Genomic DNA, 72,089 nt, shown 5'->3' with positions numbered 1-72,089 from the left:
TTCTAGACATTCTCTCTAAAATAAGAAGTAAAATAAGTAAAATTCTGAGTTCAAATTGCCAGTCCAGCACAACAGCTATTTGAAAAGAGACTGTCCTCTGTTTAGCAAAGTAAGTCAATCGGAGAAAGACAACTATCATAAGATCTCCCTGATATGAGGAAGTGAAGATGCAACGTGGGTAGTTTGGGGGTAGGAAAAGAATAAATGAAACAAGATGGGATCAGGAGGGAGACAAACCATAAAAGACTCTTAATCTCACAAAACAAACTAAGGGTTGTTGGAAGGAGGGGGGTCGGGAGAGGGTGGTTGGGTTATGGACATTGGTAGGTGCTATGGTGAGTGCTGTGAAGTGTGTAAACCTGGCAATTCACAGACCTGTACCCCTGGGGCTAAGAATACATTATATGTTAATAAAAAATAAAAATAAAAAAATAAAAAGAGACTGTCTCCTTCCACAAGTAATCTAAAGAAATGCTCTAAAGGACAATTGAAAACTGATGTTCACAGTTGGTTACATAAAATTTTGTCTCAGTCTTCTTTAGGTCGGACAAAGTTGTGGTGCTTAGTCATTATGAGTGTAAAGTTGTGAACAAAAATAATCTACCCTGTAAGTCAGCACATTCTTCATCTAGGGTGCAGTGATGGTCACCGTCTTTTAAATGTAAATGAAAAATTTAAAAATATGGAAGCATAAATTGATATTGGCAAAGAAAAGTGATACTTGAAGTATTCTTTAAGCTGCAGTTTTTTCTGTGTTATTAACCCCAAAAGTCATAGTTGAAATGTTAACAAAATTTATATTCATTTCCCCAGAAAGAAAATGCTGGGGTTATATTATACTTCTCAGTGGTATGGGCAGCATTTTCTAAAACTCAGAACAGAACTTCAGAAACATCTTAAGCCTCTGTCTCTTGGCTACTCTAGTCAAAATTAATTATTCATACCTGTATTCCTATAGTATCTTATACATATATTAATTACAGCACTTATCATATTGAATTTAATCATATAAAATTTAAACATGTAATTTATCCATCTTAGGTAATACTACATACTGAGTCTAAGGGAATTGTATTTCTTGAATGTGATCCACATTCAAATATTCCTTTTATCACTAATTTGTTCATTATTCAACAAATCGTGCCAAACATTGTTCTAGACACTTGGTATGGCTCACAAAAGGTATTTAAGGAATATACATGAAAATGCTTCCTTACAATTCAAAAAGACACATACTATTTTAATAAAGCAGTCTTCCTTATTTGGGATTCAAAAAGACCTTGCAGAGAAAGTAGCATTTGAGGTGAATCTAAAGGAAAGATAAGGTTTTACAAATGGAGGAGTTTGAGGAAAGCATGGAATTATTATAGACACATTGCACACATATTTACACCCAAATATCTATCAGAGAATCTATAAAATTTTAGGCAGCCAAAATATGCTAGCTAATTAAGGAAATATTCTTTCTCTAATCCTACTGAAATTCTTACATTATTGATTAAAATTATATAATTTATTCTTGATTCAGGAAAACTGAGAAATAAATTATTACTATCATCTGAAAATATTCAACCTACTTGAAAGTTATCACCCTTAGCTATGTCTTTCTCCTATTAAATTATTCAAATATTTTTCCATCTGAACCTTATTTTCTAGCTCTTTAATCACCTTTGTTATTACCCTCTGTATTCTAAACTTGAACTTGCAAATTACCCTTTCAGAAATATACTTTGTGACATATTTTCTCTACATATATAGTTCTCATGGAGACATTAAATGGTTTATAATAACATTACATTTTGAATTTAGTTTTTTCATGAGGAATTATAAAAGCTATGGTCAAAAATTTCACCTGTGAACTTGGTGACTTTTTTCCTTTTTTCTTTTAAAAAGAGAAAAAGTCACACTGAAAACTATTGAAGTTAAACTGGCATATTTCACCTAACCTCCCGAGGTAACATCTCAAGTTGTGTTTTATTAAACCCTGAGAGTCACAGTACTCTCTTGGTTCAGAGCTCTTTGCTACCTATGGGTCTTACTTTACATCAGGAGCAGCTGAATTTCACACCTGTATTTGCCACTCTTCTAGATCCTTCCTCTTGAGCTTATTAACACCATCCAGCAGCTATCTTGAAGATATACTGTCAGGAAAAATAAATGTTTTCTGCAAGGAGCAAAAAGGTTTTCTATTCCCATATGTCAGCACTTCAGTTCAGGCCTGTTGCCAAAAACTAATAGCATTTAAACAATAGTTCATTCAGGTGAGAGTTATGAAAATGCTTCTCTTCTGAGATGATTCACAAGATATTATTATTCAAAAGTGAGAAGAAAATTGGTTGGTTTTGCATCTAAAGACTACTGATGCACATTGAAAATGAAGCTAGAGACCTGATTCCTAGTCCAGGTTTCACACATAACTTGCTACTTGACAATGAAGTTTCACATGACCTTCCATCATCCTCATTTTCTCACGTGTAAAATAAAGAGAAGACCGTCTTTTTTACCTAGACATTTTTTGAGGCTAAGGAGATATTGCATGCAGAATCATTCTAACATTGTAAGACAGTAAGTATATGTCAGATATTATTAATATTCCAAATTAGATGTTTTAAAAAATAAAATCCATTACTACACTTGATCTTAGCCAAAAGGCCAAAGGTGACAAAAGAGAGTCATTGTGGATTAATGGTTATTCACCTGCTTTCTCATACTATGTTTGCATTTTGGGAAATTAGTTATTTATGTTCTGTTTGTGAACTTTCAACCCAGAATACAATGTGAAAAATCCATGTTATTATTGCCTCACTTTTATTTTGTTTTGTTTTGTTGTCTGATGAATCTTACAGTACTTTGGGGTGGGACAATTATTTGCCGGAGTTGAGTTTAGGGTCATAGAAAGTCATAAACCTGAGCTCTTTGGCTGAAAGATGAATAAACTCAGTACACGCTCACTCCTGGCTTGAGACTTACATCTAGGATTGAAAATGTAACCTTGTGTTTGTTTAGAATCCAAACACATATAGGACCATCTATGATCATAAAAAGGAAAAGTGAAACGGGCTGTAACTCTGAATTCTGGTTTAGCACCAAATCATCAGTGAGCTTGAGGAAGGTCACCTGATTTGAGTAAACATTTGATAGAGTTTTGTCAGACAAGCGTAGATAAAGTAAAAGATTAACAAAGTGTGATTAGTGAGGTTGTGCATACTTTTTACTTTATTATTATTTTAGCTTCTTTGTATTTAACTAATTTTGTTAGAATGAACATTATTCACCTGTGAGATTTACATAAATGAATATCTGGATGACTAAATAAATCACCATCTATCCTTTAGGCCAAATGTTAATGCTGTCTCCTTCATGAAGCTTTTACCAATCTCTTGGTCAACAGCAATAGCATTCTCATTTGATTGAAAGATAGTTGATATATATCTTATTTCTCTTACAAACTTAAAATTGTTTTGACAAATCCAATTCAATAAATGTCCAGTGTCTGTATTATGTTTATATTTGTATACCCTGTGTCTCTAGCACAGTGTCTTGTAATAAATATTTATTGAATCTGTTGAACTGAGAAGGTCATAATGACAAAACATGATAAATCATTGGCACCAACTACAACCATCTGGTATTATTTGATTATGGAATTAAAAACCTAACATAGGTGGTGTGAGGTTTTTTAAAATGAGTGAACATCCAGTAGAGTTTCTGAGTAGAGGATTGATGTTCTGTATGCATGAATTCAACTTCAGATAAATACACTTAATTGTCTGGCAGAAAACATCACCATAAGATGTTTGAACTCTGAGGGAATACAGAGATTCAAACTATTGAGAAATCAATGTGATGAGTATCCTTGAAAAGGTTAATGCTCTCAAAAAGGCTTTTTGAAATCCTTGTTAGCAATGTTATTCTGGAGAGAGAAATGTGATTGTGTGATGTTTTGAGGTGATAAATTATCTTATCTGAGGTTTGTTAAAGCAAAGACAGAGTTTGTAAGAAAAAAATGCACGTCTGATTTATGTCCCTAAACTTTGTGGATTTTATTTTGGCATTTAAATAAGTATGAAAATACATGACTGTGAACAGGTCTTTGTTATTCAATGATAACCTTGATGCTTCTTCCACCAGACCACAAGATATACAGAGGGTCATTTTCCAGAAAAAACTCATTCTTCTGTTCATGATTCATCACACAGACTGCTGACAACTGGGGCTCTCTGTTCTCTAGCACGGGACGCAGACACCTGCCTTTGACATTGTAAAGTGATTCTGGTCAGTAGAAGATATAAAACACTAAGATCATGTTGTTTAACTCAATTAGTTAGCTTTGTTTTATGGGTATGCAATATATAAGGGGAAACACTGCATTCTTCAATAAATAATTTGTTGTGCCAGTTATTGACAGTGTTGTCAGCAAACAGCATTCTCATGTCTTCCCCTTCAGGCATTGTCATCTCAGTGGCAGAAAACCACCTTGACCAGGTTCACAACTTCAGAGAGAGGGGCCATATTAACTGATAGATCAAAGCAAATTTATAAAGGTCAGACCATTCCAGCCCACTTCAGGGCAACTTTGAGAGGTAATTGCAGACCCAGAGCTCCCAATGGATCAGCTGAAGTTGTTGTTTGGCCTGCATTGCACCTCAGTTTCTCCCTTAATTCAATCTTCCTTTTTTTTTTTTTTTTTTTTTTTAAGAGGGAAAGAGTAGGTAAGTGAGAGGGGAAGGGGCAGAGGGAGAGAGAATCTTAACCAGGCTCCATGCCTAGCACGCAGCCTGACGAGGGGCGTGGTCTATGACCCTGAGATCATAACCCAGGCCAAAACCAAGAATCAGATACTTAACTGACTGAACCATCCAAGTGCCCCAATCCTGCTTCCCCCCCCCCTCCATTCTACAGGTATTGATTCCAAGAGCACTTCTTAATATACATCCTGCACATTAACCCTTATGTTAAAGTGAGCTTTGTAGAACCCAACCTGTATTATGGTGGAACAGACAAACTTAGAAATTGACTTTTCTTAATTAACAACATAAACAATGATTCAGAAGAAATAATTTTAGACATAATGCTAGACAGCATTCTATGAAGTATGAATATTTTATAAGAATGTCCTAAGTAGGACAGAGCATGGCATGAGTGAAGCTAAGAGAAGTAAGCTTTGTGAAAGAGTGTCAGAAAATGGAGAAGGTGACTAAATTTGCAAAGACCTCAGCTGACCACAGGCATTTGGAGGTTAGGATAGTATCATTGAGAAAGTTGAAAAATAACAAGAGAATGGTGGGTTCCATGTGGTAAACAATGAGAAGTTAGTGACTTTTTAAAACGAGAAACAAGGACATCAAAATATACTTAAAATTGTACCAAGGAACTTTTAGATATATTATTTTAATGACCATATTCCTGTGAGATAGGTATTTCTCCTTCTGGTTTGTAAATAAAGAAACTAAACTTAAAAAGGTTGAGGAATCAGTCCATTGTCACCCAGCCAACAAATGTCAGAACTGGAGTTTTAACTAGGTCTAATTTCTGTTAAATGTCAGTCCTTTTAATCATTGCACTACCACATACATAAAATATGAAGATTTTAATATTTTTTAAAATGTTTCCTTTTTTATTAAGTAATGAGAGGCAAAAAATTTTAAAATCTCCCATCCATGATCACTTATTGCTGCCAATATATATTTTTTTAATTTAATTTAGTTTTATTCAGTGTTCCAAAATTCATTGTTTGGGTAAGCCTGCCAATATACTTTTGAACTATTCTAACCCTAAGCCACGATGTATGTAGATACAGGAATCCAAGAGGAATAAACTATTGAAAACTAAACCTTCCAGGCAAATACAAGTTCCCTCTTCTGGTGACATAACCCATTAACACATATGGGTGTATTCATTGATAACCCCATCTTTATACTTTCTTAGTAGATGTAGACATTCTTTGTCCTCTGTTTCAGCAGTTTGATTCTTCAGAGACCCAAGGCTCTCTTCACTTAGAAGTTTTAGTGTGACTAAAAAAAGTAGAGCCCATTCCCAAAATGCTTTGTATTATTTTCTCTGGTATTCAGTCCCCAGTGGAAAAGCAACTTCACAGCATGTCAGTGTTGAAAAGAGACAAAACATATGCATTCTGGAAACTGGAGCTGACTTTGGGCCAGTAACAGAGTTGCATAACATTTATAATAAAGATTTACCAAAAGGAACATATAAAGCAGTATTCATGTTACATACTTATTTGCATCATATGTTCTCAATTATGATTAAAAGGAGATACATAGGCATATCTTGAAATACTACCTCTTTCAGAAGGACAGTGCTATGTAGACAATGGAGTAGTTTATTGAGTGATGATAAACCTGCTCAAACTTGTTGACCAGTTGCCTTTCAACAATCTTATTCAGGGAACCCTTAGCTATCTGTTTTATTCTTATAATCTAACCTTTTACTTAAGGTTATAAAAGGAGCCTTTTCACAAATTCCTTAAACTCAATCATGTATTTAAATATTCCATATATTTCATTATTGCAGAAGAAGCTAGTGAAAAATAGAAACTCTTCGACACATTTATAAAAGGACCCTATCAAAACCTGGGAGGGTTCTATAAGGTTAACCATGGGTTCACAGCAAAGCTTCTTGATCACCTCCAATGAAGTGTAGCTTCCAGTCTATCACGTGTTATCTTAGCACGTCTACCTTCTTTTCAATCTCTTAACTCCCCACATCAATTAAAGGCCACAGACAAAACTACTATTTCAAGGCAACAGCCCATACAAATAATTTATTGACGTGCTCCAGGAAAGCGCAAATAGTGGAAAGAGAGATACCACAGAGTTTTGTGGAACTGTGTTCATTCCTGCATTATGGCCAGGCCACCTTCAGATAAAGTGCTACCAACTGTTGAGAATAAAGACATCATGTTAGTCAACAGAGCTTAGCATGCTGAAAAGTGTCATCATGATGACAGTTCAACTGCATGGAATAATCATTTCAAGTAGGAAATCAAACAGGTTAGCAAAAATTGCATTATGTAACACACACAATGTACCCTCACACACACATAAGAAAAATGAAATTCCCTGAGGAAGCATTAGGCTCGTATTCGGGCCTCTTAACATGGAATGTATATATATTTTGTGGAAGTCAATATTAATGATCTTGAAGTAACATTTGTTTAACTAACATATGTTCATTAGATACTTTCAGAAATCTTTACTTTGTCTTTTAAGGAAGCCATGATAGGAGCTTACTTAGCTCCTTCTTTTCTTTGAAGATTTAACTATAGTATCATTCCTTTGTGTGGACTTCCTTGACCCTCCAAGCTAAAGCAACTCTTTTTCTAAGATATTACTTTGTTCCTTTACTGTCTTTTGCTCCATTACTAATATATCATTGTTTGGTATTTTCTTATATATTTATGTAATTTTTTTCTTTCTTTCCCAACTGGAATTTAAGCTCTCTGTAATTAGAAACAAATTTGGTTTTCTTCACAACTGTATACTCAATATCCAGCACATAATAAAGATCTTCATATAAATGTGTGGAAAAAATGTTTTTAAAATTACATCAAGCCTGGATGTTATGTTTCGACTAACATTTATTAAAGACATATAAAGGGCCCAACTCTTCATTATTACATATAATTTTATACTTTAATCTTCATAACAGCCTTGTGATGTGAGCATTAGTATCTACCTTCTGTAGATGAGAAAGCCAAGGCTTGGAAAACTTTTCTTTATATCCCAATATCCCCACATGGTACATAGATTACATACTCTTATTTTGGTTTCTAGTTGATTGCTATCTACAGGTGTTACCAACTACACTTTTAGCTTCTCACCATAGGGATAGTGTCCTCTTTTGGTTTTGTCTTTATATTCACATTCATTTCTATGGTGGGCAGATAGATATTTCTACCAGGAAGGTAAAAAACGCATGCCTATAACTGAGCATAATGTGATCCTTTGCAGAGGTCACGGAATCACTCCTTTTATTCTCCAGGAAATGGATCTCTGACTAGGAACTCAAGACCAACTGACATATCTGGTCTAACTCTAAGCTAATAATAGACATCATGAGATTGTCTATGTATTGCGGTTCCTTGGCAGGAAGAAAAGCATTTACAGTTGCATTGGATCCCCATTCTTATATTTCTATATACTTTACTAATCATTAACATTTTATACCTGTCCTCATCCCTACTCCCACTTATTTCAAAACTTTAGGAAAATAAGAAGACAATATTATCTCTTAAAAATTGGCTGCTGATGATGCAGGCTGTCTCTTGATAACAAAATTTTGGTTATGTTACTTGTTTTTTAATTTAATTTAATTTTAAGATTTTATTTATTTGAAAGAGAAACAGAGATAGAGAGTATGCGCAGGGAGAGGGACAGAGGAAGAGGGACAAACAGACCCCTTGCTGAGCAGGGAGCCCAACACAGGGTCCCAGGACCCTGAGATCATGACCTGAGCCAAAGTCAGAGCCTTAATAGACTAAGCCACCAAAGCGTCCCTCTTGTTTTTTTTAAATAAGACAAATAATAGAGAATCCTAGTCTTTGATGAGTAGCATAAAAAATACTACTAATTTTAAGCCTGTACTGTTGATTCTAGTTTCTATCTAGGAAACAAGAAAAAGAGTAGATTCTAAAGTCTGCAGAGGTTATGACTCTTGATCTTGAAGTGGTAAGTTCAAGTCCCATGTTGGGTGTGGAGATTACTTAAATATAAAATCTTAAGGGGTGCCTGGGTGGCTCAGTCAATTGAGCATCTGCTTTTGGCTCAGATTGTGGTCCTGGGATCCTGGGATTGAGCTCCACACCATCCATCTCCCTGCTTCATGGAAAGCCTTCTCCCTCTCTTGCTGCTGCTTCCCCTGCTTGTGCTTTCTCTCTGTCAAATAAATAAATAAAATCTTTGTTTTAAAATCTTTAAAACAATATATTGTTTAATAATAATGTATTACATTTGTCACAAATAAGGATTTTTGAGGAGCAAAAATTCCTAACACTGAATTTTTTTCTCAATAAATTTTAAATTAATACAGAAGTTCAAACTGGATCTAGTTTATTTCCATGAAATAGTTATAAATTAGATATAATTATGAATTTTTTCTAAATTAGAATCCTTACCAAGGAGAAATTTTCATCTTTCTGGATTTCTTAAAAGAGAGTTTTAGATAGCAGGTAAAAATAAATTGGAGGAAACAAAGTTATTAAATTATCTAGTTTAGTAGAGATGCTTTCATCAAATACAAATCACTTTTAAATCCCATAAATATAGGCTGGCATATTTGCATATGCCAACCAAAATATAACATAAAGCTATATTATCATACTTTAATTGCTTTATTGAGAACCCATTTCTTTTACATTAGCCATAAAATATCACATTTAAAATTTCTTATGTATAGGAAGATGTATGTATTTGTAATCATGAGACCATACTAAACAGACGTACTACTGGGAAAACCAAAACAAGCAAAATCTATTATTTATTTTAATATTGAAAGAATAAGGCAATCTGGCAAAGGAGTAAGCTGTCAAGTATGTAACTCATTTAAATTACTACCAGGTTTCTCTTTGTTTACAAGACAATGGCACCCCCCCTCTGTAATAATACAGAACACTTTCCCCGTTTTCAGAATACTTATTTGAGACCTAACACAAGCTCTAAAACTACCATGTGCCCTGTTGCTCAAATAAACCTACATCTTCCAGTTTACAAATAAAGGGAATGAAATGTGCAGTTAAAATCCATACTTTCAGAGTGGTTTCTTTTAGAATAATTTTCTGGTATGTTTAGAAGTACTCAGCATGTGCTTAATATTTTATCTTAGGAATAGATTATTTTATTTATACATCAAGCACAACACATTCATTGAGCTAGCAAAGCAATGTGGTAAATGTGCCCTTCATCATTTGAAACCGATGAATTATTAAATCTTATCAATTTGTCCAGTATTCAACTTATTTAGAAATATAGAAAAGCCAGGTTTCAGAGATATGTTTTAAATTTATTCTTTTTCCACCCAGAAAATTCTATCAATGTGTGCTGAAGGGAAAGTAACTTTTATTTTAGAAAAACATAATTTTTAGCTTATATATGACCAGAGGAGGCTTTGAACGGTTTATAAAGGGACAGTGACAGGAGTGTTGATATAGATAAACAGAACAACTGATTAATTTACTAATTATAATATAAAGTGAATGATCCCATACTAACCTAAAAGAATACAGTACCCTCTTAGAAGACTTTATGCAGAGCTTTCAATTAAATACTGTTTTTCTTTTTTTTCTTTTTTTTTTTTTATATTCTGACATGTTTCACTAGTGTTGTTCCCAGGAATTTAACATGAGTATCTTTTGCTTCTCTTTCGTAGACTTCAAACCCTTCAAACCAAGGAATTCATTTCTTCACTTCAAGGTATCTAATTCTATACTTTACACACAGGAGGAAATAAATTCTTGCTAATAAGGTAAATTTGTATGATAGACTTCTGACACTGTGAGATACTCTGAATCCATGCAGAGTTCAAATATTTTCAAGAAATCTTTTCTATTCACTATGTTAGCAAAAATCTGACATTTAGTTTTTCAATGATTATGGATATGATCACTTGAACCTAGTCTTCAGATGGGTTATAAGATGAAATTTCTTTAATATTTTTTGGAAAGACTAAATTGTAAATAATGCTAATTCAATAAAGATTGATGGTATAGTGCTAAGAAAGGAAAGTAGCTTACAGTATAATGGTGGGAATGTAATTCTAAAATTGAACTATTTCAATATAACATTGTGTCTCAACTGAGTTTTCTCCAAAAATCATAGCCTTGGATGAGGGCCTCAATATTAGTAGTTTGCATGGGAATATGATTCCTGAAAGCAGATGTACAGGATGAGGGAAGTGACCATGCTGGGATCATTTCAGGAGCCTTATAAAATGCACTTCAGAGCTTTGTGTCCCAATGTCAAAAGGGGAAGCAATTATCTACCAGTTCCCATTGTACATTGATTAAGGATGAATCCACTGGAATTAATTTTAAGAAAATTCAAGTGGCATGTACATAAGTGCTGGCAGCTTACCACAACCATTCTAGGCAAAGACATTGGAGATGCCCAGGGCAGTAAACGATAGGTAAAAAGCACAGGACTAAGGCAAATCATACCCGCACCAAGCCATTCAAAGATTACTTGGGTTCTGTCATTCCTGCTGGAAGGCTAGTTGAAATACAAGATGGAACAGACAGATTAAAGTGTCCAATACATATGGTAAGAGCTAAAATCAAGGATGATGTACAAGCAAAGAGAAGGAAATGTTTTGATCAAATTTGGGATTTAGGGAAGACTCTTGAGATAATATTATGTCCAAGTGCAGAAAATAAAAACATAAAAAGATATGTTCAGGATGTTCAGAATGGAACTATGCCCTCAAGATCATGGTTAAGTATATCAGGCTTTTAGTACCTCAGACCACAAATTCAAAAGAACCATAAGCTGTTAGGACCAGCCACCTCCCCACAGGACTTCCTGAGATGGGAGCTATTTCACAATACCATCTATACTTCAACCATGTCCACTTAAGGACAGAAAGTTGTCTCTTGCTGAATTGTAGTGTTCACGAAGAGGGACACTTTTCTCTTGCAGACTCCCTGTAAAAAAAAAAAAAAAAAAATCGGGTTTTTCTTTTCCAAGCCAAGGGTAAAAAGATTTCCAAAATTCACTTGGTTGTAGACAAATATATGTACCGAATCTCAAAAGAGGATTGGGACAGATGTCATAAGAGGGCATTTATGAAAGTGATGTCTGATATCACCTCCTTCACTCTTGAGTTTTAAGTTGCCTAGGAAATAGGAGACAGGATCTTAAAGGGTGTAGGAAGGGGAGATGGATGTTGGAAAACCCTGGAAGTTAGATGAGATTGTGTGCTGTTCTTTAGGTGGGACAACCACAGCACTGAGCAAATAAGCACATTCATCAGGGACATATGACCTGAGATGTTATATGCTGGATGGGTGAGGGGGCATCCACAAAATGTCAGGATGTTGCTTAGGAAGAACCCATCTTCAGTGAGTTTTGCTGGAAACAACATCTGTCCCCAGCAAGCCCATAAAAAGCAAGCCAAAATAGTAATATAGTCAGCCACATAGGAGACTGCAATATTACAGGGAACTAGAAGAAGAGGGATTATTGAGTGTGTACATATATGTATGAGAGAAAGAACACAAGCAAACTACTACCTTCAACCTCTCACTTGAATTATCTTGTACTAAGGGGGCTGGATAAAATATGACGTTTTTAAACAAACAGTACTAAACCTTCAGAACTTAAATGAGACTGAATAACAGAGGTCAATAAAAACGTATAGAATTGGACTAAGATGGCCCTTTAAGGGAAACTATTGCATATTGAGAAAAAAAGGATCCACTAAGGCAGAATTAGCATTAATTGTTAAAACAGAAATTCATATCATATCCCAGTGACTGCTTAATAAATTGGTTATAAAGCTAACATTTATTGAGTCCATATTCTGGGATCAACCCTTACTAATACCTTCATGATCATCATTTCACCCAAGGTTATGAATTACTTTGAAATTCATTTTACAACTGAGATTTAGATGGGGTAAGTAAACTTTCAAAAGAACCGCAATAGAGATTTAAAATCAATCTGCATGGCTGCCTCCACAGTACACACACCCCCTTTTGTTTCTTTTAAGATTTTATTTATTTATTTGACAGACAGAGATCACAAATAGGCAGAGAGGCAGGCAGAGAGAGAGAAGGAAGCAGGCTCCCCACTGAGCAGAGAGCCCAATGCAGGGCTTGATCCCAGGACCCTTATATCATGACCTGAACCGAAGGCAGAGGCTTTAACCCACTGAGCCACCCAGGGCCCCCACAGTACACACTCTTAACCACCATGTTATGATGTCATTCTTTGGGAATGACACTGCAAGCAAACAGAAGAGGAAGAGCACAAAAGAATGGCATGAAACAATATACGTGCGGAGATACATGAAACTTGGCATTACTGAAGACTTAAGGGTAAAGGAGTGAAAAGAGGGAGATTGGAGAAATGAGGCCAGGTCAATGGATAGAAACAAGTTCATGGAGATCCTTTTATGCACACTACTAAGCTCAAATTGTACGCGTAGGCATTAGGGAAATTTGGAAGGGTTTTTAAGCACGGGAGTAATATGATCCGGTCTGTGATTTCTGCCAAGGTTGACTCTCTTATGTGTAATAACATTGCTTTAGCCATATATCAGATTCTTAATCTTCACCTACTGACTTTAAAATTCCTTTAGGTAACAAGAAAAGCCAAGCAAGAGACAATAGGAGATTATGGTTCACAGCCACAATGACACTACAAAAACATCTTAAAGAACATCATAATAGTGTCCACATTCAGGAATTAAGAGCCACTATGTTGAGAGTTTTTTTTATCATAAGTGGATGCTGAATTTTGTCAAATGCTTTTTCTGCATCTATTCAGATGATCATATCCTTCAATTTTTTTTTCTTTTTTTTTTTTGTCAGAGAGAGTGAGCACAGGCAGACAGAGTGGCTGGCAGAGGCAGAGGGAGAAGCAGGCTTCCCGCTGAGCAAGGAGCCCTATGTGGGACTCGATCCCAGGATGCTGGGATCATGACCTGAGCCAAAAGCAGCTGCTTAACCAACTGAGCCACCCAGGCGTCCCATATCCTTCAGTATTTTAATGTGATATATCACATTGACTGATGTGCCGCTGTCGAACTATACTTGCATCCGTAGAATAAAGCCCACTTGATCCCAATGTATGATTCTTTTAATGTGTGATTGAATTGGTTTGCTAATATTTTGTTGAGGACCTTTGCATCTATGTTCATCAGCGATATCGTCTATGATTTTATGGTTTTATATTGTCTATCATTCTATGGCATTCTACTTGATTTTACTATCCTGGTAATGTTGGCCTCATAAGAGTTCCTTAAGAAGAGTTCCCTCCTCTTCTATTTCTTAGAAGGGTTTGAGAAAAATTTGTGTTAATTCTTTGAATGTTTGGTAGAATTCACCAGTGAAGCCATCTCGTCCTAGGCTTGGTTGTTGGGGCGTTTTTGATTTTTTATTCAATCTCCTTATTAGTAATTGTCTATTCAGATTATTTCATCACAACTCAGTTTTGGTAGGTTGTATGTCTCTAAAATTTTATCCATATCTTCTAGGTTGTCTAATTTGTTGATATAATTATCAACAAATAGTAGTAGTTTCTTATGATCCTTTGTATTCCTAAGATATTAATTGAAGCATCTTCTCTTTCATTTATGATTGTATTTATTTGAGTCACACATACCCTTATTCTCTCTCTCTCTCTCTCTTCTGATGAATCTAGCTCAAGTTTTGTTGATATTGCTTGTCTTTTCAAACAGCTCTTGATTTGATTGATCTTCTCTATTATATTTTTAGTCTCTTTTTAATTTTTTTCTGTTCTAATCGGTTTTTTTTCTTCCTTCTATTAATACTGAGCTTCATTTGTTTTCCTTTTTCTATTTCCTTGAGGAAAGTTAGGTTGCTTATTTGAGACTTTTCTTATTTCTTGAGGTAGACATGTATTGTTACGAATTTCCCTATTAGAACTGCTTTTTGGCATCCCACAAGTTCTGGTATATTTTACTTCCACTTTTATTTGTCTCTAAATATCTGTTTCTCTTTTGTTTTCTTCTTCTACACATTGGTTGTTCAGTAGCATGTTGTTTAATGTCCACACATCTGTGAATTTTCCAGGTTTCTTCATGTAATTCATTTCTAGTTTCATAACATTACAGTTGGAAAAGATGCTTTATGTGACATCAATATTCTTAAATTTATCATGACTTATTTTGTGACCTAACATATGATCTAGCCTGGAAAATAATCCATGTACATTTAAGAAGAATGTGTATTAAAAAAAAAAAAAAGAAGAAGAAGAATGTGTATTCTCTTGCTTTTGAATGGAATGGTTTGTATATGTCTGGTAAGTCCATCTGGTCTAAAACAACTTTTAAAGTTGATGTTTCTCAATTGATTTTGAACATCCACTTATGATTTAAAACTCTCAACAAAGATGGTATAGGGGGAAAATACATCAACATAATAAAAGCCAGATATGACAAGCTCACAGAAGATCTCATATTCAATGGTGAAAAGCTGAAATCCTTATTTTTAAGATCAGAAATAAGACAGAAATCTCACTCACAACTTTGATTCAGCATGGTATTGGAAGTCCTAGCTAGAGCAATTAGTCAAGAAAAAGAAATAAAAGGCATCCATGTTGGGAAGGAAGAAGTAAAACTGTCACTATTTGCAGATGATATGCAATATGTATAGAAAACCCAAAGATTCCATCAAAAACTGCTAGAACTAATAAATTCAGTGAAGTTGCAGAATACAAAATCAATGAACAAAAATCTGTTGCATTTCTCTCTCTTTTTTTGTTTTTATTTATTTATTTGACAGACAGAGATCACAAGTAGGCAGAGAGGCAGGCAGAGAGAGAGGGAGAAGCAGAGAGCCCAGCAGAGAGCCTGGCAGAGAGCCTGATGCAGGACTCAATCCCAGGACATTGGGATCATGACCTGAGCCGATGGCAGAGGCTTTAACCCACTGAGCCACCCAGGTGCCCCTCTGTTGCATTTCTATACACCAATAATAAACCTTCAGAAATAGAGGTATGTGCCCTCTATCCCTACACTTTGAAGATAGAAAGAACACAATCCCATTTACAATTGCACTGAGGAGAATAAATTTAACCAACGAGATGAAAGACCTGTATACTAAGAAGTATTAGACATTAAAGAAAAATTGAAGAAGGCACAAATAAGTGAAAAGATATTTGTGCTCATGGATTGAAGGAATAAATACTGTTAAAAATGTCCATACAACATAAAGTGACTGCTTTCAATACAATCCCTATCCAAATTCCAGTGCCGGGGGCCCTGGGTGGCTTGGTTGGTTAAGCATTTGCCTTTTGTTCAGGTCATGATTGCATGGGCCTGAGATTGAGCCCTGCATTGGGCTGGGCGTCTGCTTCTCCCTCTCTCTCTGCCCCTCCCCCTACTCATGTATTCTCTGTCTCTCTCTCAAATAAATAAAGCCTTTTAAAAATTCTAATGGCATTTTTCAAAGAAATAGAATAAATAATTTTAAAATGTGTATGGAACTAAATAGCCAAAACAATCTTGAGAAGAAAAACAAAGCTGGAGGCATCACCATCCCTAATTTCAAACTGTATCACAAATCTATAGTCATTAAGAGAGTTTGGTACGGTCATAAAAACAAACACATAGATGAATGGAATAAAATAGAGAGTACAGAAATGAATCCACCCATATTCAGTTACTTAAAGACAAAGGAGCAAAGAATATGCCACGAGGAGAGGACAGTATCTTTCATAAATGGTATTAGGAAAACTGAACAGTCACATGCAAAAGAATGAAACTGATCACTATTATACCATAAATAAAAATTTACTCAAAATGGATTAAATTTTTGAGTGTTAGATTTAAGACTATAAAACTCCTAGAAGAAAATATAGGTGGTAAGCCCTTAACATAGGTCTTACAGATGATTTTTTAAATCTGACACCAAAAGCAAAAGCAACAAAAGCAAAAATTAATAAGGGGAACTACATTATATTAAAAATCTTCTGTATGGTTACCTGAGTATCTCAGTTGTTTTAATATCTGACTCTAGATTTCAGCTCAGGTCATGATCTTGGAGTTATGAGATTGAGCCCTGCATCAGGTTCTACACACAACGGGGAGTTTGCTTGTGATTCTTTCCCTGTTTCCCTCACCCCTACTTGCATGTACTCTCTCTCTCTCCCAAATAAATAAGTAAATCTTAAAAGAAATAAAATAAATAAAAATAAAAAGCTTTTGTATAATAAAGGGAACCAATAAAATGAAAAGGCAACTGTTGAATGGGAGAGAGTATTTACAGTTCATATATCTGCTAAAAGGCTAATATCCAAAATATGTAAAGAATTTATATAATTCGGGCACCTAGGTGGCTCAGTGGGTTAAGCCGCTGCCTTTGGCTGAGGTCATGATCTCAGGGTCCTGGGATCGAGTCCCGCATCGGGCTCTCTGCTCTGCAGGGATCCTGCTTCCTCCTCTCTCTCTCTCTGCCTGCCTCTCTGCCTACTTGTGATCTCTCTCTGTCAAATAAATAAATAAAATCTTTAAAAAATTTTTATATAATTCAATAGCAAAAAAAATCCAATTAAAAACTGGCAGAAGATCTGAATCTACATTTTTCCAAAGAAAATGTAAGATGGCCAACGGGTACCTGAAAAGATGCTTTACATCACTCACCATCAGGGAGAATGCAAATCAAAACCAAAGTGAGGTATCACCTCACACCTGTCAGAGTGGCTATTATAAAGAGATAAAAGATAGCAAGTGTTGGTGAGGATGTGGAGAGAAGGGAATCTTTTGCACTGTGGTTGGGAATGTAAATTGCTGCAGACACTATAGAAAGTAGCATGAAGATTCCTCAAATAATTAAAAATAGAACTACCATATGATCCAGCCATCCCACTTCTAGATGTTTATCCAAAAAAGAGGAAGGAAGGAAGGAAGGAAGGAAGGAAGGAAGGAAGGAAGGAAGGAAATGCTAACTTAAAGGGCACCCCCATGTTAATTTAAAATAGCCAAAATACAGAAATAATCTAAATATCCACTGATGATGAATGAATAAATTGTGATAAATTTACATATGTATATATACATATATATACATACATTTTATGTATGTGTGTGTGTGTGTGTGTGTGTGTGTGTGTGTGTATACACACACATACATACAATGGGGTATATTTGGCCATTAAAAAAAAGAATGAAATTTTGCTATTTGCTGCAACATGGATGGACCCCAGGGGCATTATGCTAAGTGATACAAGTTAGAGAAACACAAATATTGTAGTATCTCTCTTATAGGTGTAATCTAAAAAACAAAACAAAATGAAACAACAAACAAAAGAAGAAACAAGCCTATAGATACAGAACAGATTAGAAGTTGCCACAGACAGAAGGTGGAGTGGGGAGTGAAGAAATAATTTTTTTTACATGAAATCTAACTATATTTTTTGATCCAGCGTGTGTGTGTGTCTGTGTGTGTGTGTGTGTGTGTGTGTATGTGTAAAATTTATATCTATATCAACCTATTAAAAAAAGAAATGCTATTTTAAAAAATAATTAAGAGTCAGAACATTTCATTGTCAACCCTTAATTCAAAACTTCACAATTTACTTTTTTAGAATCACTTTCTACATAAATATATGGATAACCAGCTCTTTAAATATCTATAGTTTAATGGCTTTTGAAATTTGACTTTGGCATTTTTTGTTTGCAAGAAAAGGTTGGTCATGAGCTAATTTTAATGTTTATGCCTAGAATTTCATGTGACTAATTTAAAAGTCATACTCTTTAAGTATTATTAACATTTTTTCTATGGATCTTTTGACATTATAAAGTGAAATATAATCTTTATAATGTTCTAAAATTTCTTTACCCTGGGGATTTTTTGTTATACCACAGACAGCTTCACATCTTGAGAGTATGGAATTTCAAGCCCAATTCTTAGAAGAAAATTAGCAAATATTGTGAAAGTGATTATAGTATTAGCCAACATGAATAGCATGTAAACTCTCTTAAGTATCATATAAGGCAAAGACTAATAAATTTAAGTCACTGGAAAAAAAACCAAAAAGCAATGATCTCTGAATCTTAATAAGAATCCCTATTTTTAAAAAGGTGCATGTAATAGTTAGAAATAAACTTAAGAGGAGAAATATCTCATTACAAAAAGTAAAACAGACAGTTTTGGGGCACCTGAGTTGCTCAATTGGTTAAGCATCTAACTCTTGATTTCAGCTCAGGACATGATGTCAGGGTCCTAAGACTGAGCCCTAGGTCAGGCTCTGCACTGGGCGTGGAGCCTGCTTAAAGTTCTTTCTCTTCCTATCTCTCTGCCCCTCCTCTCACCCCTTTTTTAAGGGGGAAAAAAAAAGTAGACATTCTTCTGTTTGGCATTCATATAAAATTCAATACAATTTCAAATTGCTAAAAATACGTTATCATATTTATTTGTGTCTTTATGTATAGAGTTAAGGGAAAACACAGAACAGATATGAAAAGATTCTCTCATCTAAATATACAGAGATATTTGTAATTTTCTAGGCACCATAAAATGCATGGCATTCTGGCTGCATCATTGAAATTACAAAGTAATATCTTTTAGATGACATGTTAAATCAAAGTTTTCCAGAGATTAAAGATTACATGGTAAGTGTGGTAAAGAAAAGAGGTTATAAATCCAGGATCCCAAAAGATGTCTTCAAAACTCTTCTCATTCTCTCCCTAAAGCAAAGACCTCAATACAACATTAACTTGCAAAAAGATTTTCTGTTCAAAAAAGATGCCTAGAGATTATTGGACATTTAGTGTGGTAACTGACATTGATAATTTGCAATTTATGGAATGCCACACTTTCACGGTTACATTAAAAACCAATCTTGTTTCTTTTCATAGCATGCTGAATGAACATGGGTTTTTTCTATTCTACAGAATCTGGAAATTTGCAATATGATAGTAAAATACTAAAGAACACTGATTGAAAGAGAATGCTACACAACTGGTTTGAAGTAGCAGACATTTCATATGAATCTTCACTAACAGATCATTATCATTTTTTACTTTATAAAATTCTATTAAAATAAAAATAAATAAATAAGAGAACATGTGGCAAAAATAAAATAAAATAAAATAAATAAATAAAAATCAAATAAATATATATTCAATCCAAAAAAATCTCAGCTACATAATATTTTTGAAATACATATATGTAAATTATATACCTCATATTCACTATGACATTTTAGTAAAATATTTATATTATAAAGTTAGAGTAGTTTGGGGTGCCTGGCCGGCTCAGTCAGTGGACAGTGGGACTCTTGATCTCAGAGTTGCAGGTTCAAGTCACATTAGGGGTAGAGAGTACTTAAAAATAAAATCTTGGGGCGCCTGGGTGGCTCCGTGGGTTAAAGCCTGTACCTTCAGCTCAGGTCATGATCTCAGGGTCCTGGGATCAAGCCCCGCATCAGGCTCTCTGCTCAGCAGGGAGCCTGCTTCCCCCTTTCTCTCTGCCTGCCTCTCTGCCTACTTGTTATCTCTCTCTGTCAAATAAATAAATAAAATATTTTAAAAAATTATTTAAAAAAATAAAATCTTTAAGAAAAGTGAGAGAAATCTTAAAATAATATGTGCTATATATTTTGTAAACCTTAAAAATGTGTTATTTTAGGCATTTTTGGCATTTTTAAAAATAAAACATAAATGTTACATTAGGATCTTAAACACTATAAAAGTAACTATTTGAGATAAATAAATAATACAAAGTAAACGTGCTGATTTAGCTTACTGGTTGATACATTCTTGTTAGATAAATTATTGACCAAAAAAATCCTTTGGCAATTGGTCAAGATAAATTCTTATGAAACTAAGAATTAGAATTTTATTTTTACTTCAGAAAAAATTTAAGAGTTGCTTTCTAAAATGATTTACAGTACTAGCTACCATTTTCTTTCCTTTTTTTTTTTTTTAAGAGATTTATTTATTTGAGGGAGAGCATGAACTGGAGGGGCAGAGGGAGAGAAAGAATCTCAGGCAGACTCCACACTGAGTGCAGAGCCCAACACAGGGCTCAATCTCACAACCCTGAGATCATGACCTAAGTGGAAACAGAGTCAGCCACTTAATCGAGTGTGCTGCACAGGCACCACTAGCTACTACTAAAAATTGATTTTCCCCTTTTATTTGCTGCTACAAGTTACTATTGAGAATGATACAATTTAATTTCCTAGTAATTATGCAAATTTATAAAAAATAGTGTTTTTACTAATTTATTGTGGTGATAATGAATGTGTGTTTTATAACAATGTTATGAGTCTCATATGTTTTAAGAAAAAGAAAAATTTTTAAAACAATATTATCTTTATAAACTATGTACATTAAATATATTATTATTTATTTCACTTTCTTAAATCATTCAATCTTAGCAGAGACCACAATTAATTTAGATAAATTAATTTAGATAAATTAATAATAAATTTTCATTTCTTTATTTATGTAATATATTTATTAATATAAATTAATTAATTCTCATTTATTTCCTATTGGACATTTAGCTACAATACAATTTTAAAAAATAGGAGAATTTAACATAGTTTTGAAAGCTCCCACTTGCATGAAGTGTAGATGCTAAAGCCAAAATTGAAAATGACTGGATTTTTCTATCATTCAGAAATGATGACCATTCAGTCACAGTAACCATGAAAAATGCCCACCTTAAAGACTTATTAAACCTATCAGTTCATATTCAAGAACTGTTCATGTCTATGGTTTTATGGGAACCTGGTCTAGTCTTTAGATAGGACAGCCAAGTACTTAAGGTATTTTTTTAAGTTAAAAAATACTCTGGGTAGGGGGATGCCTAGATAGCTCAGTTGTTAAGTGTCTGCCTCTGGCTCAGGTCATGATCCCAGGACCTATGGATCGAGCCCCTCATTGGGCTCCCTGATAGGAAGGAAGCCTGCTTCTCCCTCTTCCCTTCCCCCTGCTTGTGTTCCCTCTCTCGCTGTGTTTCTCTCTGTCAAATAAATAAATCAAATTAAAAAAAAAAATACTCTCGGGTCAGAATAAAGTAAGTGATTAATTGTAAGTTAAAACTCTTTCCTAATTCTGAGAACTCGAGGTGGAGAAGAAGGGAAAGTAAGTAAGGGGGTAAGAAAGAAAATAAGAAGGGGGTAAAACTAACACAATTTACTGATTGTAAAAATTAATTTGAAAACACTTTAAATTCAGGATGCAGTGATATCTCTCAAAGATGGGGGTGGGGTGTATAGTCAAGCTAGAGACAAGGCAGTTCTCAATCTAGCAATGTTTGCTGATAAAACTCGTGCATGAATTTTCATATCCGTGTGATTGGTCTTCAAAACGGAATCAGTGCCTGGAGAACAAAAGGTAAAAAATCAGGGTGATGGAGAAATGCACATTTACATGTGTAGCTTACTAGGGTCCTTGGAGAATAGAAAGAAAATCTCTTGAAGATGAGTCTTAATTTATGTGTTTGTAAGTGAAGTTGTGAGGAAAGAGTAAATAGTACTTTTCTAGTTTCTAGAAAGAAGTAAACAGTAAATGAGTGCCTTATTTGTTTTACAATATCTTCAGCACAAATTAAAGTGTAATAGAGGGTAAGAAAAAAACAACAAAGTTTTCTTAAAGTTTCCAGACCAAACGTCAACATTAAAACAACAATATTAAGTTTATATAAATGGAGGTGCTTTAACCCAGACAGGCTGGCAAATACAACACTTAAGTGAAAAAGGCACCAAAATGCTTCCTCCTCTATTAAAACCCCAAAGAATTTTAATTTAAACTTAATTAGAGTTTTAAGTAAAACGTTATACATTAATTATCCAGTCTCTAAGGACATGCAAAATAATGTTCTTTCACAGGAAGTTGGTTCAGCATTGACTAGCTGCCAACTGTCAGACTAAGGAATTTTTAAAGTGACCTGCATACAAAGGTTTAAAAAGGTAGAGGAATTAAAATTAAAAATACATATATATGTGTATATATAAAAAATTATTATCACTTTTGTTAAAATTCTCTGTGACACCATACTTTTATAATAAAAGAAAAGCACGTTGCCAACAGGGAATAAAGTATTCCTTTAAATCTTTTTTAAAATGAGAAAATATAATTCTACATAAATTACCACTTTTTTTCTGTTTTAAAAGAAATCAATCAAGAAAATATTCAAGCTTAGCATTTCATGTCCTTAAAATCCTCAAATCTTTTCCAGTTAGTCTTAAATGTCTATTTGCTTACTCAAGTAAACAAATGATGAGTCTGCAAATTAAATACATAACCCATGAATAATTGTATCTCAATAAATTTATAGGCTAAATGTAGAAAATTCTCACATGCAAAATATGTCATTTATATTTATTATCTTCAAATTTTACATGTACCTCATACAAGTAATTGAACTCAAAACACAGGAAATCATCATTCCTAAGGGCTTAATGTTGATTATGAGCCTAGACATTGGCCAGTCTTCAACAAGTAACAAATTTTAATCAAATTCCATTTGCAAAAATTCCAGACCACCATTAGCTGTTTAAATAGAAACTGAAGTACGTTTCCATTGGGAGAATTTTACATTGCCTAAAATTCTTGCTCTTAGGAAAGTAATCGATTGTAATCTACCTCCATTTTATAATAGTATTTAGCATATTGCCATGTGGATGTAGTTTTGAAACATGAATTTTTACATGTAAATGGAAAACTACCTTCTTTATTATATACTTAAGAATAGCAGAGTGTATTTTGTTTTTAAATATTTTATTACCATTCCCCATCCTTGTTCTGCTTCTCTTCCCATAATCACCCATTCTAAAATGTCTGATGCATCTGATGCATAACCTTTTGTTTACACACATCCTTATAAGATATGTATTGTGGTTTTGTGATTGTGTGTTTTAAATTTATAAAAATATTTTGCTCTAGAATTCCCTTTACTTCTTACCTCATTTGAACATAATATATTCAGAATCTATAAATTTTTCTGGGTCGCATTTAGATTGAGGTAATCCAGCTTCCAAGAGAGCCCCCAATGATTCATACTTCTTGGTAATATGTCCATGTGGGATTGCCTCTTATATTCGGAGTTGGCCCTGTGTGTGACTAATGGGATATAGTAGATAAGAGGAGGTAATAATTCTGAGGCTAGGTCATAAAAGATAATGTAGCTTCTGCCCAGTTCTTTCTCCCTCAGGATTTAGAGCCCAGACATCATGAGAGAAGGAAATCCCAGCCATAGGGAGAGAGCACATATATACATTCCAGTAAATAGTACCAACCAAGGTCTTAGCCATGAGCCAACATCAAATGTCAAAAATGTGAGTCTGGCTTTAGAAAATTCCAGCCTCTGGTCTTTGAGTAGCACTAGCTGAGACCAAGTGCGATGAGATGTATTATACTTATTAAATTTCATATTTATGAGTGTCAGTCAGTTTGAGAGCTCTGAGAGGTAAGTTCCAAGGGAAATCAGATAGGCAAGAGATTTGTGTGAAAAATGCCTGTGAAGGATTAAGGAGGAGGGGGCAAAGAAGAAGGGAAGTGTTTTCTGAGGCAAATATGATACCTCTCTGAAATGACAGAAGGAAGAAAGGAGACAAAGGTAAGAAGAGCTTCAGACTACACTTTGTGTCTGAAAAAATCTTGTCAAGGTCAATTGGGGGGGGGGGGTCTCTTAAGCAAAGGTTGCCCATAGAAGAGAACCTGATGTCAGGCAAAAATAACCAGGCTCTAGTATCCTTGCCATGCTTAGTCATTGGCTATGAGGAAGAGTGGGAGAGGACGACTTTGGCATAAACACCACAGGACATTCAATGGCATGGCAGCTGGAGGCCATTGGTCAGGTATGTTCCACACTAAAGGTTCTCTTCATGGCTGCCAGTCTAGTCCATTCAATGCACAGGTCCACTTCTCCATGCAGCCCCCTCCTAATTTCCCTTAGACTTCACCTCCTGAGAGAACCTTCCTTCTGAAAACGTTCTCTTTTATTGGCTTTCATGGTACTACACACCACTGATTTTCTGTGGCCCTCCCCAGTCTCCTTGGATGATTTGTCTTTACCTTGTAACAAATAAGGGATCTCCCCAGGAACTGGCCATAGGCCTTCTTCATGGCAAATGAAGATCAATAAGATGAACTATTGCCCTCATCAGTGCAGTTGCTTTCAGGATCACAATTGGTATTCATTATGTCCATTCTCCACTATCCATTCTATCTATCTATGTTAGCCTCTGCTGTTCTTGATGGTTGTATATATAGAAACAGAGAGAGATTATATGGAATTGTCTTTCATGACTGTGGAGGCTGAGAAGGGGATTGTGGAGGCTCAGGAAGACTGCAGTCAGCAAGCTGGAGACCCAGGAAAGCCAATATGTAGTTATATAATTCCAGTCTGAGTCTGAAGGCATAAGAACCAGTAGAGCTAGTGGTGCCAGTCCAAAAGCTATCAGGCTCAAGACCCAAGAAGAACCACTGTTTCAGTGTCACTCCAAAGACTGGAAAAGACCAATACCCCAGTTCAAGCAGTACCCTACTGAAGGTGGGAGAGTCTTCTATTATATTCAAATCTTTAATTGATTGGATGAGTACTGCCAGTAACTCAGTCTACCTATTCAAATGTTAATCTCATTTAGAAACACCCTCCAAGCATGCCCAGAATAATGTTTGGTCAATTATCTGAGCACCATGTACCCCAGTCAAACTGACACAAAAGTCATCACAGTGACAAATCCAGTGGTGCAATGCAAACCTTGTTTTCTGGAGTGGATGAGCTCTCGGTTAGATATCATTGTCAGGCCATGTTTGCTGTACATGTCCATTCACAGTTTTAACTGGAAAACGATAATACTTTGAAGTACCAGTGGGGATGACCTGGGCTCCACATGTATTGATTGCTCCATGTTAGGAACACCTCCAAGAGTCATGATTTTCTGTACATGACATTAAGGTTTTTTTTGTTTGGTTGGTTTTTGTTTTGTTTTGTTTTAATCTGGTACCAAGTATATGTGTGTCTTCTTTTCTTGTTTAACATTGAGCATCAAGTTAAATTAATTATTTGGTAGGAAGTTCTTTGCTATTTGAAATTAATAACTTTTCGGCATTTCAACTTTTTACCTCAAAAAATCTTTTTGCAAAACTCTAAGGTTTTGCTTTTTTTTTTTTTTTAAGCTTATTTATTTATTTTAAAAAGAGAACGAGTATGAGCAGGGGGAGGGTCAGAGGAAGAGGGAGAGAGAGAATCTCAGGCAGACTCCCCGCTGAGCTTGGAGCCCAATTTGGGGCCCAATGCAGGGCTTGATCCCACTAGCCTGAGATCATGACCTGAGCTGAAATCAAGAGCCAAGTGAGCCACTAAGGTGACCTAGAAGTCCTAAAGTTTTTCGCTTTGCATCAGCTATTTCCTAAAACTTTGGAAAAGAGTGACAAATTGTGAGACAGTCTTTCACATTTGTTCTTTGTATATTGTGAGCATTTTGCCAAAACTCAATTGATAAGTTTTAAGGACATCTTGACGTTAAAACTATTCCATAAATCTGTTAATAGAGTAGTATCACACAAACTACTACACATCTATTGGAGAGGCAAAAAAAGACCACTTAGGATCTTCCCAATCAATAACTACAGGTACTAAAAACACAACAGGGAAAGAAAAAAAAAAAAGTTCACACAGATAAGATGTTTCTAATCAATAATATAGAGGAATGTCTGGGAACATAATCTGTTATCAAAAGAGGCTTCTTTGCTAGATTTTCCTCCTTCATGTATTCTAGTATGAATAGTCACAAAGGAAACACTTCCTATAATCATTAAATGCTTGTTTCACAAAGAAGTTTTCAATGATCCTTTAGGGGCCATGTGGTTTGGGGAATGATAAATTAATGAATTTTTTGCTTAACAGTATATCATAATTTCCACCTAGAAGCAATGATAGCCTATCTTTGAATGCTTCTAGCTACCTGAAATAAACCTACATAATGACATTCATTTCTAAAGATACCCAGTGTCATCAGTATTGAAAATGTGCTTTTGGGGCGCCTGGGTGGCTCAGGGAGTTAAAGCCTCTGCCTTCGGCTCAGGTCATGATCCCAGGGTCCTGGAATCGAGCCCCACATCGGGCTCTCTGCTCAGCAGGGAACCTGCTTCCCTTCCTTTCTCTCTGCCTGCCTCTCTGCCTACTTGTGATCTCTGTCAAATAAATAAATTAAATCTTTAAAAAGAAAGAAAGAAAGAAAACGTGCTTTTGCAGAATTAACCACATTATCAATAGTTTCCTGCAATTTATTGATGTAATCAATATCAGAGTATCAGCCACAGCTGCTTCACCTATGACCTTCAAATTATATAGTCATGCATAGTTTTAAAATCTGTTGAAACATCCTAAACCTACTTGAACTAAGGTCTTTTGGTAGATCTCCCTCTCCTTCCTCTCCTTTCTTCTAGTCTCGAAGATGTTTAATGCTTTCTGCTGTTTCAACATGGTTCACTACGGCATTCCACAAAGACTCAGTTTTTTAATATACAATGCATGGTTATTTCCCTAGTTTTGTAGTACCAAGAACACTTTTCATATTTTTTCTTCTTTTTTTTTTTTTTGTTTTTGTTTTACTTTCTCACATGCGGAGAATCATTGCATGTCTGGTAAACAAAAACAAGGGCACTGCCTGCCTTACGTCATTGATGAGTTCTTCCCTCTCAATTCAATTAAGCACTTAAAATTTTTCTTCCAATGAACAGCTTTTCTGGACTTTAGGCTTGCCTAATTTCTTAAAAGATCTTTTCACTTAATAATGTAAAGAAGACAATAGATAATGCACAATACTTTGAAACAAAGATCCTATTAGAAGAGCTAAGATATGACTAAAACAATCCACGCACTCTCATTCAAACTCTTAATGCAATATAATTGTTTTTACTGGTACATTAGACTATATTTTCAATAATGAATGGGGGGGAATTTTCCAAGTATTTATAGTGAGTATGTGGTTAAGAGTTGAGATAAATGATAGGGAGAGATACATGTGTGCTTGCAACATTATATGACTTATTGATGACTCACATGCGAAGAGGACATGTATTTATTTGGACCTCCAAGCAAGTGTGAGTGGGATACAGCTGTCAAGAGGATCTGAATTTCTTGAGTGTGTGTAGAACAATACTTTCAAACCCAGAAAGAAAATACTATTTGCATTTAAAAATATGAGACTAGTGAGAAAAGCAAAGATTAATTTCAAAAATAAGATGACTAAAGGTGTGTTTTGTCATAAAAGCAAACAGAATAGAGATTACATGATGAACTACATCAAGAATTTGAGGAAATATTGTCTTATTTTCTATGGAAACTTGAGACAGCCTTTAGTGAACCTAGATTTATGATTGATTTAATATCACTCCATGTAACCTTTACATTTTTGATAAATCTTATAAAATAGTAACAAATTAGAGTATATTTTGTTAGTAAAGAATATTTTCATATAACACATCAGATAATACTGTCAGAAGACCATGAAAGAGGGAGCAAAAAAAAAAAAGTTGTCTTGGATTCTTGTTAATAAGTATCTTTAAGTCACAAATCTATGCTACCTAGTAAGAATGCATCACCACCTTGTGGAAATTCCTTCAAACTACAGACACATGATCCCAAGATCCAGATGGTTTCAATAGACTAGTAGATCAACCGATTTCATTTCCACTTAATTTGACTATTATTTCTGTGTAGCTCACAACTCAATCTTAGTCTCTCAATCCAGCTTCCCTCTTCAATGTTAGACCTATCTTTCATTTTCCCACCTGATGCTCTGCAGCCACTTCAAATATAACTTCCCAACCAAATTCCTCATAATAGCTCTATTTAAATTAATGGACACTCATCTAGTGTTCAGTCATCCAACCTAAACATTTTAGGTTTTAGCAAAGTCAACTATAAAAATCTTGCATTAAAATCCACTCCAACTTAAAATCGGTCACCAAATTCTACATTATAATTCCTTAATGTCTTTCCCACTTATCCTCTTCTTTTTATTTCTATTAACAAAATCCAAGCATATGCCTTCAAAATTGCATCCCTAGCCCATTTTAACAGTCTTATATCCATATCTATGCTTCTAGTGTCTCTTCTTCTTCCATTGTCACTGCTAATACTGCATCTCTTCCCTTGTTAATCAACTTACTTGATTTAAACTGTCTTGGGCATTATGGCCTCTAATAGTCTTATCAGTGTGTATGTTCCTTGCCTTCTTTCTTAATACTGTGCTGAATATCTGATGTTCCAACCATACACTCTACTTACTATGTACCAAATATGCTCTACTTCTTTCTTACCTTTGTTCCTAAGCTCAAATTTCCTCTCTTTGGCATGCCCTTACAGCATATATGGATTTTAAAATCCTTATGAATTTTAACATGTGTTTGAACATTTCTGCAATTAAGTATAGTAAACTTAAAGACCTTTTTTCATGAAAAATAGTTCTCAATCTAAAAGGTTTTCCAATCTGGATGTTTAAAGGATATGTAAGTTGTAAAGGATATTCACTTGACAAGCTAAGTAGCTAAATCCATACTAGAGTAATGAGTGGCATTTTAAAAAGTTGACATATGAAGGAAGAGCGTGTGTCCTCATCTATCTTAATTTCGATTCACTTAGTTTGCTATATAGCTTTTGTTCTGTGTAAATACTTAACAACTGTTTAATAGAGTTTAACGAGCATTTTGATCTTTAGCTGATATCCCAAATCTCCTTACTAACTTTGCATTTTAAGCAAATGAGTTTTATGCTTTTTCCAAATGAATCATGCATTTAACTTCAACATTTCAATTGATGATTTCTGTGTACTGGGCAAAACTATGTAGAGTGAGTAGATGAGAGAGAAATTGTCATAGGGTGGCAGGTCTGGGTGATGACTAGGGCTGGGCACATGTTTAGAATCGGATCAGATCACAGTGGCAACAGGGGTTTTCCAGGAGGTTTGGAAGGATTGTAAGGAGGCAAAAGAGATCACCTTTAAGCAGTATGTTCTAGAAACAAATCAGATAAGTCATATTCAAGAGAAGATTAAACAGAGGAGGCAGTCTTTGGTCAATTTTGAAGCAGCACCAGGGAGAGCTCCCTGCATATGTCAGTCTCCACTCAGAAGAGACTGATGATGTATTCTTTGACCACTGGCAGCTAGGAACTTTTCAGATGGACCTGATTCCCAAAGATAGTTTATCTGACAGCATAGATCTCCAGCCTGTTTAGTCACATCTCATTCATCAGTGGAGGAGCCTTCATTATCATAAACTTAAAAATCATTGGGATACTAACCCAGGTTGATTTGAGCTTTAGTTAGAAGATTAATTTTGGTGGAAAGATTCTCCTAAAGTCTCAAGTCCTTTGTAGTCAAAGGTTTTGCTTGTTTGCTTGCTTTTCTCTATATTATAATCATCCTGGAGAAATGGGCTGAAAAGAGTCACCTTGCCTCTAAAAGAAACCCCCGTTCCCAGGACAGCCCATAGCCAGTGACTAGTTGATTCAGTGTTATAAAGGCCAAGCTCTCTTTTTTCAACTCAGAGCAGCTCTGAAGAGCCATTTAATTTTAAGCCCTTCATGGTATCAGCTGAGGCCTCATTGGGACTGTAGCCCAGTGAACTTATTTAGCCCAGTCCTGCTTCAGTTTCTTCTCCAAGTGTTGACCCTGAGAATATCCACCATGGTAAAGACACTAAACAACAAGATGGAACAATTCATCTAGTTGCCCTCAGTCCAAATCCATCCTTAACCACCACAGAGCTGATACAATGGACATATAAATATAGTAACCATAGTGGCAGAGATGGTAGCTAAGCATGAGCTAAAGACCATGGGTTCTCACTCATCAAAGCTGACACAACTATTGCTGTAGCAGAATTCCAACCTGCTAATAACAGAGGCCAACACTCAGCACCTAATATGGCCCTGTCCCTTGAAGAAACAAATCAGTTGTTTGGTGGCAAGACTATTACATTTGATCCCTTCTACCATGGTAAGGGGCACTGATATATTTTGTTGGTCACTGACATGTATTCTAAATGTGAGTGTGACTTTATTGTCTGTAGAGGTTTAACTAAAACCATCATTCAAGGGCTTACAGGATGTTTGATACACTAACACTTCATCATCTATAACTTTGTATCAGATATATGGTTCAACTTCACAACATAGGAGGTATGATAGTGAGCACATGACCGTGAAGTACACTGGTCCTGTCACATATTACACACACAGTGCTTTGTAGTCTCTTAAACCATGTAATGACCTATCCAAACCAGAGCTAAGGTGCCATCTTGGAGATGTTACCATAGAAAAATGATGGTATTCTCCTCCAGGATACTGTATACCCAAAAAATTAATGACTACTATAGAATCCAACAACCCCCATAGATAGAATACATAGGTCTGAGAACCCAATGATAAAATATCAGTACTTAACCATGTGCTTACCATGATTCTCAGTGACCCACCTGGAGAACTTGTACTTCCAAATATGTAACTCTGTCACCAAGGAATACAGAAAGAGTCCCACTGAACTGTAAACTACAGCTGTTGCTTAAATGCTGAAGCCTTTGTTACATTTGCATCAATTTGCCCAGCTTTCGACTCTTCCCAACTCTGCTTCCATGCCTTTTCAAAAAATGAGCTTCTTGCATACTAATCTTCCATTTTGAAGTTCGCTTCTGAGGGCACTCCATTGATGACTGCTACTAATAGTAAGTGGACCCAATATTTTTGTGGATGATATAAACATCTGTTAATGACTATACCAGATAACCTTCATAGTCTGTAAAAGAAATCCTGATTGCATTATAAGTATTTAGTTATGTCATCATGTGTTCAACTGATTAAAAAATATAAGCCCTCTGGACTGATTCTCATTTTTACCCAATAGGAATGCAGATACATTCACTCCAACCTTAACTATTGGGAAAATATCTTAATACTGAAGAGAACTGAAGTTGTAAAGCCTTAATGTCTATATTCCATAATCATAGATAAAGATTATATCACATATATAATTTAATTTTTAATAAATGTATCCCAGACTTTTTTTAAAGATTTTATTTATTTATTTGACATAGACAGATCACAAGTAGGCAGAGAGGCAGGCAGAGAGAAGGAGGAAGCAGGCTCCCTGCTGAGCAGAGAGCCCGATGCGGGACTCGATCCCAGGGCCCTGAGATCATGACCTGAGCCAAAGGCAGTGGCTTAACCCACTGAGCCACCCAGGCACCCCTAAATGTATCCCAGATTTTAATTTCAAGAAGCTTATTTCTCAAGTAGAGCAAGTTTGCTGTTATCTGTCTGATCAGGAAAAGGAAAGTGTTGGTTAATCATATTCCCCTTAATAGAGATTCCAAATGTACTATGTTTGAATGAGCAATTTTCAAATAATTCAAACATACCAACATACATTTAATATCTAGTTGACTATGAAAATAATCCAATACCTTTCTTTGATGAGTCAAAAGTCATTTTAGGGTCCTATTACATTACAGGTTTATCAATATAGACATTGTAAATTAGACTCATAGGAACAACTACTAAGAAATCTATTGTTGGACTGTAGAATGATTATTACACTGCCACAACACATTTCGAACTACATATTCTAGGTACAAAGACCATCGGAGACCATTATGTTATCCTTTAACTGGATCCCACAATTGTAAAAATAAATAAATAAATAAAAATAAAGATGATGTGCTTGTTTTGCTTTCAAGTTATAAACTAGTTGGTCAGTATGTACAACTTAAGAATAACTGAGGAAAAAAAGTGGGCAGTATGAGTAAACAAATGAAAAAACATGATAGGTCGGTGTTGAGTATGATGTGTACCTATCCCTTCTGCTCCATGAAAATTGTTGTCAATGAAAAGCTCCTTCATTAGCATCTTTGCTCACAAAAGAAGACCAGGTTGTTCTGATATATTTCCTCTGAACAACTACAACTCACTTTATGAATACATCTGACATGCACTCAATATCATTGCAGCGCTCACCCTACCTTGTTGTCAAGGAAACAGACATCACCATCACTTAGGAAGTAGTGAAAAGAAATCTGTAAAAGAACAGAAGTGTATTGTATATTGCAGGGTAAGAGTTCCTTTCTCTGAAAGAGAAATTGATAAGTTTCCCATTTTAATGAATTGAACCCAAACCCACTGCAAAGCATAAAATCTGAGCATGATAGATAAGATGCTATAAACAATGCTCACTGATGGCAGAATAACAACACAGGTGAATTGGCTTTATATTTACAGATAGTATACAGAGTATACTCATTATACCCATATAAGGTACGCCATGTCCGCATCTGAAAATTATTAAACTGGTTTAATTTAGTGAATTAGCTACTTAAAAAAAAATAACAACTATAAACCAGTATATAAGCAGTTGACTTAATGATATTAATTCATTTCAAGTTGTAAATTCATTTGCTTGGGAGATGTGTTTTTGTTAAAGTTAACGTACTGAAATGATTAAGAGCTTACCTTCTAATTTAAATAGCCTTGTAATCAAACTGCAGCTTATTTAAAAAGAAAGAGAAAAGGATGGAACTTTCAGAGGGTGTTAAATGAAAATAATGAAGGGATTATTTAGAGAGGTATGGGAAAGTAGAAGGAAACAATAAGAGATGGCGAAGAACCCCAGGACCAGAAAAAAATGAAAGCCATTACTCCCACCAAGAACTCAAGGAATGGTATTCTCAGAATTTGATGAGAGTGGGAAGAACCCCGGTAGAAGTTACAGCTACACAGGGAAGCCGACTCTCCATGCAACAAGACAGGAAGGGAGAAGAAGTGACTGAACAGTAATGAAAAGTAACACCATTTCTCTCTTCTTTCACCACCAAGCTTGCTGAGCTCCCCTCTTAGTTGAAGCCAATCAGAAGCCGGGGAAAAAGAGAGTCTGGATGATGCAGCATGAATAGCTGAGCTTCCCAGAGCAAAGCAGAGTAGAAAACTGATCTAGGGAAGCAAATGGAAAATGATATCCAACATATCCCCTTATTTGTTAATTATCCAAGACATATTACTTAATCTATGTATTTGTTTAATCATCTCTAAGATACAGTTAATAATAGTATACTTCTTACATAGTGGAAGTAGTATATGAAAATAGTATATTTTAAAATAGTATATTAAATGGTATATTTAAAAATAGTATATTTCTTACACAGTGGAAGTAGTATATGAAAATGGCCAGAATACCATAACAATTGTTTATTGTTTCTCCAAGTCAGTTTTTTTTTAAATGAAAAATGTCAAAGTGTTCATGCCATCAGAGGTACAGAAAGTAACTTGAGAAGTTGAACATTTTGAAGATATTCAAAACATAAAACCCTAAAATATATACAACCATGTTAACATTAAACAGAATACTAGTTTGACATTTTTTGCATTCTTCAAAAAAAATACTTTTCCAATTATAAAAGTAATTCGTTATCAGTTGTGAAATGTGTAAACACAGTCTCTAGTTTTAATCTCCCTATTCAGAGATGTCAATTTCTTTCACATTAATATGCTGGTTGGGGCCTGTAGTCTGCAGACAGAAAAAGGTTTCCCCAAAGATGTCCACATCCTAATCCTCAAAATCTGTGAATACGCTACCTCAGTGGCAAAAGGGATTTTCCTGATAGGATTAAGTTAAGGATTTTGAAATGAAGAGATTATCCTGGATTACATGCGTGAGCTTAATGTAACCACAAGGGGCCTTAGAAGAGGAAGGCAAGAGGGTCAGAGTGAGAGAAGGAGCTGAGATGACAGAGCAGAGGTGGAGTGACTGGAGTAAGAAGCTGGGAGTCTAGGAATGCATGTAGACTCTAGAAACTGGAAAAGGCAAGGAGACTAACTTTCCCTAGAGCCTCAAGAAGCAACCCAGCCTTGCAGACACCTTAAATTTGGGAATTTTGACCTCCCGAACTATAATAAATTTATGCTATTTTAAGATACTAAATTTGTGATGATTTATTACAGCAGAAATAAAAATCTAATACAAGGTCTGTGCTAATTGCTTCTCTGTGACTTCCCAGATCCATTTTCTGTCCTTTCCCATCTTGATCTGTGCCACAGAAGGCTTTTAGCTGAGAGCATGAACGGGGAGGTACGGGCAGGCAATGGGAAACCTAGAAGAGAAAGGATAGAGTATTTATCCCTATCAGACCCACCATCACTGCCCTTTGGAATATAGGCATCCTCCCTTCCCCAGTTTCCAGAATCCAAGGCGTTTATAGGGATGATAACAACTTCCCACTGTTGTTAGCCCCAAATGCTTTACTGCCCTATTGGTTCTCTTAACACACCTCCTACCCAAACTTCCCTAAGTAGTCCCTTCATTAATACTCTCGTTAAGCCCTTTGAATGTGCCATTTCTTTGCTGCCAATACAATGTCCGATTCAACGCAAAATATCTTTTCCATAACTATTCATCTAAGATTCAGTGAACTATGGGGTGCCTGAGTGGCTTAGTCCGTTGAGCATCTGACTCTTGATTTCAGCTCAGGTCTGGATCTCTGGGACATGGGGTCCAGCCCCACATGGGGCTCCATGCTCAGCAAGGAGTATGCTTAAGGAGTCTCTCCCTCTCCTCTTGCCCTTCCCCTTGCTTGCACCATGCTCTCTATATCTCTCTTTCAAATAAATAAATAAATAAATAAGTCTTTTTCTTTTTCTAAAAGGACTCAATTAATTTAGTCTTAAATTGTCCTTGAGGTGCTCTGAATGAATCCCAACCATAAGAAAGTTTGAAAGTACAACAGTCTATCAGTAATTAAAATTTGAATTTGTTCATCTTTTGAATTGAATTATAACATCTGTCCCCACTATAGAGAAACCAAATCCCCACCTATTAAGACACACACACACACACATTTATAGTGGTAATTCACATTTACATATAAGAAATAACATTTACAAAATGTCACAGAAACAGCTTCAAAGAGAAAAAAAATGTGTTTTAGCCACTTCTTAAACTAATTGGCAAAGGCAGAAAGAAGAATAGAGATATTTTTCATGAGGTAATACAATTCACTGCAATACTGAAGGTTAATTAGATGTAACAGATCATTACAGGAATAAATAAATGGTGAGTAGAATTTAATTTTAAAAATGTGTGTGCCCTGGGGCACCTGGGTGGCTCAGTGAGTTAAAGCCTCTGCCTTCAGCTCAGGTCATGATCCTAGGGTCTTGGGATAGAGGCCCGCATCAGGCTCTCTGCCTGCCTCTCTGCCTATTTGTGATCTCTATCAAATAAATAAATAAATAAATAAATAAATCTTAAAAAAAAAAATGTTTGTGCCCATCAGGAGCACATTTGTTTTTATTTATAGTCTGTTAAACCTATTACCATGGCTGTTTTTAGAAACCTATCAATGCAATGCCAAATAACTGGACTGATCAAAAATATTTAGATAATATTCAGGAGATATGCTATAATATAGAAAATAAATATCCAATGATAGATATCCAAAATACATTTATCACTTTACATCTGGCTCTCTTATACTGTGTATATGGATGGATCAACTTAATTATGCCCAAGTAAGAGCTGGGCCAAAGTTGCCAACAGATGGAACTTTCTTCTGTATGTACTTAAATCTCAAACATTCACGTTTTATTGAATTTGATAAATTAGGTAAAGTAATAAAATGGCATAATTTTTACAACCCTCCACCAGTCTCCTCAAGTTGGTTAAATTACTGTACTTCATGTAAATCTTGAAGGTCTTTCTCCTTCTTATAAATAATCAAACCCTACAGATTAATTTTTGCTACAAGCAGATGATGAAAGATTCTGGGAAATAAAACTAAAGTTCCCCAAAAGTGAGCCTGAGATTTTTCACATCAGTTAAAATGGGTTTTGGTTCCCCTTTTGCTATAGATTCTACCTCTTCTCACTGTATCCATGGATGAATGTCACAAAGGACAGAGGACTGGGGATGGCTCAATGGGTACTACTGTCCCTGGACATGCCACCAAGAGTCTTACATATAGAGACATGATAATATCAGTTCTATATTCTCACTGAAACAAAGATCCAAGAATAGTGTTTCACTCTCTAGATAATGTATATTTTAAAAATGCTTCAAATCAAAGCACTGTAAAAATAAAACTAGTTAAATATACACATTAAGATGGTAATTTTAGCACTTCTTTTATCTCTAAAATAGGTTCCTATCTCTAAGACACATTAAGAACAGACAAGATTTATGCTCATGTTGTCTGTGTTAAACACTTGTTTGAACTACACTGAGTTGCCTTCATAAGACTTACTGGTATTTGTTAGTAAAACATGCATGCTTGAAGTACATGTGTATGTGTAAATACCTGCATTTCCAAGGTCAATTTAAATTTTTACACAGCATTGTAATAAATAATATATATTCCTAAGAGAACTAAGATGAAATTCTAGTTTATATATATGATAATTGGTTTGTCTTTGTTATAAGGTATTCGTTTCTGTTTAACTTGATGTATATTGTTATTATATGCATCAAGTCCAAGTAATAATGTGATATTTCATCACACATTACATCATGCATATTATTTATAAAATCTATACACAATATTAATGAGTATGTGCTCACATTAGTATTTATTAGCATATTACATATGAATAATGTATACATATATACATGTATACATTCATAATGTACATAATGTACATGTATATATGCACAACTACATGTATACATATATATGCATATATACATACATATACATATATGGCTTGCCTGGCATATCTAAGAAAAAATAAAGCTATATATTTCTACATGGCTACAAAAAATATAATAATCATCAACAAATTATTAACTAGCAATTAAATCCTTAGTGTACTTCCCATTCTTGAGTCTTTTGTTGTTTAAACAGAAACAGATCTACAATATCCTTCCTAATGCTACTACTATCACTACCACCAATGATAATAACTATAGTAATAATAGTAATGATGATGATAATAATAACGCTATCATTACTGCTATCACTACAGTGTCTATAGAATCAATCTCCTTGGTATTTACAAATTATTTTCACATCAATTATCTTCGTTTGTACACATCAACCTTGTGATGTTGGAATATACTCTTTAATATTAGAGATACAGAGGTATGCATTGCAGGTGCTAGAATAGGAAGGTTAGAATTATTTGTCCCATACATCTTTTGCAACTAAGACTTGCACCTTACCTTTTCTATGAGTAGACTTTCCATGGATGATATCTGAAGCAGATATCTTCAACATGCATTTTCTGAGTTGGTACTTGAAAACCAACCAAACCTCAGCTGGTGTGGAGCTGCCTCAACCCACCAGAGGCATCAACTGGAGGACAATGAGTGTACATCAGTGGCCAAATGAGAATAGGGAACAAAACTAGAATGGACAAACCAAGGTTGGGAGAATGTGTGATAATCCAGATCACCTTGTTGGGCACTTGAGCTCATTCAGAACCAGCATAGGCATCCAAATGACTCTCACAGAGTTCAGGGATTGGCAGGACATCTCCTCAAACATCCTGACAACAGTACCATGAAATGCAGAAGGTGCTAAAAATCACTTGGTTCATCATGGTACCTTCTCAAGAGGCAGCGATGCCATTCCCTTTCTCTTTGACTCAGCAGGTGACCTGGATATGAAGCAACGTTTCAGTTTACAGATTGCAGGAGGCACGTGTATAGAACACCTGGCAAGATCAAGGACCAAGAAACTGAATAATGAATTTGGTGCCCTTTTGGCTGCTAAGCTGATCGATGGTAATTGCTTACTCACCTCAAGCAAGGACTTGATGTAAATGCATGTTCTGTGGCACCTTTCCAGCAGTTATGGAAAGAAGGCTCAGTATTGTGCTTACATTCCACCTTTTTCAGGAACATCAAATGGAAAGATTTGTGGAAGAGTTCATCCTTTGAATACTGAAATTCAATTCGAACACTCAAAGATAACTTTCTCTTTTTGAGTTTTCCCCCAAGAAATTACAAATTATCCTTACTAATTTAGACAAGCAATCCACATTTCCTTTCAGGTAACTTGTGTAATTACTTTGTAGAGAAGGTTTATAAGCCTTGAAAGACTAGAATTGTGAGAAATGCACAATATTCCAGCTAGAACTTTAGAATAAATTTGGAAAGGGCCACTTTCTCTGACAGAAAGATGAGAGAACAGAATGGTAGTTCGACCAGTGGGTAGAATCTCACTTTCTCCAACTTTGGGGAGAAGGTCATTATAGACTGGACCTATTTTGGGCCAAGGACATTTTGATGAGTAGATGAGAAGGGCATCTCTGTAAATCCTAGAGGAGAGTTGAACTGTTCTTCATTTTGTCTCAGTTGGAAGTATTTATTTGCCCACCCAAAAAGCTTCCCAAAATATAGCTTATTGAGATTATTAAAAAACATAAATATTTAGAAAGACACAACATACTCAACATACTTTTAGAAAATGTTGTTGATATTAGCAGCAGCAGCTAGTTATTTATTTCATGCAATTTTGAAACAAAGAGAAATCAAGATAAACCCTACAAGTTCTCAGTAATATACTGATTCAAATGTGATAGTGAATAATGCTTTCTCTCAATGGAGGAGATATAGTTAGATGTTACATATTATGTATTATAAACATGTCTGTAGATAACTTTAGAGTAATGCTTTCTCTTAAAAAGTATATAAATATATATGATATATATTTCATATATATGAATAACATGTATTTCATATATGTATGTATGTGTTGTGTGTGTGCACATCCCACCAACATAGGACACCTCAAACAACATGGAAATATCTTGAAATGAAATCTAGAATTATTAACTACATTATATTCCTACATACATGATTATGTATGTAATGGACTGACTAAAGATCCTCTATCCCTGATTCAATGCAATATATTACCTCATTTGTGTCTTTTTCTCTCATTCGAAAAATTCTCTGGGAGAAAGAATAAAGCAGCCGCTGACATCCAAGAACATGGTCTGACACTTACAACGGGGCCTCAATATTGCTAGTTCTTAGGAGCTGGCCTGGCCCTCCCAGCTAAGACTCAGTTTTTTCCTATTTGACTGACCAAAACAATCTCACAGAATATCAACACGAGGCAAGGTTTCTCTGTTACTGTAAAGAAAAAGACCACTTCATAATTTCATTTAAGCACAGCTCACTGCACAAACCACAGAAATATCAAACATCTCCTGGCTAATTTAAGTGACTGCTGCTTCCTTACAGCTTTATTGTCCTTCTAGTCTTCCCTCCTTCTAGAAAAGACTAATTAGGATACCCAATCATCTGTTTTTCCCTACTTCCTGATAGCACCTTATCCAGAGCAAGCAAACCTCCATTTCCTTGACCTCCCTACCAAAAATCACCAAACCAAGGTACGAATCCTCTAAATCCCCCCTACCACCATTTTACTAACACACTACACAGTTCCCCATGGAACTTGCTGCAATGAACAATAAACGCAGCCTGTTCAACTACAGGTAAATTCAGACTGATCTATTTGATGGAAGGCATTAACATAGGTGAACATTTTATGACAATATCATGTATTGTGTGAGTCTATTTTTAATAAATATAGATATATATGTAGAGATATATAATAACATATTTATTATATATAAGGGCTTGTATTTTTGACTCTCTTGTTTAAATTTACATGTTTAATTAACATGTTTTTGTATTAATTTTGAAATTACTTTTTTAAAACTTATTCTTTTATATATTTTTCTTTACATCTCCAGATATTGTTAACAGTTAGGAATTGTATTTGGTTACAAGCAATAGAGATGTCCCTGTCTATTTGGCCAAAGCAATGAGAGGTTAGTTCTCTGAATGGAAAGGAAGCCCACGGGTTGATAGTTGTGGAAGTAGATTTCTAAGATGGTCTCCGAGCTTCTCACCACCAGCTACACGCCTTTTTTGAGTGTGGAAAAGACCAGGTATATGATGGGATGTCACTCCCATCATTAGCATATCGCATGTGGCAAAAGTGAAAGGACTTTACAGATACAGTAATTAAGGTCTCAAATTGGTTGTTTTTTTAGTTAATCAAAAGGGAGAGTATCCTGGATCACCTGACTTCATCAAGCAAAGGCCGTTAAAAGAGGGAATGGGCTCTTTCTGAAGAGAGAGTTTCTTCCAGTGGCTTTGAAGAAGCTATCAGCCACCTGGTACACTGTGGAGATGGCCACAGAGAGAGGTCCTCAACTACATGCTGAGAGTAGTCCCAGGGCAACAGCTAGCATGAAAATGGGGACCTCAGTCTGTAACAAGTGCAAGGAAATAAATTATGAGAATATCCTGAGTGATTTCAGAAGCACATTCTTTCCCCATTCAAGGCTCTTGATGAAAATGCTGGCTTGCTGCTACCATGACTGAAACCTTGTGAGATCTAGAGTAAAGGACTCGTGCCCAGGCTCGTGATGCAAGGATACTGTGAGGTAATAGACCGGTGTTGTTTCAAGCTGATAGACTTGTGGTAATTTGTTATGCAGCAACAGATAATACAATGGTTGAGAAATCCTATGATGGCTCTTAGAAAATAACCAGAGATCTGGGCAACCCTTCCCTCTACCAGCTCTGCATAGCTTCTTTCTCAAGGTTATCCCCAAATCATAAGATGGCTGTTGGAGCTCTGGCCACAGGTTCTAATCAAGGAGAGAAGAAAATAGGAGCAAGGGAGGTACATGCCAGTTGTCTGTTGCCCTTTTTAGTTTTCCCAGAAGACTGACACATAAACCGACACTTCTACCTTATTGGCCATGACTATGTACAAGAGAAGCTAGAAAATAAAGTATTGTATCTGGAAATATCTAATAAGAAAGCAAACAAAAACAATTCTCTTAGCAAGAAAGAAGATGGGTGGAAGGGGCAAGGACATTTGGTGAGTAAACCGCATTCTTTTCCACAAAGAGAAAAACAAAGGAAAAACACATTTCCTGACATCAGTCTTTCAATGTCCTTTTTTCTGCTTTGAACGTTTGCAGGTAGGAGAGAATTTTCTGAGCAGAATGCCTACAGAAACACAGAAGCATATTAAAAAGCAAGCTTCTGAGCAGAGTACAAAGAAAAGATTTCTTATCAACACTAATGTTCTCCATCTCCTTCCATCTCTTCTGCCTAATCCTTCCCCGTCTTTAACAGTCATTTGTTCACCCACTGGTTTCATGTCCTATTCTGCGGAAAGACCCACAAAAATGAGCCGCTGCCGGATCCTTTCCTCGATCAGGGATTTTTTTTTTTTTTAAGATTTTATTTATTTATTCATTTGACAGACAGAGATCACAAGTAGGCAGAGAGGCAGGCAGAGAGAGAGGAGGAAGCAGGTTCCCTGCTGAGCAGAGAGCTCAATGCAGGGCTTAGTCCTAGGAAGGACCCTGGGATCATGACCTGAGCCAAAGGCAGAGCTTTAACCCACTGAGCCACCCAGGTGCCCCTCAATCAGGGTTTTAACTCCAAATCCAAAGCATGAAAAGAAATAAACCTTCTATTTAAGCACTAACACATTTAAATCACTTCCCTTTACCCTTCTCCCTGCCTCACAGCCAACACACAGGCTAGTGTGTTGAGGAATGATTACAGACAGAACCAACATGACTACTTGAAGATCAGATAGAAAGGCTACTTCACAGTAACTTAAGTTGACAAGGAGAAAGAATGAGCTAGGGGCATGCTGGATGGAGATCAATCCACAGTGAACAGAAAGAAGGTGGTGGCTGGGAAGCCTCAGGCTGCAGCCCGGTATTGGAGGCAATGCTCAAAGCATATGAAGAGCTCACACAAAAATCCGGCAGACTCTAGGACCCACTGGATGAAAGAACAGAGTGTTTAGGAACCAGCCACTGACATCTGAGGAAGTTCAGCCAAAGGCAGCAGGACTCCAGCAGTCTGGCTGGGAGACCATTTGATAGTTCATTGAAGAGCTGCAGAAAGCCAATGGTTGATAGTAATGGTGTAGAAGTATACTCATTCCTTAAAAACTTAAAGAGTTTTGGGGCACCTGGGTGGCTTAATGGGTTAAGCCTCTGCCTTCAGCTTGGATCATGGTCTCAGGGTCCTGGGATTGAGCCCTGCATCAGGGTCTCTGCTCAGCGGGGAGTCTGCTTCCTCCTCTCTCTCTGCCTGCTTCTCTTGTGGCTCAGGTTAAGCAGTTAAGCATCTTCAGCTCAGGTCATGATTTCAGGGTCCTGAGATCAAGTCCCTACCACCCTGTCAGACTTAGCTCTCACCTCGGAGTCTGCTTGTCCCTCTCCCTCTGTTCCTCTACCTCCTCTCTCTCCATCTCTTTGATAAATAAATAAAATCTTAAAAAAAAAAATGAGTAAGACAATGCAATAATGAGTTTCTTCCTTTCTTGGAGTCTACTTTTATTAGCTTTATTGAAGTATAATTGACATATGATAAATTATACATTATACACCAACAGAAAGCCTCGGTATTTAAGTTAAAAAGAAACCACCAAAATGAAACACAAGCACCTGAAGACTAAAGAGCCTTCATGAGTGTCAAGAAGTAAGTCTTTACCAGTTGGTTGGTGCACCTTGACGGAACCCAGGGATGTTACTGCACTTGGGGGGCCCTTGCTGAAAGCCCTGTAAACTGCACTGTGTGGGGCTGTCTACATGCTCTTCCAAAGGCTGTCATGTAACATGTTTTGCTTATACAAAAGGTGTATCAATAAGGACAGATTGTGAAATAAGGCAAGATGCTACATCTAAGGAACATAAGGGGTATACATTAAAAAAGAAGTCTTGGAGATCCACAGGCTAAGGAAAACCACGAAGTTTATCGTCTGAGCCAAAAGAAGGAAGGTAGTTTGATTTTATCAGTTTGATTTTTATAAAACCACGTATTATCAGGAATTTTTCTACTGTTGAACTGCAACTAATTTCCCTTTTTTTAACATTAAAAATCCTTACATGTTCCCCCATTGACCAGGATATACACTCAGCAGCTGCTTCTTTTAGCCTAGCAAAGATCAACCTGACCTTGGCCCATCGGTTTGTACTTTGAAGAGTGTACTTTATGAAACATGTGAGTAGAGAAGTATTCATGCTTGGCAGAATGTGCTGTCTCTTTTGCTCAGTATTTTACCATGATTAATCCCCATCCATCTCTCTCTGCTGCTGCCGCTACCAATGCGGTCAGTCTCATATTTCTTCTCTATAGCAGACGCCTTTCAAATGTTGTTGGATTCTGGCTGGGTGTGACCTTTTATGGGGCACTGCTGCCTCCTATCAGGCTTTTATGGGCCTGTTGGTTTGTGCACATGTGCAGACATTCTGACCCTCTGACCCTCCAGAATAGATTCTATGAGAACAACTGTATCTGACCTTTTCAACATTTTGGACACCCAAACTCTCTCAAGTGCATGGGTGCGAAGAATGCTCCCTGGTGGTTTTGGCTTACATTCTTCTCACATCAGAAGAAACAGTCTGGGAGAATGTGAAGCCAGGTCAAAAATGCTAACAGAACAGCGATGTCGCTGGCAGCCCTTCAAGCTGCCCGGCATGAATTTGAGCATAAGGCAGTGTTTTCACATCTTTCTGTTTTTATTGTAGTTTCAGTGAGCAGTTCCAAATATACAAATTACACTTTCTGGTATAATCCAGTCTATAGAGAAAGCAATGGCTAACAAAAACTCTAGAAACTTTGAAGCCATTTTAAAAAATTCCTTCTCAGATCTAATCTTTTCTTTTTTCTGAGTCCTGAATCCTATTGCTAAACGAGCCTACTTTATACAAACTTTTTCTTTAAATGTAGGAATCCATTTTATGGTATTTCCAGCACTGTTGATTTGAATGCTCTGTGCTGTTACAGCTTACCAACAGTGAGCTTACTTTCATAAACACTCTAGTATATGTTTAAGGATACAAAACAACTTTTAAAAATTGTCAGTCTACTTCTCAAAAAAAACAAAAAAAGAATGAAAGAAACTTCTTAAATTGGAGTTTTTAAAGTTTTAAATGCCAGATTATTAAAAAAAAAAAAAAACAACTATATAAAACCTGCTTTTTCCCAGTCTTCATCTACTTTCTCAACTTCCCTCTGCTAATAAGGATCTGGGTTTTGTTCTTAATGCACAGTGGTCACTGGGTCACTGAGGCCTGTTCCTTTCCTTTGTTTCTCTTGACACTGACCTCACTCTTCTTTCTCCTCAGTGAGCTTTCTCTTTCTCTCCTCGAAACTGAATACTTTTCTCCTCTTAGTCTAACAGCCATGTTCATCCTCTTTTTTGATGGCTGATAAAGTCAGGTACACCCAATTCTTCCTCTACCACTGTGTTCAAAAAGAGGGATTTCTCATTCGATCACCTTTTCTCCCATTTTGAGATCTGGACTCATGTTTCTTCCTCACTGCTGGCATAATTCAAAAGAATATATTTGCCCTGGCCCAGCACACCTAAGTCACATCAGCACTTCTGCAATGGCTCAAGTACAGGATCACGGAGGGGCACGTCATGTGACACTCGGGACAGCTAAATCAACATCTCAGGATTGGAAGGAATACACCATCAAGACCTAAAAGATATGATTTTTATTTTTCATACACCATACAAGAATCCAAAGCCAGTGTAACTATATACAGTGCATCTCATCACTATCACTGATGGTTTGTGAGGCTCATAAAAAGAAGGGTCTATAACAAATTGTAAGACAAGCCCAAGAAGATGAAATAGCACATTGTACCACATTCTGAAGTGAGATATAAAATAATTTGGGTCTAGATATTTAAGTGAAAATCAGCAGGATGCTAATTACAGGTAATAATATAATTTCTGATTTAGCATTACAGTTCAAGATGCAGTGATCTTTCTAGGCTATTACATGTATCTAGGGAGTAGGAAAAGGATTCTTAAATTATGGCAAAACATCAATTTAGCTACATTCAAGTGAGACCCTACATCATATAATAATAGTTCAATGTTTTTATAACTAGATTGAGCACTCTGATAGGAGGGTTGATAGTTACATATTTGTTACACGTATGAATCTTAATATTATTATTATATTTTGATAATAAACTTTAGTCATTACCAAGAAGTTTACACTTGCTCTTTCACTTTATATTAATTTCTTGTAAAGTATGATGGGGTGATATTATCTCATTATACAGTCATTTTAACTTTAATATATTTAATATACAATAATTAACTTTAATATATACATTTAAATAAGAATGAGCACAATATTGTCAAAGCGCCAAAGTTAATTATAGTAATTCCTTAGGCATTATCGATGACTTTCTCAGATTTTATTTCTTGCTGATAGGATGTGATCAAAGATTTCAGAACAGTTAAATGATAAAATACAAATCTTAAGTGCACAGCTTGAAAAAAAATGAGATTGTGCAAAACAGAATGGAATTAATCTGTAGCAACCTAGTTTTGTACCATCATATTTGATGGGATTTCTGTTCTTGAAGTTTGGCTTTTGTTCTCTATAGGAACACCTCTGAATATCGATTTTAAGCCTGCTAATTATTTTTTTGACAGAGGGTGTTACGTGTATAAAAGATAGCATTTCAAACTTTTCTTTATGGCATTAACTTATAACGTAAAAATGATGTTACATTAGCATATAACATATAACTTATACATAAAATATGATGTGCTATACACTTTTGATATCTTTCATATAGATGTGTGTGAGATATATACAATTCATTAACAAAGCCAGTTAAAACAGACCTCTATTACCATTATTATATTTTCACTTACATTTTTTTGTTTTTCCTTTTTTTGGATCTAATTTTGTACAGTGGAGGCACTGCAGATATAAGTCAACAATAGGCAACTGAGAAAAGGCGTCAAGGTAATTGTTACGTCTTGGCTGGTGAACTCTTAAATCAACAAAGGAGCCCGTCTCTCTGCTAATCAGCCCAGGCGGGTCCCCCGCCTGACAGTTGAGCTCAGAAGTGAATCTGCGCTGCGGGGTTTCTCTCTTGTTTTCCAATTCAACGTTTGCAACACAAAGTGAATAGAATAAACTTGGGGAGGGGGGTGAATGGCAACTAATACTTTGGGCTGTCTATATTTTGAGGTCGATATTAAGAAATAAACTGTTCTTTTAAAATATTGCGTACTAATAACTATAATGCCATTTCCCGACGCCGCCAACAAGGCGAATGCAGAGGGAATGCTGTCCTCACAATTTTCTGGAGTGTAGGTACTCAGAGAAAGTTGAGCCTCTGGAGATGGCATAAAGAGGTGATTTGACAGAGTTTGAAGCCATTAAAATGGTACCTTGATTCTTTCATTTCCACACGTGTATTCATTTTGGGGAAACCCGGCATTCTGAAGCACCAGCGGAGAAGGGAGCAACCTAAGACTGAAAGCTTAACCTTCCCAGGGGGTTTCATCTCTGAGGCCACAGCCGGAGGTAGAGCTGTCTCTCTCCACTCTTCGCCTTTAGGAGATTGGAAAGTCCCCAGGCAGACAGCCTCCAGGTGGCACACAGGGACTCCTCCTCTTTTAGTGACCGGAGCCTCGGATGGCAGGATTCATTCACTTTTGTTTTCACGTCCCCACCTGGGCCCACCAAAGCACGTCGGAGGCCAGCCCGGGCTCTGGTCCCAAACGTGGGTGGCAAGGAAATTCACACTAAGGAACTGAGTGGCCTCTCTCCAGGGGCTGCGCTCGCCAGCCTAGGGAGGAGACAGGTCGGCGTGACGTTGATTTTCTCCTATAGCCTAGCAGGAGGAGTGAGGACAAGGGGTTTAGATTCGATTCGCTTTTTCCCCTTTTGTCCATGGGAAGATGGAATCGAAAAATGCCCTGGAGCGCAGAACACTGGGTGGGGGGTGAGGGTCCAGCTAGAAGGTTGGTAAATTGGAAATCCTGGAGGGAGAAGGCCCAAGGGATCCGGAGGGGCGGGGGTTGCGTCTCTTTGTTTCAGGCTTCTCTCATCCCGGGACCCCGGCTAGGCTAAATTTCTAGAGACATATGTGCTTGAACACGGAAGGGTGGGGGGTTCTTGGAAATACTAGAAACTTGATCGCAGGACTGAGCCCGCAAAGAACCGTAGGACAGGAGCTTCTGGGCCCTGGCTAGGAGCTACCTGGGATAGGGAAGTTGACCTCCGCGCCGCGCAGCTGCGCGGGTGGGAAGGGTAGGCGTTCTTGACCCTTTCCGGAGCAAGTTATTAACTCGGTTGAGTTGATCAGATGACATTCTTTCTGGAAGGAGTCGTCTCCAGAGCCCCTTTTCTTGGTATTTAGCAGGTAGAGTAGCAGGGCAAATCCGTCTCTCAACCTGAAGTCTCAAAGAATTGAAGAGTTTTCTTAAGAGACAGGATCCGGAGGCGAAGATAATTCTAAACACATACCAGCCCAGAGCTCCATCCTCTCATTCACGTCAGCGGAGTCGAAGAGACGGCAACCTTCAAATTTTTCGCTAAAATCTTATCTCTCGAATTGATCAACCACTTAGTAAGATTTGAAGATTTTTCTCCAGCCCCGAATCCACCTTCTCTTCCACTCAGAATCTCCTTGCAGATGCCACCAATGATTGCCCCTCCCCTTAAAAACAGCCCCTACCGACACATCTCAGCTACACTGAACATCCCTGACACACAGTTCAGCCACCAGTTTAATTAACAGAAAGTAGCTCTAACTCTTGATAACACCTTCGCAACCCACCCGAGGACTCCAGCCCAGGACACCTTACTATGAGGCTGCTTTTTGAGCGCTGAATTCTGAGAGTAAGGGAAGGTTATTTGAGGCATCCTGATAGATTTCCGGGCTTCCAATTCCCTCCCCCGCTTGGCTGGTAATTTTCTGCTGCTCCTCCTTCTCCTCCTCCTCCTCCTCTTGACCTCCTCCAAGGTACCCTCGCCTCCCCTCCTCCACTCGTTCCCAGTAAACCTCCAGCGGGCGGTGGAAATCAATCCTTTGGCGCTAAACTCAAAGCTGCCCTTCGGACAAAATTGTAGTGGGGGAAAGGGTGTCATTTCTTTCAGAAAGAATGTCATTTGATCAACTAGACCGAGTTAACTTGCTCCCGGTTTCCTGAAAGCTCCGGTGAGCCCGTGGGTGTTTTGCTAGATTCAGTGCAGATATGTTAGCTTTCAGCGGAATCGTCCGGAATCGTCCAGGACTTGGGAGATAAAGCTTTTTCTCCTCTCCAGACTCCCAACTACCCTCCACGAGAATTCGATACATTTAATGAAAGCTTTGCCAGATGTAGGTTTCAGGGCGTCCTTGGGCCAGAACCTCCCAGTCGGCACATTGCACTCAACTGGCTCCAACCTGGGCTCCACACACAACTCTGGTCCAGTTAAAAATTACCTGTGCTTAGTCACTTACAGTTCCAAAGACAGTAACAAAAACAAACACCCCCCCCCCCAAAAAAAAGGGAAGCAAAAGATTTCACCTGACACTACCAGCTGCTTCTGTGTGATGAGAATACTTCCAGAGGCATAATTTTAAATGAAGGGTGCAAATTTCTGTCCTCAATTGGTCGAACTCCTCCCTGCAATGAACAGCGAACCTCACATGCTCAAGACTGAACTGAGGTTTGCGGCTTCCTCGCTGCCGGCAGCGTGGAATTCTATCTGGGCTGGTAACCGAGCAGCAGACCGCACATGAACGCTACCTCCCCGGCTGCCTCTGCCAGTAAAGAATATCGGGAACACTGGTGACAGAAACAGTTACCTGAACCCAGAAACGCAGGCTAACAAGTTCAGCCTGCAGAAGAAGATTCTTGCTAATTCCCCCAGATTGTTTTAACTGGTTAATAAAGCAACTGACACTCAACAAAACCACATTCACAGCAGGAGTCCTAGTCAATAAAACGAGAATCACAATTGAAGGTTTGTTGTTGTTGTTGTTAACAACTGCCTTTATTATTATCCTTGCTTGGTATTTTTTTAATGGACAATTAAAGGAAAGAGAGACAATCATTTCAAACCCAATGGTACAGAACGATCTCTTCCCCTTCCCTCTGAAATTAGTCTCTTGATTCATCCTCAGTAAGCCACCACCTAAAACAATTGCAAGAAGGGCAAATTGGCTCTAAACACCCATACTTTCATTCTGGGTGGAATATAAATGGCTAATCATTACCCCCTTTAAACGCACATAATTTTATCTGACCCTTGGATGTGATTTAACATACGGATGGTTATAGAGCCTTATTCTACATGATTAAGACTACACAGAAAAAGCAAAAGTGAGAAGGGGATTGGAATACATATACACTATATTACATGCCGATTTTCTGAAGTGAATATGTTCATTTTGACCTCCAAATTACACTTTTTTTTAATATCAGAAAAAATAAACCCTTCATATATATCTATATATTTTTTTTCTTTTCTTCCCCTTCACCCCCACCCCCCGGAAACTGGAAGACCAGTTGTTATTCTACTACTTCAAACCCAGTTCTAAAGAGAGCTTTACCTCCCTGGGAATAAGTCCCAAACAAACCCACAGTTCAGAGAAAGCTGATCAAAACCCCTTTCCTTCCCAGTTTTGGTTAGTGGGGAAGGAAAAGGCTTTTTCCTTTGCTGCACATAATTTTCCAAAGAATTGACCTAAAATTCACTTATATCTGTCTGAGCTTTTGGGGGGAATAAATACATTCTAAATGTGTAATGCCACTTTTCAATTGCAATTAAAACCTATTTAGATTTCTGAAAAGTAAACTGAGAACATATTCGTTCAAGGCTCTGTATCTGGTATTAAGTTTGATCTGGAATGTTTAAATTTTAAATCAGAGAAAGGAACTAATAGCACACAAACACATAGGCTTCAGAGCCCACCAGGAATTTTAGGTGTAATAGCTTCATTTTGGAAGGTGTATACAAGTGTACATGCGTAGATGCCACAGCTTTAAGAGTAAGAATTTACTTAATCTCAGCATACCTTTTATATTCAGACACTGTTAAGTATATTAGGGTGGCCTGGAGGTAATGGGGACTATACATAATAGCTACCAATATTCTTCTTCTCTCACCAATAGATGAGCTCACAACAGGGGATTCACAGAACTGCTGCGCTGAAAGATGTATTTTTGACCTAACAGAACATGCAAAGGTCAAAATAAGTCCATTTTTGTCAGGAGAGGGGAGAGGGTCCAATTTCCCCTTTGAACACAAGAGGTCGCTCCTGTGATCAAGTACTGGGGGAAAATATTGCTAATCATGTTTTTTTGTATTCTATAAAAACATTACACAATTTTTTTACTATTTGATGCATTAAATGCACATGTACCAGGCAGCTAAGGAAAGTGGAGAATAATCTGTGGTCACATTTGAACTTTCAGGAGAAGTGAAAAAAATGTTTGCTCCCCTAACTTTGGGTCTGATGCAAAATGTATTATCAGCAGACACAGACTCCAAAGCACAACCGTCATGGAACAACATACTGGGTTCCTTCAACTTTTCCTCTTTACAGGGAGTATCTTCCGCATGAGTAAAGGTTTTCCTCCAAGCCACATGCCAGCTTTTCTTTTGGAATTGCTACCATCAGCAGCAATAATTCTTTGGAATAGGTTATTAGTTTAGGAAGTTTAAATACCACACTGGGTGACTGGTTTGAAGCAGAATGGAGAGTGAGGGCGCTTTGTGGATCTCAAATATGTCATCAGGCTTCTGGCAGCTTCTGTTGTTTAATTCCACATTATAAAGGTGGCATAATGGAATCTGATTGGTTAAGATCCTCTATTTACTTTCTGGCATTATAGTAGTATCTTTTTCTTTCTTTTTTCTTTTCTTTTTTTTTTTTTTTTTTGTAACTAGAGTCAACTTGATTATCTGTAAGGGAAACATGCCCTTATACCAGAAAGATTTGCTTTGCTTTTTGATTACCAGCATCAGCTTTGCAACAGCAGCATGACAAAAGGTCCTCGCATATAATACTGGAGACTAGAAACTTTAAACGAAACAGATTTTTAAGCAAAAAATTGGATAAATTTATCAACCTATATATATTCCAATTTTCAGTTTCACACACAGAGATACACTTATAATAAAAATAGAAGGCAGGAAATCCAGCTAAGACTCTTCCTTGAGAGAAAACAAAACAGATAACGTGTTCTTGGTAAAGCCCTGCTAGATCAGGAGGAAACTCAATCATCTTAGCTTTTTTTTTTTTTTTTTTTTTTTTTGCGCTCTGGAAAAGCATATCCACGCAAACCCAGCCACTGCGGCTAGCTGAGAGCTCACCGGTCTTATCAAGGGTTAGATCTAGCGAAAAGTACAAAGAAAGGAGTTTCCTAACACAACTGGGATTTCTCGAGGCAGCAAGACACCGAAATTAAATCTTCTGCTGCTTGGGTTTGTGGACCTTTTAAGAGAAAACTGGCAGGCACTTTAGATAAAGATTAGCTATTTAGAAGCTTTGGGAGGGAGACGTGTGGGTGTTCTTCGTGGCCTTTCCTGTATCTGTTTTTGGGAGACTGTAAAAGGTGTCAGCAACATGTCAGAAATTATTGAAAAAGGTTAACCACGAGTTGGAGTCAAGGTTCTTCTCTCTCCAGGTTGTTTCCCGAGAGAAATGATCAGATAAACCACCCCGGTGAAGTGAAACAGGTATGTCACTGCCTTTCAGTATTAGATCCCTGCCTAAGTATTCCCTTAGACTAACACATTTTTTTTTTTTAAATCTCTAGAGACGTGGAGAGCTGTCCTTTTAATTGCCGAAAGACAGCCAGCAATTGCACACGTTTGCTGAAAAACAAAGGACAGGAGACCAGCGTACAGAGGAACGGGACAGGATATACATAATCGCTTTACAAACTTTCCACTACCGCAAGAGATTTCAATCTTTGGCTTTGGGTTAGTGCGCTTCTAAATTCTAGGGCTGAACCGCAAAAGCAGACCTCAGGGACTGTTTAGGAGAGAGTGGTCCGCGGAGCCCACCTGGTTTTACCTGCGTGTTCCCAACCTGATTCTCCGCTAAGGCAAGAAGCGCTCTTTTCCTCCCACCCGACCCTTTTTGGAAAGGTGGTGGTAACGGGACAGTGGGGGTAGCAGTAGAGAACAATTCCTGCGGGTTTATTCATCCCAATCCCGCTTCTTCTTCCCCTAGGCAGCTCCCGGCGCGCCAGGCGCGGCCAGTTCGGGAACTCCCCCTCCCCGGCAGCCAAGCCCGGCCAGGCCGGGAGCTGAGCGCTAAAGCGCGAGACCAAACCGAGCCAAAAGGCCTGTCCTAAGTCGCCCCTTTTCCAAGAACCCTAGAAGGACCTCGTCATCAGGAAGACCTACCCACCAGCCACTCGCCACCGGCGGCAGAAAAGTGCCCCGCGCGCAGCACAGCCAGCCGGATTGCGGGGACCCCAGGAGCGCAGGGCGGAGGAGCAGCGCGACGGGAGGCGAGGGCGCAGACGGCACGGCCGGCCAGGAGCAAGGGAGGGGGCAGGAGGAGGAGAAGGGGAAGAAGAGGAAGGCCAAAAGCCAGAGCGGCCGGGCAGCCCGAGCTCCCGGGGAGAGCGGCCTCAGCCCGGAGCAAGTAGCCTCGGGAGCCCTAATCCTCTCCCGCGGGCTCGCCGAGCGGTCAGTGGCGCACGGCGGCGGCGAGGCTGAAATATGATAATCAGAACAGCTGCGCCGCGCGCCCCGCAGCCAATGGGCGCGGCGCTCGCCTGACGTCCCCGCGCGCTGCGTCAGACCAATGGCGATGGAGCTGAGTTGGAGCTGAGAAGTTTGAGTAAGAGATAAGGAAGAGAGGTGCCCGAGCCGCGCCGAGTCCGCCGCCGCCGCAGCGCCTCCGCTCCGCCAGCTCCGCCGGCTTAAATTGGACTCCCAGATCCGCGAGGGCGCGGCGCAGCCGGGCAGCGGCTCCCTCAGCCTTGGCAACCCCAGGGGCCACTATTCCCCACTTAGCCACAGCTCCAGCATCCTCTCTGTGGGCTGTTCACCAACTGTACAACCACCATTTCACTGTGGACATTACTCCCTCTTACAGATATGGGAGACATGGGAGATCCACCAAAAAGTAAGAGGCTCTTTTACCTTGTGGGGCTCGGTGTGCTGTTCTTGTGCGGGGGTCTCTCTCAGGCACGGGTGCCAAGGGCTCTTTAGAGTTGGAGTCCTTGCCTGGAGAGAGAGGAAAGGTGGCTTTTTCTTGGGGCCGCCACGCCTGCATGCTTGCTGTCGGTTCTGATCTTCGGGAAACTGGTCGTACCTGGTGTTTTGAGTTCGCCTGTGTGCCCTCCAAAACCATAGCCCTCTGGGGCTAAGACGGGATTTCCTCCTCGGGAATCTGGAGCTCTCCGAGAGGGTTATTCTGTTGCAAAGGTCCGCCTGTACATACAATACCCGGAGATGTGAATTAGCATTAGACTTGCAAAAGAGAGCGAGTGACAACTGTATTGATGTCTGCTCTTACTAACAATATCCAGTCCTCTGTGCTATTTAAGAGCCTGCTTCATGGAAAATATAAGCGTTTGCTTAACGCTTCTAGTCAAAACCTTTTCTTTGACTTGACTTATCCCTAATCTTCCCCAATGATTACGGCAAAGAGGGAGGTGGGAGGAAAAAGAAATACAAAATGAACGGGTTTGATTGCGTGCTAGGCTCACAAATGCAGACTATTCAAAAATGCGTTTTACATATATTCCACCTCCTTTTTAAAACGAGTCAAGGTTTTGATGGCACACTTCAATTACCATCCCAAAGTGCAATACTCTTAAAAAAAAAAAAAGAAGAAGAAAAAGAAGAAAAAGAAAGAAAGAAAGAAAAAGAAAGGGGGGGAAAAAACTCCCAGAGTACGCCCTATAAGAGAACGACACTAAAAGTGTGTTTATCTCTGTAGGAAGTAAACGGTTAGTCAATCATGTATTTATTTTCATTTCAGAAAAACGTCTGATTTCCCTATGTGTTGGTTGCGGCAATCAAATTCACGATCAGTATATTCTGAGGGTTTCTCCGGATTTGGAATGGCATGCGGCATGTTTGAAATGTGCGGAGTGTAATCAGTATTTGGACGAGAGCTGTACGTGCTTTGTTAGAGATGGGAAAACCTACTGTAAAAGAGATTATATCAGGTACGCCATTTACATTGCTTCCTTAATTTTGTGAGATTTCCCTGTCTCTCTCTACTCTTTTCTTAATATTAGATGGGGCTTTGTCTTTTTGCGAAGTATGCCTTAGTGGGGGTCTAGTGTGCAAAAGTTACCCTTTAAGTATGTTACATAAATTATTCTGTTTATCTCACTTTTTAGGGGGCATCCCCTCACAACCTCAGTAGTGGTTTTCGTAAATTGTGTGGTGTTGAAGTTTGTTTAATTGCTCTTGAAATTTGTGATGCTGAAATTATTTTCTTATTTCATCCTTCCTCTTCCAAAACAAGCAGAAATGAAAAGATGGATAACTTGGGCTTTCTAAACTTTCTTTTTTAAAGGTTGGTTTTATTGTATCGTACAGTGTTTTTCTCTATTCATTTTTTTTTATAGTTCAGTGTTTTATTAGTAATTTTACAAATTTTGTGGAGATGTCAGTGCAGTAGGCAAAATAAAAGTTTGACCTAAGGATGTTTAGAAGTGCACTTTGAAAGTGCAAATAGAAATATTGCCCCATGTATTTTTAGGGTAAGAGTCCTTTCTTGGAAAATTTCAAAACCAACCCAATATTCCCTGCAAAAAGACTGGAAATTTAATCTTTTTAAATATTAACCCTTTGGTGACATCTGACTATCTTTTCTTTCTTATCTTATCTGAGCTGATGAATTAGACAGAGCAGATCAAATTGCCCATCATCTGTCTACGAACAATTGGTATATTTAGATAATTGAACAGCTTCCTTTCTCACATTAAAATCTGGTAACTGATAAAATGAGCGAATTGCCCATACTGACAAGGCTAAAACCACATAGGGGACTTTCTGAGGTTTTTTTTTTCTTTCAGCTTATTTTGTGTCTAAACTTCATGCTTCACAAATCTCAAGTTTTCTCTGACCTGTGTATATACATGTGTCAGAAATTTCATTTTTTCTGCCTTAGGAAGCCAGTAGAATCCCTAAAGAAAATTTTATTGTTTTAATAACAAACAGAAGAGATAACACCTTCACTATTATATTAAATAGTGTCAAAATATTATGTATTTTTAACATTTCTTTAGTGGCTATTAACAAGTAATTAGCTTTTGTAAGTTATACGTTTTCTGGAGCTGCGAAGTGTAGTCAAGAGTTAAGAATGTGGTCACAATTTTTACCTATTCAGTCCAGCACTTTTTCTTACGGTGAAATCATGAAATAGAGAGTATAATCTTGATAGGTAAAACTGAACAGTGTGTGTAAGGGTTTATTAATACTCCGTGGGGTGGGGGTGGGAAGGAGAGGAGAGTGGGAGGAAAGAGGGCATGTGGGGAACTGGAGGAAGGGGGAGGGATTTTCCAAATTGTTTGGTCACAGGCAAGGTAAAGTCCTCCTATGAAATGGAAGATCTCACAAAAAGTAGGCGGAGGGAGGAAAAACTTTTGAATCTCCCTTCTAACCTCCAACAAATGAGCCGTTTTCATTGTTTACTTGGTGAGTGTATGGACTCCGTATTCTGGAGAGGGACAGCTCACTTTGCACCTCTAGGACTATCTTTACTCCTGCGGAGATAGCGTTTTCCTCAATTGCATACGGACCTTCATGTAGCCAATTTCATGTACACATTTGTAGAAGGAGCCAATCGCTTTCACCTTTTACCCTTCTCTCTCTCTCTCTCTCTCTCTCTCAGTTTTGTGCTTATGTGTGTGTGTACGTGTGTGTGTTTGTGTGTCCCCCTTTGAACGCCTATAGTTGTAAAAGCAGAACAGAGACTGTATTTAGGTCTGAACGCCCTGCTTTCCTTGGGGGAGATCACACATTTTTGTGTGGATCTTTTCCTCTGGTCCATTCTCTGTTTGTAGGAAAGCTCCCACTTCTGTTATTACTGATACATGGAGAGGGGGTCAGGGCAGTGCCACCTAGGTGGAACCCACAAGGATTGTCCCTTGGTAAGGAAAGGTCAGGAGTGAGGAGGTCCTTAGAAGTGGGTCTTTTCATTCTTCTGGCTGGTCATGGTTCTCAAGCACACTGAAATAGAGGTAGATGCTTGAACAGCTTGAAAAAATTGAGGGAGCAGGGGCAGATTTTAAAGATGATAAAGGAAGAATGGAGAGGAAACTTTCTGTTAACACTGTTGCCCCAGAAAAAATCTGTAGTTGGGAGAAAAAAATCTGTAGTTGGGGGAAAGCTGCAACATGCTTATTGTGCAGAAGGGGATCTGGAAACCCTCGGAGGTTTCATTTTGTTACTCTGCTTGCGCATCTGTGTATATTTATAAATGAGTGAAGGGACAGTCTTCTCCCCTCGCCTTTCTTGCTCTTGGAAGGACTTTTTGGAGCAGTTTTAGAGACATTTCTCGCAGCAGAAATTGGGGGATAAGAAGGCAAAAGTGTAGGTCCAATGACTACCAGAGTCCTCCCTCACTCCTTTCTGCCAAGATCTGCAAGGGTAACCCCGGGATTGGGCTAGAACAGAGGTCCAGGTTTCCAGCACATCAAAGATTTTTACTTTGGGGGTGTTCTGAAGTAAGAGCTACAGTCGGTGACACAGAGGTTCATAGGAAAAAACCCCCCAAAACAAAAAACAAAAATGGGAGAGGGTAAAAGAAAGGGAGGAGAAGAGAGAAACTTAATGATTCCTTTCCTCCCATTCCCAGCCCGTCGGCTAACGCTGACTTCAATGTCCCAGGGCAGCGTGGCCCTGGGTAACTCAGCAATCTTGGGCCGGGGCAGCGCCGGCTTGAAGTGACCCCCTCTGACCCGACCCCCTCTCTGTGTTTTCCCCCCGGTTCCTGCCCGGCGGGCGCGCAGGTTGTACGGAATCAAATGCGCCAAGTGCAGCATCGGCTTCAGCAAGAACGACTTCGTGATGCGCGCCCGCTCCAAGGTGTACCACATCGAGTGTTTCCGCTGCGTGGCCTGCAGCCGCCAGCTCATCCCCGGGGACGAGTTCGCGCTTCGGGAGGACGGGCTCTTCTGCCGCGCGGACCACGACGTGGTGGAGAGGGCCAGCCTGGGGGCCGGAGACCCACTCAGCCCTCTGCACCCGGCGCGGCCGCTGCAAATGGCAGGTACTCCTTGCCTGGAGGGAGGCCAGCCGGGGGAGGCTGGTGCTGGGCTAGGCCAGGGCGCACCCAGTGTGCGTGTCACCTAGGCCACCTCGGTAGCCAAAGGGCAGTCGCTGGGGCCGCGGCCAGCAGTTAAAAGAAGTGTTCTGGGAGCAGTTTACGCCATACTTTGCTCTTTTGTACACGATTCCGTGCACTCCCTGTCTCCCCAGATCTCCTTCCCCGGCACATCTGCTCACCTGCATGTATAAATATGGGTACACATGAACGTACATCACTTGTGCATACACATTTACACACATCCAAACACAACTTCCAGCTCACCTTGGCCTCCAAACTGGGGCTTACTGAAAATGGGCTTCAGCTCCCGGCCAGGTATTCTTCCTGCCGCTGCCTAATTAAAGGGGTGGAGCTCTGGGCCCCCAGAGCTTCCTCCTTTAACCCGGTGAAGGAAGCTTAGGTGGTCCTAAGTCATTTAGCCTTTGAAATCCTCTTTCCTTGCAACTGCCCCACACTCTAAAACATTTTTAAAGTTTATTTTTATCCTTTTGTGAAAGAATGGATGTGAACAGATACAGTCTTAATAACTGCCGGCCATTGCACAGAGCTGTAATTTAAAACTGTCAACAAGCTAATCTGCAGTAATTGCCTTTTAAAGGGAGCCTGCCTCTTTAAACCGTTCGTTCTATGTGATTTGGTGAGAATTTCATCTTCAGGCCTGTCGCTGTAACACTAAATGGACCTAGTAGGTTTTGACCTGACCCTAGGGGTCCTGGAAGGTGCAGGATTTGTACCATACGTTTCAGAGAGCCCTTTTCCCAAGAAGGAGAGTAGAAACAGGACAAGGCTGGCCAGGAAGAGGAGCTGCATGAGAAGGCAGACAATGTCTTCAAACCTTACTTCCCCTCAGGACTAGATCTACTCCTCAGGAATAGAGCTACCTGGTGCATTTTTGAAGTATTAATTTTTACTAAACACTGGTGGTGAGGAAACAGATCTGTCCACTCTACTTTTTCAGAGGCTGTAAGACTTCTGTTCTGGAGGATATATGGCTAGCTTGCACAGGGGCAAAGCCAAAGTGGCAATTTCTGTTCTGTGCAACCTGTGCTCTGCTTGTGGGGAAACACAGAAGAGGTGGAAATATTGGGAGGAAGTCAGGAGACAGAACACTTCCCAGCTATTATTTATCTAGAGACTAGGCAGCTCAACAGTTTTCAGTTGTTTTTTTTTTTTGCATGGGGTCAGCCCATCTCAGGAACAGCCAGGTAGATTTAGTAGTAAGAAAATTCAAGGACTGGGATTATGGCCAAATACTGAATTTCTTTAGCCCCTTGACACGATTGCCCTCTCTGGACTGAAGTTCAAGGCTTTCTGGCATAATTCTCTTTGACCTTTGCATTAAAGACCTCCTGGCTGGTATAGTGTCTCTGGCTGACATTGGGGTGTTCTCCATTTCCCCTTGTACTATCTGTGCCTGTTGTCCAAGAGTCTGGAGGTGGTGGGTACTCGTGTAACCTAGGCACAGTCTGGGTATGAGGACAGGCAAGGATGGAGGAGAAACGATGCTGAATGATGCTGCCCCTGAGACCTGAGACCTGAGCCCCTTTGCTAAGGCTTTGTTGATAAGAGCAGGGTTGGAGGCAGTGTTCTGGGCCTGAATTACTCAGCATTGGCCTTTCAGATTAGAGAGCCATGTATTATTCTCCCGTTTGCTTCCCTGGTCCCTACCTCTGCCGTGAGACTGCAAAACACTGGCCATTGACCGGGAGCAGCACGGGAAGGGAAGGCGAGAGATGCCCAGCCCCACACTCACCGCACCCCTTGCCTTGCAGCTGAGCCCATCTCCGCCCGGCAGCCAGCCCTGCGGCCCCACGTCCACAAACAGCCGGAGAAGACCACCCGCGTTCGGACTGTGCTGAACGAGAAGCAGCTCCACACCTTGCGGACCTGCTATGCTGCCAACCCCCGGCCAGACGCACTCATGAAGGAGCAACTGGTGGAGATGACGGGCCTCAGCCCCCGCGTGATCCGGGTCTGGTTTCAAAACAAGCGGTGCAAGGACAAGAAGCGGAGCATCATGATGAAGCAGCTCCAGCAGCAGCAGCCCAATGACAAAACTGTGAGTGGCCCTTGGGGGTGTGGGACCTGGGCACGGAGCAGGGCTACGCTTAAGGTGCAAGGGGCTGCCCAGGTTTGCCTGCACGTGGGTTCCATCCTGCTCCAGGGCCAAAGCTGGCAGCCCCTTACTGCCTCTACCCATGCCCAAGGGAGAAGAAGCTGGCAAGGGCCCTTGCTGAGTCCTGAACCTCCACCCCCAGCCCACGTGGGTGGGCTTATGCCCTTCAGTCTTGCCCCCCAGAATAAGTTCTGGTCCTGTTTTGCCAACATTCAGGTTGTCAGTTCCGCAAGCATCAGGGTTAGAGACTCCTCCTTGGCTCCCCATCTAATTCAGGGGTCGGTGGGTGGGTCACCCTGGCCATTGACCTCCCGGGTGTGTCCCTTGACTCTGGGCAAGGCCTGCCTCAGCACCTTCAGACAAGTGAGGTGCACCAAGGTGACCTATGACGACTCTGCTCTCGGTCAAGCCCAGGGCTCCATAGATCCATGGCAACACCCACTCCACAGGATTTCTGGTTGTGTTAAACTAAAGAGGTTCTTTTTTTTTTTTTTCTTTTTACCGCTTTAGCCCTATTTTTAAATGCCATAAAACCCCCGCTGTCATTCAACTTGGCAGGCCAGCCAAGCCTGGGCCGGGGCACTTTTCAAGTTGGTGAGTGTGTAATAGCACACAATAGAGGCCAGACCCAAATGCTTGGGGGTGGGGGTTGGCTCTGTGAAGAGAAGTGCCTGGAGAAAGTGTAACTGAAACTGCCCAGAAAACCCACCGTGTTTTGAGGCTGCAGCTTTCCACCGCTGTAATGCCATAGTCTGTGAAGGCAGATGGGAGGAGCTGGGATGAGCTAGCTGTGATCGTAAACGGAAAGGAGAAAGTCACAATAGAATTTAGTTTAGTAGGGTCCGAGGAGATCGACTAGTCCCACCCACGGAAGCAGAAAAACCATATAATAAAACAAAACGAACTCCGGCTAATATCCATACATGCAGCAGATTAACTGAGTCAATAATGGCCACTATATAGATAAGATAATGCCAGGGCCTATTTGCTTAGCCTGTGCAGACAATCGAGGGCAGGAGTTCGATCATTAACATGTTGGGATTGGGGGGGCCTATTCACAGAATATCCAGGGGATGACAGGAACTCCCATGGTGGCTGCCAGTCCAGAGAGACACGATGGTGGCTTACAGGCAAACCCAGTGGAAGTGCAAAGTTACCAGCCGCCTTGGAAAGTACTGAGTGACTTCGCCTTGCAGAGTGACATAGATCAGCCTGCTTTTCAGCAACTGGTAAGTGTCAGCTCTCAGACTGAGGAGGGCTGAATCTCTAGCAAAAAGAAGATTCTGGCTTAACTGTCACACCATGAAAGATTCAAGGAGGAGAGGGTGCCTCCCTGGCTCCAGGGTTGGAGAGAGATGAAGGAGGTTTGGTGTAGATGAGGCAAGTGCTGAAGGGAAACGGACTTCTTGTGAGTCTTTTCTGTGAGTTCATAATTTGACCATTTGGTCTGCTTTGAGGGATAACCTCCAAGGTATCTAAGTACCTAAACATGCATGGAAGGGTGGAGGGGGTTGCAGAATCATACATCTTAGACTTAGAGCTTGAAAGGACTTTAGAGATCACCTTGTCATTTTGATCAGCAATGAGTGAATTTACTCCCTCTCAGCTCCTAGAGGATTGTGTATTTAAAGACCAAAATCAAGCTGTTCGTATTAATAACCGATGTTGTAAGACATAATCAGTGTTCTTATCAATGGGGAGCAGGCACCTGTCTGAGTGCAATTTTCACATGTATCAATAGAGACTTCATTTATTTAAAGACATGATAGATACCTTTCATTATTATTATCCTTTTCTGGGACCAACTTCATCTACAACGTAGACCTGCTTTAACATTTAATATGTTTGAGTTCAGATGTTATATGCAGTCACATACTGTGGGCCATGTCTGGCCAAAGGAACATGAGTTCTACCAATTGGAGAGCACATGAAAACCGGTTTTAGCATTAATATATTTTGCAGACCCAGAGAAGAGAAAATTAACTCACCTTATGCCTGCAAAAGGCTTAAAGGTCAAGATAAATAAGATTATTAAATACAGGTACTTTGTGATATGGCATATATACACATATTTTTTTTTTCTTAAGTGGTCAAAAGTCCTCTGAAATCTTGTTCTATAAAACTATAAGATCTATTCTAAAAACGTGTTCCTTTCTTCTAAAATAAAACTTTAGTCAAGGTTAACTTTTTACCCTCACATTTACCCGGACAACATTTTATTTCTCTGTGGCAACAGTTAAATAACAGGCCAGAGGCAGTGGTTACAAGGACTTGGCCTGGGGTTTACATTTGTAAGTAGACCAGTCTAGAGGCTGGGCAAATTTGAGAAGTCCCTTGACCTCACCATGGGAAAATTTAACAGGATAAAAAGGAAGGTAGACTCTGGAAATAGGAAAAAGAACTTATTTTAAAGTGAGGTTAATCTTGTGAGTTATTTGAGCAAAACCTGGATCATAGAAGGCAAGTAAGAGGAGGGCTCAGGGCAGCCAAGTGTTTGTACCTTCTAAAACTTTAGTGTTAGATGAGAGCAGTGGGAGGGAAGCCAAGGCAGGAGGGGGGGTGTGGGGGCAGAGTGGAGAAGGAGGTTTCCAACAGCAACACAATACTTTCGGTTTAAAAGAAGGAGTCAGATATTTATAATGCGATGACGTTATAATATATGGGTCTCCTCTCGGAAGGAAGAGCCTGATTTAAAGAGAGAGAGAAAGAGAAAGACAGAGGAAGGCCAAAAGACAGCAGAACCAACAAACAACAAGGAAGAAAGCCCACGCTGTGAACCCTCTGAGGAGTTAATCATTGTTCTGTGGAGCCTTCTCTGAATCTCCTGTCACACGATCTGAGCGTGTGTTATGGATTTTCCAACTAGAGAAGAGAGGCTTTGATGCCTAGAGACTGAGAACTCGCCTGCTCCCAGGGCAGCATGTAGCCAGCAGGATAATTTTATTTCGAGCATGCATGGTAGAGTTGCGATGCCATTTTACAGTGGGAAACACATTTGTTCTTAAATAATTTAATGCAACACAATGTTGGGAATTCAGTTTCAGATAAAACAGAGATCTCTTGAAAGATGGGAAAGCGAGAGGATTTCTTCTCAAGTTCTTTTCTTCAGTCACATGTAGATATCTTTATCTGTATATCCATCTACACATGCAAACCCTCGCACGTATGGATACACATATGGCGTGTTTATAATCCTTTAAAGAATACGATCGCAGCCTCCTTTATTCATTTCTCCACCTTCTACACAGGTGAATTTTTCAGAAGGAGGACCGGGCTCTAACTCCACTGGCAGTGAAGTGGCGTCGATGTCCTCTCAGCTCCCAGATACACCGAACAGCATGGTAGCCAGTCCAATTGAGGCATGAGGAACATTCATTCCGATGTATTTTTTTCTCCCCCCGTCCCCGTTGGAGAAAGTGGGAAAGTATAATGTTGAACTCCGAAACAAAAGTATTTAATGACCCAGTCAATGAAAACTGAATCGAGAAATGAATGCTCCATGAAATGCACGAAGTCTGTTTTAATGACAAGGTGATATGGTAGCAACACTGTGAAGACAATCATGGGATTTTACTAGAATTAAACAACAAACAAAACCCAAACCCATCATACGCTATCCAGTGACCTTAGGAGTACTGAAAAAAAAAAAAAAAAGACGTTTTTAAAACGTAGAGGATTTATATTCAAGGATCTCAAAAAAAGCATTTTCATTTCACTGCACATCTAGAGAAAAGCAGAAATAGAGATTTTCTAGTCCATCCTATTCTGAATGGTGCTGTTTCTATATTGGTCATTGCCTTGCCAAACAGGAGCTCCAGCAAATGGGCAGGAAGAGAAACTGGCCTCCTTGGCTGAAAGAGTCCTTTCAGGAAGGTGGAGCTGCGTTGGTTTGTGATGTTTTTAGTTGACTTTAATGAGGGGTTAATTGAAATCCTGGGTCTCTTAGCATGTCCTATAGCTGGTTTCTTTCTTACTTTTGCACCTCCCCCTACCCCTCCTCCTTTTTCCTCCTCCTCCTCTTCTTCTTCTTCTTCTTTTTTTTTTTTTTTTTGAGATCCATCCTCTATCAAGAAGTCTGAAGCGACTTTAAAGGTTTTTGAATTCAAATTTAAAAACCAACGTATAAAGCATTGCAACAAGGTTACCTCTATTTTGCCACAAGCGTCTCGGGATTGTGTTTGACTTGTGTCTGTCCACGAACTTTTCCCCCAAAGATGTGTATAGTTATTGGTTAAAATGACTGTTTTCTCTCTCTGGAAATAAAGAGGAAAAAAAAGGAAACTTTTTTTTTTGTTTGCTCTTGCATTGCAAAAATTATAAAGTAATTTATTATTTATTGTCAAAAGACTTGCCACTTTTCATGTCATTTGACATTATTTTTTGTTTGCTGAAGTAAAAAAAAAAAAAAGATAAAGGTTATACCGTGGTCTTTGAATTATATGTCTAATTCTATGTGTTTTGTCTTTTTTCTTAACATATTATGTGAAATCAAAGCGCCATATGTAGAATTATATCTTCAGGACTATTTCACTAATAAACGTTTGGCATAGATAAATAAATGCAATGATCCAGGGTCCCTCTTTTATACGTTTACAAGTAAGCCATTAAAATGTCTGGAACTAAGGACTGCACGTGAATGGGGTAAACTGACATACAGTAGGTGTGATATTTAATTGCAAATAGTTAAGGTCGAATTTGCCAGTATGTATTTTAATAGTTGAATCAAAAGTGGATGGAACCCTTGAGTTCTCAGCGGTGATGTTACTGTTTTGTTTTGTTTTTAAAATAAGATGCTATTCCCCGTTCTGCTCCCTACCTCTCCGTCCTCCCCTCTCTTTTCTTGTCCTGTCCACCCACCCAAATAGGAAGAGGGTCCTGCTTAAAATAGGTTTTTATTTCGAGTCACTATTGTATTTTCTGGGAGTAAGTGCTTTATGCCAAAGTCTCCTGCTTAGGATTGTTGAAATGACCTATATTTCAAGTATAAGCTCTTGCTAAAAGAGAGCCTTTCTGCCTAGTCAGTGAGGTATGACCATTATTTACCAGTGGCTGCTGTCAGCCGATTGAGAAATGCTGCTTTATTTGCGCAGGAAGAGCAGGCCTAGAGGGGAGAGCGTGTTCTCAGCAATTCCCAGACCGGTCAGCGTGTGTCTTTTCTTGTCTCTCCCCCACCCCCTTCCCTCCCAGCCCCCTCCCCCTCCCTTTTTCTCCCTCAACTCTTAATTCCCCAAACCTTGGACGTATCTCGGGCTAGGGCTGAGGCGCGGTGAAGGCTCCTTGGGGAAAGAGTCTTTTATGGGATGGGGCCGGGTGGAGTGCTCCGCAGGCCCCCTCCAGTGTTCGGACTAACCGGGACTTGCTTTCTAACACTCCCCCCTCGCACTCCCCGCCCCTGCATTTAGCAGTAGTTCCTGTGTGAGAGCTAGAACCCGGGGATAGATAAAGGGCCCTGCCCGGAGTCAGGCTGCTTGGTGCTTCTTCGTTTGCGGGTGCAGACTGAAGATTTGAGGCTTCACACTGTCGCCTCCACTTTCTCCACCCCGGGATGACTCTTTGACTCTTGAGAAACTGGGTTCATTTGTACGCTCCAGTGTCAGGCCGGTTTACGTCTCTGACAGTTCTTAATGAATACGAGAGCTAAAGTACCTTAATCGTGTGTCCTGTGGCTCCTGCCCCTTCGGACCCCTGAGGGGGGGCAGCGCGGAGGCCCGACTGGAGACCGGGGGAGCCCCTCGGCTCCGGGGCTCTTCAGTTGCTTTCACCCTCTCCAGACCTGCCGCAAGTCGGGAAACGAGCCTCAATTAGCCTTTTGTTTGGCATCGTTCTACATAACGGGTTAATTACAGGCTCTAACGTGGGGGCAGAGAGAAAACAAACTTTGCATTGAAAATGTTACAGTGCATTAGACATGCCCGTTGATTACTTTGATTGTTGTGTCTAATTCTTCACAGAGGGGTAATAATTTGGCCGGCGGTAATAATGGCTTGTGGTCTTCTGTTGAGAAAAACAGGAGTTATGTCTTATCTCACACAGATCTTCTGCTGGAAAGATCTCTCGCTTGCTCGCTCTCTCGCTCTATCTCTCGCCTCTCCGGTCTTCCATCTCTCTCTAATGTCTCCCATCGGACTTGGCTCTTTTACCTTTCTGTTCACTATTTCTATTTGCCTGCCTTTTCAGTTTTCCTTTTTCTCCCCATCATACCTGGGGTGGCTAACTGATTAAGCGCAAAGATGGCAGGTCCAAGGCGAATATTGGTGTCTGCGAAGTTACTGATCGCCCAAGTCCTGGTTTGGAAAACATTAAATGCCCTTCCCCAGCCTCTGGTGGACTCTACAGACGTTAGATGGGAAAAATTTATTTAGGGTTTGAATGCAATGGAGGGACTTAGGTGAGGCACACATCTTTGTGATGCTTTCTCATCCTGACGTTTATTCCTAAGGTTAGGGGGGTGGGGAGTGGGGAAGGAGGTGATGTTTTACATATATAGATGTCAGATTTTCTGAGGTCCACAGCTTGAATTTAAGTACAGTAATTTGGGAGGGGAGTGATGAACGATTTGGTTTCACTTGCTAGATTCAAGATATTTGTTGCCTGATGGCTGAGAATGGATTGATGGGTCGATAGCATTCCAGTTCTTGTATTATTCATATGAAAGGTGTGTTCCCCTCTAGACTCCTCAGCATGTGCTCTAAATTGTGTATCTGAAATGTCTCCTTGTTTGCAAACCATCTCTTGCACATACTCTCCTTTTCCCTGCACACCTCTGGAGACCTAGCTTTGAGCTGTGCTCTTCTAATGAAATTCCTCCTGTTTGCTATTATCTTTGATCCTCCCTCTCCTTATTACTCTGAATTCTTCCTTCTGGACATTATGACTCATTTCCTCCAGCTTCTGCAAGCTAAAACTTAATGCAACTAAAAACATCCAGGATGCTCTCCTTAAATCAGGGAATCCGTATCTATACTCAGGATCCCCCTCCCCCCATTGTTTCAGAGCAATAACATCTTCTATTTCAGTCTATTCTCTCTCTTTCCTTTTCATTACATGGGCCTGGTTTTCCTTACCATTAAAAAAAAAGTCCTTTCTAAGTTAGAATCATATTTGAAGAGACTTTTTTCTTCGTTGAAATAACATTTCTGGTTATTTGACATACTTCGTGGGTGTGTGTACCCACTTACCAATTCACAACTTGATTTTTTTTTAATTTTAATTCAAGATTAAATGGATGACTTTGTAATGCTCTGCTACTATTCACCCTAATAAGCCTGTTAAACTCAATGCATTGACCTCTTTTTTGGTCTATCTCAGCCCTTTGACTACTAGCTAAAAGACAATGTGCTTTTAAGGTACCTAGAAGTACTTGGCATTTCTCTACCACCCTGAATCTTTAAGCCATAAGATCGTTCGCATTGCAAATCCATGTGGATTTATTTAGCCTTTTCCATTTTCTTAAGAAGAAGAAGAAGGAAAATGTTAAAAAAAACTCTGTTCAAACCGCCAGAAGAGCTAAATTTGGATAGAACTCAATCAGTTTGGGTTTTTAATCCCACCCCTAGTACTAGTAAACTAAGCAGAAAGTACTTATTTTCTTATTTGTCAAGTTTAGCCAATTTTTGTAGGGGAGATTTATAATCCAAATTATGCTTGAGTTGATTCATTAAGGGCTATTTACTTCCTTTCTGCTAATCAACAATTAAAGATTAGTCACAACAAGGCAAGTCAAATTTTCTTTGGAAGTGCCTAGAGAAAAGGGCAAAGGGTTTTTGTGTGTGTGTACCTTTATTTAAAAAGTGTTACTTTTTTTTTAAGTGTTACTTTTAAAAATGGCCCCAAATCTTGAATTCTCGTTAACTATTTAAAATAAAAACAATTCACTTGTACAGTGTGGGTCAATGTTTTTAAACTAAAACGCAGGTAGTTAATTCAGGGCGCTGGCAGCGATGCTGTTTACTGATCTTTTCTGATTGTTGTTTTCTTGATAACTGAGCAAGCCACTGAATGGCTGTTTGAGCCCAGGCGCCACAAACATAAACTTCACAGCTTACAATGTCCCAAGTCGTGATGGAGGATCTCTCCACACCTCCCGGAGACTTCTGAAGTGTAGACAGAGAAGTTGGTTCACAGGGAGAGGAGGAGGGGGAGGGGCGGGAGGGACCACGGCTGAGTGTTTGCTGTGAGCATTGTTACCATCACATCCTTTAATTTTTATGGCGCTTAAGCTGTTAGCTCTGAGAAGCCAGTTTCTGTGCCTTCAAGAAGCCAGTCCCTCCCCAGAGCAGCACTAAAAACTACTTGACTCTTTTTATTAAAAAAAAAAAAAAAAAAAAAAAAATCAAATCTTTCTGCCTAATCATCCTTTGCAAAAAGCGCTCGGCAATGATAATAAGCAAATCGTTCTAAAAAGGAAACCTTGTCTACCCCCACACCCCTCTAAAAGAGAAAGCCTAGATTTGGAGAAAAAGTTGTGGGATAAGATTGCTTTTCGCCAGGTGGGGGAAAGCCACTTTAAGACAGTCCTGTGGGAGATTGTACTTAGCCCTCTCCTTGTCTGGGGTCCTCTTTCCCTTCCACTGATTGAAGGTTCCTGTTTATTTCAGGGTGGTGTTATTTGTGGATTTGATTGAGATGGCTACTTATTGCTGCCGATCTTCCTTGTGGTTATTCCCTCCGGTGCGTTTCCCGCGGGTGGGTGGGCGCACCGAAGCGGGGACCGACACTGGTCTAACCAGCCCCGCGACTCCTGCAGGCAAGTCAGCCCTTGATCCCTTCAAGAAGGGACAATCGTGGTCCGGGAGAGGAAAAAAGGGTGTTGCTGGGCCCTTCTCTTTCAGGAGTTGATCAGGTTGGCAGATCTGGAGGGCTAATCCAAACAAGGCGCTTGACTTGTGAGGTCGCGAGTCTAGACAGAGCTGGTGGCTCGGCGGCTCCTTATCTTGCCCTGGAATCAGCCGAAGAGGCGCTCCCCCGGCCCAGTGCGCTCCGCTCACCCTTGCCGGAGCCAACGCTCAGCACAGACGGCACAACAAACACAGCACCTGAGGCTTTACAGCTCGCTTTATTGTTTAATGGGAATGCTGCAAAACAGTCATTTGTTTTCTTGGACCCGCGCCCCGGCCTCTTCGCGTTCTGGCCACCGACTCTGGGTGGGGGTGTTCACCAGCGCCCGGTAGTCCGGTCCCGCGCCGCGAGGGAGGGCGCTTTCCGCAACTCTGTCCTGCCTCCTTTCCTTCTACCCAGGCCCCCAGAGAGGGCCTCTGGTTGGGGGTTGGGGGGACGCTGCTTCCCCTTTCTTTACTCTGAACCCCGGAGGCGGAGTGGGTGGAGGGACTGTGAAGAAAGCCTAGGGCGAGGTGTCTTGGACTAATCCCGTATCTCTTCTTGCTGCCTGGAAATGACAGTTCTGCGCTATAACCATTTGTGGTTTGCGGGGTCAGTGAGCTCTGACTCAAGGGCGATCAATAAAAACATTTAGTTCAGTAATAAGCTGCTCCCCCCACCTCTCAATGTACCGAGAAAGATGCGTCACCATCTTGGACAGGGTGTCCCTGAGCGGCGGCGGCGGAGCGCCCTTCCTTTTCCCAAGAGCACAAAGAAGTGACGTGAGTCTCCAGTGTTTTCGTGACTGCTTCATTGGGCAAACCATGGGTCTTCCTTGATCCTCCAGCTGGCTTTTACCACGGAGAAGCTGGCACTGCCATCCACTTGGAGGCAAGGGAACCATTGGGACAGGGTTTGCTCGCAGTGCCCTTTTTTAAAGAAGGACAAATAGCCAAGCTTGGGGAATTTATAATCAAGAATTTGTGGCTCGCATTTCAGATTAATTGAGGTTAAATTGATTATAATTTTGGTCCATCCCTATGGGATTTTTCTCTTGTTTCAGAAAGGAGGGAGTTTCTAGTTACATCTTGTTATTCACTATTCTTGTAGTTTGCAAGCAACAGTCTGTGTCTGTGTGTGTCACTGGCATGGAATAAATAATATTGCCTCTGTTTGAAAACTAACCATAGATGTGAGTGAGAGTGATTTGGTTATGTGCTTAATGTGGTGGTAATACAAACACCATCATCTCCCAGCTTCGGAGGCACCACAAATCCATATCATGCTTTTCCCATTTTCCTTGTGTGTTAGATGAAAAAAGACAAAGCAAGACAAAACCCAAGTTTCATGAAATTGATGAATTTCAGTAAGGAGATGGAAAAAATAGTCTTTCTCCAGAAAATAATTCTTAACTGTACTTAGGCACTGACTTGTCTTGTTCTCATGGGTAAGGGTTGCTGTTTATTTTGACCTGTCACAAATACAATGTGTTGGTTGAAACTTGTTATACTTAGCAGGTATATGGAGATAATACTAGACAGGCCACTGAATATGATAAAGTAAAATACGGTGGGAATTAACTTGTAAGGGCTATGAACAATTTTACTTTTTCCTAGAAGCTTTTTAATTAATATTTCTTCAAAATATTGTGTCTATTTGCTCATACATAGTCCTAAAATATCTAACAGTAAACTAGCTGTTCAGTGCACAGTAAAGATATGATTGGCAAAATGTTACTTATGCAGGTTCTATCCTGCAGTCATTTTGATAAGCTACCTATATTCTTAATTAGTTTTAAATAAGTCTTGTTTTCCTTCATTAAAAAATGGTCACAACTAGGTAAAAATACTTTTTGTCTTAAAAATTCAAGTATTACTTATTAGAACAAATATTAATTTGTTTTTTAGTATGTACAGGAGGTTTACTTTAAAAATAGCTTTAGCAAAGTGAAAAAGTGTATTTGATTTTGGGATAGTACTAGCAGGAAAACTGTCTCAGAAAAATCTGAGACAGATTCGTGAAAAAAAAGCATATATACTTTGAAACAGTGTATTTTAAGCAATAAAGGGAAGAATACTTATGGACCAAATAGTGAAAAATCTCACTTCAAACTCACAAAATATACCTGCTAGTTATTTAACATTTTATATCAGTAGTCAGAAATTTTTTTTATAAATTAAAAAAAAATATTTTATTTTTTTATTTGACAGAGAGAGATCACAAGTAGATGGAGAGGCAGGCAGAGAGAGAGAGGGAAGCAGGCTCCCTGCTGAGCAGAGAACCCAATGTGGGACTTGATCCCAGGACCCTGAGATCATGACCTGAGCCAAAGGCAGTGGCTTAACCCACTGAGCCCCCCAGGCGCCCCAGTAGTCAGAAATTTTTGTCTTGGGATATCAATTCTCAAAAAGAAATACTTGAAATTAAAATAACCTGTCAACCCAAATACATTTAAGATTTAATTCACAAAACAAGACAGGTGACTTTGTTTGTAAAATGCAATAATTGCTTTCACTAACAATGAATGCTGATGTCTAAAATGATGAAATATGGAATATATAGATTATCAGTTTCTGGAGAATGAAAATGCTTAGTAAATTCTGAAATCATTCACTTTCTAAATTAATACATGGAAATACTTTAGAGATTACCACTTAGAATTCTGTATTTATATCACAGTACATTTCATATTTTTAAAACTATAATGTATCCTTGAAGTCTTTACAACTTCAGAGACAGTAGTCACTCTTGCATTTTATGCATGGCCAAATTTCTGCCTATTTTACGAGAAGTTAAAACACTTGGATGAAAGATGGTGTATCACCAATAAAACCTTACCTTTTAGTTCTATTATACCATCAATGGATTCATAGGTCTCATTAATGTTAATGGGAAATGTCTTTATGTGTCATGTGCAAAACAGGGCTTGGAGATATTTCACCCAGCAATGTCTTTATAGTAAGTATGCTAAGGCTAAAGTGACCTAAAAAGTAGTTTCCTTCCCATCTAAGCCCAGATAAGGTTAGTCTTGCAGGTGCAGATGAGCATATGTAGTGGCTGAATTAGAATTTACTTTAAAAATAGATGTATTATTTTTTTAAAAAGGCCTGAACAACCCCCCCCCCCTGCCCCAAACCACCACCTTTAGAATTTTTGGAGTAACCCCTACTTAACTAATAGTTCAGAAATACTCCCTCAGGCAAATCCAGTAGCTTCCCTACCACTGAGACCTAAGACCAAAGCTGGTTATATACTGCTTACTCAACATAAAGGAAGTTGTTCCCATTGAATCATTTACTGGAATTTGAGTGATGCTTTGTTTATTTGTTTTCATTTTGTAGTGATGGACTGTATGAAATCATTCTTGTGGATAAAGGTATGCATTTATAATG

General features: G+C 38.9%; 2 protein-coding genes across 2 annotated transcripts; one reads left to right on the top strand and one right to left on the bottom strand.

The window, feature by feature from the left end:
* Nucleotides 1–45,185: 45,185 nt before the first annotated feature.
* On the bottom strand, nucleotides 45,186–53,555 carry LOC309860959 (uncharacterized protein; the record flags this gene model as incomplete). Its single annotated transcript, XM_082723378.1, has 4 exons — nucleotides 45,186–47,309; nucleotides 47,723–47,916; nucleotides 52,871–53,453; nucleotides 53,539–53,555. 4 exons carry the CDS (start codon nucleotides 53,553–53,555, stop codon nucleotides 47,261–47,263), a joined length of 843 nt encoding a protein of 280 aa, XP_082579504.1. The 3' UTR covers nucleotides 45,186–47,260.
* ISL1 (ISL LIM homeobox 1) lies at nucleotides 53,266–64,439 on the top strand. Its single transcript, XM_082723227.1, has 6 exons — nucleotides 53,266–53,600; nucleotides 54,462–54,651; nucleotides 57,448–57,707; nucleotides 59,537–59,823; nucleotides 60,942–61,109; nucleotides 63,129–64,439. Exons 1-6 carry the CDS (start codon nucleotides 53,573–53,575, stop codon nucleotides 63,243–63,245), a joined length of 1,050 nt encoding a protein of 349 aa, XP_082579353.1. The 5' UTR covers nucleotides 53,266–53,572; the 3' UTR covers nucleotides 63,246–64,439.
* Nucleotides 64,440–72,089: the final 7,650 nt, after the last annotated feature.

Source organism: Mustela nivalis (assembly GCF_964662115.1).
Source record: "Mustela nivalis genome assembly, chromosome: 3".
NCBI classification, from domain to species: domain Eukaryota; kingdom Metazoa; phylum Chordata; class Mammalia; order Carnivora; family Mustelidae; genus Mustela; species Mustela nivalis.
Note: the sequence above shows the minus strand (reverse complement) of the source record. Positions and strands in the feature narration are given on the sequence as shown.

Excerpts from the sequence above, each read along its gene's own strand:
- ISL1 (XM_082723227.1), top strand. The coding sequence starts at position 53,573 with ATGGGAGACATGGGAGATCCACCAAAAA. Across the intron at positions 53,601-54,461 it reads CATGGGAGATCCACCAAAAA|AAAAACGTCTGATTTCCCTA; the intron begins GTAAGAGGCTCT and ends TTTTCATTTCAG. Across the intron at positions 59,824-60,941 it reads AGCAGCCCAATGACAAAACT|AATATCCAGGGGATGACAGG; the intron begins GTGAGTGGCCCT and ends GCCTATTCACAG.